Source organism: Aedes aegypti, chromosome 3 (assembly GCF_002204515.2).
Source record: "Aedes aegypti strain LVP_AGWG chromosome 3, AaegL5.0 Primary Assembly, whole genome shotgun sequence".
Classification (NCBI taxonomy): domain Eukaryota; kingdom Metazoa; phylum Arthropoda; class Insecta; order Diptera; family Culicidae; genus Aedes; species Aedes aegypti.
Window position 1 is genome coordinate 101,084,631 of NC_035109.1, and position 72,089 is coordinate 101,156,719.

General features: G+C 36.7%; 1 long non-coding RNA gene and 9 other non-coding genes across 10 annotated transcripts; 6 read left to right on the top strand and 4 right to left on the bottom strand.

Annotated features, from left to right (window-relative positions):
- Window positions 1–746: 746 nt before the first annotated feature.
- On the top strand, window positions 747–820 carry Trnai-aau. The gene has a single exon. It is a non-coding gene; the product is annotated as a tRNA-Ile (tRNA).
- A 396-nt stretch (window positions 821–1,216) lies between these two features.
- On the bottom strand, window positions 1,217–1,288 carry Trnad-guc. The gene has a single exon. It is a non-coding gene; the product is annotated as a tRNA-Asp (tRNA).
- Window positions 1,289–1,578: 290 nt separating this feature from the next.
- On the top strand, window positions 1,579–1,660 carry Trnas-gcu. Its single transcript has one exon. It is a non-coding gene; the product is annotated as a tRNA-Ser (tRNA).
- A 21,981-nt stretch (window positions 1,661–23,641) lies between these two features.
- On the top strand, window positions 23,642–23,713 carry Trnad-guc. Its single transcript has one exon. It is a non-coding gene; the product is annotated as a tRNA-Asp (tRNA).
- Window positions 23,714–24,418: 705 nt separating this feature from the next.
- On the bottom strand, window positions 24,419–24,492 carry Trnai-aau. The gene has a single exon. It is a non-coding gene; the product is annotated as a tRNA-Ile (tRNA).
- A 1,542-nt stretch (window positions 24,493–26,034) lies between these two features.
- On the top strand, window positions 26,035–26,106 carry Trnad-guc. The gene has a single exon. It is a non-coding gene; the product is annotated as a tRNA-Asp (tRNA).
- A 431-nt stretch (window positions 26,107–26,537) lies between these two features.
- On the bottom strand, window positions 26,538–26,610 carry Trnaf-gaa. The gene has a single exon. It is a non-coding gene; the product is annotated as a tRNA-Phe (tRNA).
- Window positions 26,611–46,145: 19,535 nt separating this feature from the next.
- Window positions 46,146–47,216, top strand: LOC110678727. Its single transcript, XR_002501887.1, has 2 exons — window positions 46,146–46,397; window positions 46,567–47,216. It is a non-coding gene; the product is annotated as an uncharacterized LOC110678727 (long non-coding RNA).
- A 3,281-nt stretch (window positions 47,217–50,497) lies between these two features.
- On the top strand, window positions 50,498–50,569 carry Trnae-uuc. Its single transcript has one exon. It is a non-coding gene; the product is annotated as a tRNA-Glu (tRNA).
- Window positions 50,570–51,440: 871 nt separating this feature from the next.
- Window positions 51,441–51,523, bottom strand: Trnal-cag. Its single transcript has one exon. It is a non-coding gene; the product is annotated as a tRNA-Leu (tRNA).
- Between the last annotated feature and the right edge of the window lie 20,566 nt (window positions 51,524–72,089).

Sequence of the window (72,089 nt, forward strand, 5' to 3'; positions counted from 1 at the left end):
TTTTGTAAAACTTTACCATAACTCTAATACACAAACATTTTCCAGTAACAACGATTCGTTTAGATAATTGATCACAAAATATCACAGCTTGTTTAAAATATGAAGAGAATTTGGTTTTCTAATTAACTATACCACGCAGTATGTGACGTTGCTATTGCCATTGCCTGTCAAACAATGATTATCCAGAAATTAATATTCAAAATGCATTTAACGCGTTTAGTATCATAAGTACATGTTTGATACTAAAAACTAGTTTTTATTTTTTTGTCATTTCTTCCCCTTTTTTTGGGGGGGGGGGCAGTCCCTCCCTATTTACACCAATGAGAGCACATCAAGATAAAAAGATATCAAGATACCATTTACAATTGTGGAAATCGACCGGTTGAAGATTTTTTTATTGGAATGAACAATAATGAAACACGAAAAAGTTTTTTCTTTCGATATGGACCAATTGTTTCAAGAATTGCGAAAATCTGACAAATTGTCTATTTTTTTAATTTAACTGGACCGCAATCTGATTCGATTAAGGCCCAAGTAAAAATGGTGCAAAAGTCAAAACTGAAAAAGCAGTTTTCTCTTTTTAAATAGACAAATCGAAGAAAATAAAACCACACAGCTCTTTTATTTGCCAAATAAAAAGGCTGTGTGTTTTTATTTTCATCAATTTGTTGTTTTAAAAGGAGAAAACTGCTTTTTCAGTTCTGAATTTTGTGCCATTTTCTCTTGCGCCTTTAATCTTCCCAACAGGCTCCATAGCTCAGTTGGTTAGAGCGTCGTGCTAATAACGCGAAGGTCGTGAGTTCGATCCTCTCTGGAGCCAATGTTCATTTTTGTTAACACAAGCTTGTATAATAAATTATAATTTAATTATAATATGTAGATTTGCAGCAATGGTCGTATAATCCATGACGTTACATCAAGCGTGTGCTGGAATAAGGGCGTAAGCGCATGATCGATTTCTAGATTCTCTCTTCGAATTCGATACTCTCTTCTGTGAATAAAAATGACAATATGCAAGTTTGTCAGCAGTTTTTCACTTCAAACCGCTAGGCAGCGATGCAACCTTGTGTCCTGAAGAGAAAAAATACTGACAAACCTGTCACCTTTATTCACAGAAGAGAAAATCGATGAAGAGAAATCGATCATGCGACTTACGCCCTTATTCCAGCACACGCAGTACACACATGAACAACAAGCCTGCAAAAATTATCCAGTCCTCCCCGACGGGGAATTGAACCCCGGTCTCCCGCGTGACAGGCGGGGATACTGACCACTATACTATCGAGGATATGTATAAATTAATGGAATTGTTACTTTCAAAAATGCAGTGAGATTTTTAGCATTAATGTTGTGTGTTCTCAACATTAATTTTCATCTCAGGAAGAGTTCTATTATAAGAAAATTAAAAATTTACACATATAATGTCATGAAAAAAAAGTTTAATGCACACATAATTAATTAATAACAAAAAACTTAATTAATAACAAAAAAAATCGAAGGAAATAACTGGTGAGATTCGCTCAGTTAACGAATACATAATTGCAAACGAAATCTTGTTTCCTGCAATCTAAATCAAGCGACGAGGTGGCCGAGAGGTTAAGGCGTTGGACTGCTAATCCAATGTGCTCTGCACGCGTGGGTTCGAATCCCATCCTCGTCGAAGAGTTTTTTGAGGATCATATAGTGAGTTCAATGCAATGCGATAAACTCTGGTGGAATTGAGGAGGAAGTTATTGAATTTCGCGGGATGAATTCAAAAGATGTTTCTTAGGTTAGGAATGGTGTTATTCGTAATTGGTTATAGAATTTAACAATAAAAATAGTTGGCATAGAAGAATAGTTGGTTCTCAAAATGAGTACACAGCATTTTGCGCGTTTAACAGATCTCAGGAACATTTTTTGAATTAAGTTTAAAATTTAATACATGAAGATTAAATGAAATTCCATTTTACCTCGAACAATTCTAAAAATACTGACAACGAATACATGGTGGATCTTGCAATTTTTATTTTTTTTAAACAAATAGGTATTTAACAAACAGTGAAAATTGCGTAAAATTACATATCCAGCTGCGCTGGCATGGTATAAATTTTGAATCATCCCTTTTTTACTTTTCTTGCCTACACTATAATTTTTTTATGGTTAAATCAAAGCAAACCTTGCGATATTGTTTTTTATACCTTCAAATAGGAAACAAGTTCAATTCACTTGTTCTGAACTTTCTAGTTATTGACGAGTTCAAGTGTTATTCTTCCGATAATCAAGTTCTGTTAATATCCGTAGTGTTCTGTTAATCAGCGAAAAAGATCCACTGAAACTAGATTTATACCAAAAGAGAACTATGAAGTTCACAGCTTAAGTATAATCCGAACTGTTGGTTGCTTGGGAAACTATAAAATCGGTAGGTGTTCGGTCTCACCGCACCGACTTCCCATTCACTGCAAGGCGCAGTAAGATAGAGCAGCAGCGCAGCAGTTTATATTCAATTTCACCTTTTCTGCCCCAGCTAGCAGCAAGCAGCCCAATTGCTTTCATGCTGTTGCTTTGGGCTGCGTGATGCTAGCCTGTTGGCGCATTACAGCGATGTAACAATGACATCTGTAAATGTTTGCTTTGCTACCTCTGGGATATATAAGAGACTCGATTCCCTGTGTGATATTAGTTGTAAGCTGTAATCGTCACCTATCGTATCCCCCACCGAGCAGGAGCACTGCCTCTCGGTGGTGGGCAATAAATCAGTATAGTAGAAAAAAAAAAAAAAAAAAAAAAAAAAAAAAAAAAAAAAAAAAAAACGTAGGGCCTGGTCAACCCTGGACGAAACATTGGTGCCGTGACCAGGATATCGGACACCCCGGAGGACCATTCGACGAGTAACGGACTGGATCAGCAACGGACAACTCAACCCGGGTCGAAGTGTCGCCCAGTCGGACCTCGCCGTCCACCTGTAGAACCTAGCGTCCACCCGCCGGACCATTGCCGTCCATGCATCGGACCCCAGCGTTCATCTCCGGACCCCTGCGTCCACCTATTGAGACCCCTGCGTCCATTCCCGGACCGTTGCCGTCCATCCGAACCGTAGCGTTCATCTGTGGGACCTTTGCGTCCATTTGCCGGACCATTGCCGTCCATCCGGACCTCGCCGTCCACCTGTGGGACCCCTGCGTCCATTCCCGGGCCATCGCCGTCCATTCCGGACCCCTGCGTCCATTTGTGGGACCCTTGCGTCCACCCGCCGGACCTTTGTCGTCCATTGCCGGACCCCTGCGTCCACCCGTCGGACCGTCCCGTCCACTAGCAAGGCCGAAGTGTCGACTTGCGAAGCAAACGTCCATCTGTGCAAAGCCGAAGAGTCGATTTGCCGAAGAAGAGCGTTAATCCCCCGTCGGACCCCCGCGTCCACCCGCTGGATCCCCGCATCCAATAATCCGACCGTGATCATCATCAATGGAACCAAGCGTCATCAAAATCAATCAAGCACCTAGCAAAGTTATCATCCCGTCCCAGTGTTCTACCACACATCATCGAATTGCAGTCAATCAAGCCAGCAGCAGCAGCAACACTACCTAGGCTGACTGCGCATCACCACCATCGAAAGCGAAGCATCTCTTCTACCAACAGCAAGCTATCGTCGCGTCGAGCCGAGTCCTACCTAGAGAGGAAAACATTCGTTTTCGGGCGGGAGTATGTTCGGTCTCACCGCACCGACTTCCCATTCACTGCAAGGCGCAGTAAGATAGAGCAGCAGCGCAGCAGTTTATATTCAATTTCACCTTTTCTGCCCCAGCTAGCAGCAAGCAGCCCAATTGCTTTCATGCTGTTGCTTTGGGCTGCGTGATGCTAGCCTGTTGGCGCATTACAGCGATGTAACAATGACATCTGTAAATGTTTGCTTTGCTACCTCTGGGATATATAAGAGACTCGATTCCCTGTGTGATATTAGTTGTAAGTTGATCTGTAACAGAAGAGTATCCCCCACCGAGCAGGAGCACTGCCTCTCGGTGGTGGGCAATAAATCACCGTAATAGAAGAAGTTGTCGTTATTCGTCTGCCCCTCCGGGACCAAAGTAAATCACAACGTAGGGCCTGGTCAACCCTGGACGAAACAGTAGGCAAGAAATGGAAAAGTCAAATTACCTTCCATTGTATTATATGTAGCTAGCGTAAAAAGCTGAATATATGTTGGTCATGAAATGTATAAAACGACGTACCAGGACGGTCGTTTTACATTGTTTCATATATTTTATTATAATAATTAAATAATATGCACCCATTCCATGAACAATCGATCTAGTGGGTCACCGAATTTCGTGAAATTTCATATTATTATTGAAAAGCCAAAATCTTTAGCTTTCATTTCGTCCTAGAAAATTGAAAATCGATCAAGTTGTTCAAAAGTTATAATTTTTAAAATAGTCAAAATTTTTTTAATCAAAATCCGGACACCTGTATCGCAGCATGGATTATTGGAATAAAATCTATAAAATTGCATTAAATTAACTTAAAGGATCATTTGATGCAGGCGTTTGATCTGTGAGGCACATAAAGTAATAAATTTCAGTGAGTTTGTGGTTCATTTACCTCTACTTGTTCAGAAGTCTTGCGAACACATGCGATTGGGTACTTGGTGTTTGGAAAGCATCAAATAACACATCGCACTGATTTTCTTAGCACTTATAATCACTCGTAACACTTTAATTTTAATATTTTCGGCCTTTCTAGTATACAAACTTTAAAAATATTGGCTTACAAAGGTAAAATACAGTGCTTTCCAATGATGTCCGGATTTCAAGCCACTTGTCTGCAATTCCGGATAGTCTCTTTTTATACCACTTAGAGTATATTTTCACGTTTTATCACAAATGTAGTACTTCAGAACTTCGAAATATACGTTACGTTCACTTCTTATTCAGAACACTTCGAAAATTAGGTTGATTAAACATATTATTGTCAACTGAACATTGCAACGCGTAGTTGTGCGTTCGTCAAGGCTTCCTTTAAAATATGACCAACACTGCAGAGAAATCACGTCAAACTGGAGCTACATTTTTGTTTTTATTTTTATTAATTATCAGGCAAAGGTAACCAGATCATGAATGTAACTTAAATGCTTAATAGGCCTGATAGAAGAAGTTATGGATAAAATTATACAAATGGTTGCTCGTTTCTACATTTAATTGATGATAATTATCAGAGTATCCGGATATTGGTACCGTCCGGATTTTGATTCACCACGGTATCCTCATTTCGGATAAGGAACAAAATAACAATTTTTCACGGAATGCGTTGACCCACTAGATTGGTTGTTCATGGAATGGCTGTATGATTTTACACTATATTTACGACGCGAGAAACATCCTATAAAAACAACATGTTTCTTGCTATATGAAAAGAGTTCATAAAGGAACATTTCTGAATGATGAGAAAATGCCTTGGAATTTCGGGATGAATCATTGGTGGTATTTTTGACGAATCTTGGACGTTTTCCGTAAGAATACGTTGAACAAATAGGCTCTAGATAATTTTTTGCATTAATCCCTGAAAGAGGAAATGAAAAATAAAAACCTGCAGGACGAATTTCTGAATGGCTTCCTGGGCTTCCTGATTGATAATAATAATGTTCAAACCTGATTGAACATGTTTTTTTTTTCAGTTATTATTTGAAGGCATAGAATTCAAGCTTTCGATTGATGCGATTGGATGAACTGAGATCAGTTTTTGTGGTGATACGTAGAGTCCCAAACACAGAAGCCTAAAAAAGCACAAATGTGTACAATCAGTCTACTTAAAGAGCACCCAAATGAAGAGCATTAATCAAAAAAAGAAATCAAAGCTTTCATATGCTTACTGAATACATCTTTGGAGGAATCTTTGTCCAAGTTCTAGGAGCAATCCTGGAGAAGGATCTCATGAAAGAACCTTTGAATAAATACTTGTGTGAATTACAGAAGGAATTCTTGAATGAATTTTCGGGTTAAAATCTTGGCAGTATTGAACAAGGAACTTTAAAAGGAATTTGTCGAGGTACTTGAGGGGCATTTTTGGAAAGCCCTGGACAATTTATAGTGGTACTGTCATAAAATAGGAATAGTTCCTACCCTGAATTGCTGATTTTTTTAGTTTTGAATTATTAAACAATATTTTTTGTGAAGATTTTCCTTCTGATTCTACTCTGTGAATTGTGTTATATTAATTGTTACTGAATTTTTCAACGTGAACCAATAGTTACTTGAAAATAAATCACATAGTTATTCCATTGAATATCTGCCAACATCATAATTTACGGTTATGGTCACATCATTTTGAAAAATGTGTATATTGCGGAACAAATCGTTCCATAATTCAACATCCACCGTACAGATTTTAAGGGCCCTTTTTCATGAATAACAAAGTAGCCCCCATTCACGTCCATCGATTGAAATTTCGCCATGAAATACGACTTTAATCAAACCTAATTGAACCCGAAAACTGGAAATTGCGCGCCACAACAACTTGGGCTGCAATAATTTCTGTTTCAAACCTAATTATTTATTTAGCACTGCCCATGCATTCAGCGGCGGCCCGGCTGCAACTCTTGTCATCGGCCACAGGATGGCAAACAAGCTCCATGAACCTTCATTGGCCGCATAGGTATCGGTTGGTAACACCGGTAGCACATCGACTGGTGGTGGCCTAAGGCGGTCTGCAAAAAAGTGCATCCAAGTCTGCTGCAACAACACGACAATCACCGTTGCAGATTGGCCTCACCCTGCTGTTCATCGATTTTGGCCAAACTGCAAAACTGCAGGTCCACAGCCTGCCTAAAGACTGAAGCAGGCCTTCCAATGATGCGTGACGTTTTTGTTTGACTGTCGTTGGTCCGGTTTGCTCTAACTGGCGTCTCCTAATCTAAGGGTATGCGGTATGCATTTTTTATTTTTGTCGATAAAACGAGTTCCAAACGAATACCGGGTACCCCCGTTGGTTTGACCACATTTAATCTGAACACTTTTTAATCTGTACTCCGCTAATTTGCACATCGTTCAGATTAAAAATGGTTTTTTTTTTTTTTTTTTTTTTTTTTTTTAATTTCTTTATTAGTATCATTCCAAACATTACATTCATTTCTTATATCTAGGTGTTCTGTGTTATTAGAAAACACTATCATCCTAATTTGGTAAAACAAATTTAAGATTTAATTAACATTTTGTTAACAACATATTACATTGCATTTGCCGTAGCAGTTCAGATTTTTTACAGGTGAGTTGATTTCACCTGTTTATAAGAGAAAAAAAAAACGCTTTGAATATACTTAACCTAACTTAACCTAAACATATAATGCATTAATCGCGGCAATAGAAGATTGCAACGATTTTTGCCTGAAATTATTTATTATTTTATTTGACATTTGTTCCAATGTTTCAACATTGGATATTCTATGTAACTCATTGGTACTATACCAGGGAGGAAGTCTCAGAATCATTTTCAAAATTTTATTTTGAATTCTCTGCAGAGCTTTCTTCCTGGTATTACAACAGCTAGTCCATATTGGTACAGCATACAACATGGCTGGCCTGAAAATTTGTTTGAATATCAAAAGCTTGTTCTTAAGACAAAGTTTTGATTTTCTATTAATAAGGGGATAGAGACATTTTACATATTTATTACATTTGGCTTGAATGCCCTCAATGTGATTTTTGAAAGTTAAATTCTTATCTAGCATGAGCCCTAGATACTTAACTTCATCTGACCAATTTATTGGAACCCCTCTCATCGTGACAACATGTCTACTTGAAGGTTTCAAATAAAGAGCTTTTGGTTTATGTGGGAATATTATTAGTTGAGTTTTGGAAGCATTAGGAGAAATCTTCCATTTTTGCAAGTATGAAGAAAAAATATCCAAACTTTTTTGCAATCGACTACAGATGACACGCAGGCTTCGTCCTTTGGCGGAGAGGCCTGTGTCATCCGCAAACAAGGATTTTTGACATCCCTGAGGTAACTCAGGTAAGTCAGATGTGAAAATATTGTATAATATTGGTCCCAAAATGCTGCCTTGAGGAACACCAGCTCTTACAGGAAGTCTTTCAGATCTGGAGTTCTGATAATTAACCTGAAGTGTACGATTTGACAGATAACTTTGAATTATTCTAACAATGTATGTTGGAAAATTAAAGTTTTTTAATTTTACAATCAAACCTTCATGCCAAACACTGTCGAATGCTTTTTCTATGTCTAGAAGAGCAAGACCAGTAGAATAGCCTTCAGATTTTTTGGAACGGATCAAATTTGTTACACGTAAAAGTTGATGAGTGGTCGAATGTCCATGGCGGAATCCGAACTGTTCATTGGCAAAAATTGAATTTTCGTTGATGTGGGCCATCATTCTGTTCAAAATAACCTTTTCAAAAAGTTTACTGATGGAGGAAAGCAAACTGATTGGACGATAGATTATTAAAAATGGTTCATTTAGCTCATAGAACGGAGTAAAGTGAAATGAAACGCCGTGGAACGGAACGCAGAATCAAACCAAAACAGTGAAAGAGGTACACGGTGCCCCGACAGACCGTTATTATGTAAAAAAATTGTCCATCAAATCTGAGCACAGGGCTCGATTCCTAAGGTCATTCTGCACCTCTGGGCCAATTTTTAAAAAAATCCTTAGGAGGAATCTCAAGAAATCTTGATTTAAAGTTTTTTTACTTAAAAATTCAATATAATCTATATTAAAATGTTGCAACAGCACTGAAAAACCATACAAAACGCTCAAAAAGTTGGCCAAACTGTTCGCAACTAGTATACAATTGTTACCGTTGTTACAATTAGAAATATTTACAACTGGCTTAACTTACCAGAGTGGCTTAAGTATATTTTAACATGGCTTAAACCAGTAAGCTTAGTTAAATAGAATGAAATCTAAGAAATAAATGTCAATATTTGATTGATGTCTCGTTCGATAAACGTGAAGCATTGAATGCAGAATATTATCAATTAACAGCTTATTTTACGACTTTCATACCAAGTGACCAGCCCACCAAAGTCTGCCGTATTTATTTTGCTTAATAAAATTGCTTTTTGTACATCTGGTACTTTTCTTGATGTTTACGTCAAGTTTTCCACCGATTATTGCCCTCAGCACTTAACATAAAAAATGTTTTGTTCAACATTCTCAGCCACAACAGGATTATAACTACACGAGAAACATGATTGTCATATGGTGGGTGTTCAGACTGGACCAAGTGTTTTTTAATGGTTTCAGGAAAACGTACCCCAAACATTCTGTATAAGTATGATAAAATATGTGCATTATTTGCTGTAACAAGGAAACTCATTTATTTGTAGAAACATCTGTTTCAAAATAGAATTGTAAATATTGTAATTGATGAAGTCCTTGACTTATCTTTGCAAGGCCAAAATGTCATCTAGTCAGATCTGTCTGAATACCAACCATATGTAACTAGTGTTCGACGATTAACAACTTCAAACAAATTCCCAATAAGTATCATTTAAGTATCAACTTTACTAGGGCATTCACTCTATATACCTGCAACCCTTCACTTCGTTTTATTTTTTTCGGGTTTCATCGTCAATCTATTTATTGACTGCTAAGTCGCATTCGACTCGGTAATAAAAAAAATAGCTGTTGCAGGTAATATCAAAGACTTAAAGCTGAATAAGCTGACAAATACAATCAGGTGTAAGAATTATGGACGAGGACCTTTTTTTTGTAAAATTACTCGGAATAAGAAGAGATGAGTTTCTGAATTTACTGTTTAATATTGCGTTTTGTCGCATATACTCCTTGATTTTGCAGACCAGGATTTTATTGGAATCGATCGCAGTTCAGTAAAGAAGGGTTACACTATTTCAAAGATGAACAACTAGGATAAGCTTGTAATACTATTATCTCTACCCAAACATATATGGTTGCATGTAGAGAAAGAAGCAGGTTCAGATGTGTTGGTGCCGAAGTAGTGCTTGTTTGAGATGTGGATGAATTTGTTGAAGAGCCATCCCAAGTAACACCAAATACATCTTTTTGTGCAGTATTAACGATATATTGTTATATTGAAGCTCTATTTGAGTATTATATAACATCTTGTGTTATATATGAGATATAGTACAGTGTTCGAAAAACATGTCATGCAAGATCATGAATTGGAAATAAAACAAACGGTCTAGGTATTATTATAGCTTCATGAGCGTTAATATAACTTTTTTAAGATTTAAACCGCACATGTTTACGTTATCAAAACGTATGCGCTAAAAAAAGTATTTTAAATTTAGTTTCAATAACATTCAAACACCATGAAGATGCATTAACATCAGGCAAGTTGTTCATATTGACCCGGGCCTTTCTAATCCACTCCTGTATGACGATCAAAGTTTTGAACCTTAATTTTTAAGGTAACAAAAAGACAATTTTCAGCTGGTATAAACTTTACAAACCATTTTACACCTATCAAAGTGGAGGCTATCTTAGCACTTCGCACGACTTTTCCACACTTTTACAATCAGACATACGATGCCACAAAAATTTGATGAAAATTAAAAAAAAAGTTTTCATTCGGTCTCGAACACGTGACCTTTGGATTCAGAAGTCATTACCTTATCACTACACCACCAAGTAATGCATAGTTGAGCCGAGATTGTTCATCAATATAAATGCAAGCATTCTATACAGTAGCACATGCTCTGTTATTCTTTGAAGTCCATCGTCATCACAGCTGAACTACAGCGATTGCATTCGATGCTATTCGAAATTGACATATGATGTGTTACAACTGTATTATAATCCTATTGAAAAACATCTTGGGGTGAAATACAGTCATTGTAAGGTTTGATGATTACAAGTTGCCTCACAACGTTCAATCAAAAAACCATATGTTTGCGTATTGAATACGTTGATTATACAAGTATATGACTTCATTACCTTTCTTGAAAATGAGATGCTAAGTAAAACGTCAGTAGCACATTATTAACACCTGTTTGAGCCAACTTGATGGTTTGAGATTTATGCACGTTATTTTTACGTCTTAAATACGTTGTTCAAACAAACTACAAGCGATTCAGTTGCCACGTGGCACGTACGAATGCAAAGTTAAAATTTGCCGCAACATTGACGGTCCAAAAAATTGTCACGGCACAGTACATAAAGTCGTTTGATTTATGCTGTCCGAATGTTAATTTGAGAAGTTAGCGCAATAAACACATTGTGATTATACACAAGTAGTGTGTTATTCAGGGTAGTTCGATTGCTATTAATGTGGATGCTACTTAGTAACGTGATTTTCATAGAATAGTTTAGAATATTTAATCGATAAATATCCGAACATTTTTGACGGCACTGCAGGCTTCGTGAGGAAGACACCATATTGTGTTTGCTGACATTGGGAATTGATCCGCTGCAAAATTCTATGACGGCATACATATTTTTAGGATAGTTTGTTTTGTTTTTCCATTTCATTAAGGCGCATGAATTTACAATTAATAAAATTGTGCATTTCACAATAAATCTTAAGCCGCACACAGTTCGAGTACACTATTAGGAATTATCAGAAGAAAATTTAATATTCACCATAAGCAATTCGTGAAGAGAAAATTAAATCGCTTTCATTATTTTGATTTTGTTTTGAAGTGATGCTATCAAAACAAAAATAGATGTAATTTGTAAAACAATACATCTTCTTGGCTTCAATATAACAATATTAGTGTATTAGTATTAGTGATGCTATGCAATACAACTTTAACACATAATTGTATGTTCTAATGATGTATAGGGAAACATCTTCTATGACATGAGAGATGTTTTATAAACCGCCATTTTTTGCGCTTTTTCGGTGATATAAGTGTACAAAAAAAAGTTATCCATATTCACCACAAAACATACCAATTTGTATGAATCAAGTATTTTATTCATTTATAAAACAAGTTGTGTTACTTGGGATATAACACTTGTGACGTATGATAATAATGTTTCCCTTGTAGTAAAAACACGTGTTCTGGCTGCGAATATCTCCTTTTACGGATTACGTAAAACGACATTTCTACCCTGTTGCTTGATAAAGGCTTATCGGACTTCATAGATCCATTATTTCATCAACAAACACTGAAAAGTGTTTCAAAAACTAAATCAGTTTTCAATAACAATGCAAATAGAGCAACGATGAATGCAAGCATGCCTAAATAAACATCACTGTTAATTTGCCATGTATAAAACGCTTATTCTTGGCTCCCTTAGCACATTTATTTGAGAACAGGAGCGAAAACTATTGAGCGAATAAAATAGGCAAACTTCAATGAGCTGGTCATTTAGTGCGAATCCCGAAAAAAAAGTTATATCAATCAGGCGAAGCTCAGCGACCCCGTGGATTACATCGGCGTATGATCATTCTGTTATTGACTTGAGCGTACCAGAGTAACTGAATCATTCAAAATTTGAAAGAACCGGTAATACTAGCTCTAATTGACTATAAAAGTATACACATGACTTATCTGCTAACTATTATTGTGCTACATTTATTGCCAGATCCTTTTTTTAAATAACAACATTGTAAATTATTGATTTATTTGGTTTACTTTTCAATCGGTTTAACATGGAAAACAACAATCAATGAAATTTAAACCAGTAAACTATGAGAAAAAAAAAGTTAAATCGAAGCCATGCATCATTCTTTTAAGATCACAAATCTGGAAAATTAAACATCCGTTTAAGCTGAAAACCTAATCGACTGGTCTCTAGCTGGTAGTGACCAATCGATTAAATCTCCAGCTCAAACGGGTGTTCGGTTCTCCAGATTTGTGCTCTTGAAAATTTGAAGTTTGGCTTCGATTTAACTTATTTTATCATTCATATTCACCTTAAGGAGTGGATTAAGTTAAACCAGATGTAAATATTTCTAATTTTTACAACGGTAAAAATTATTACTTGTTGAGAACAGTTTGGCCAACTCTTTGAGCGTTTTTGTAGGTTTTTTCAGTGCTATTGCGAAATTTTAATATGGATTATATTGAATTTTTAAGTAAAAAACTTCAAATCACGATTTCTCGAGATTCCTCCTAGGGATTTTTTTAAAAATTGGCCCAGAGGTGCAGAATTACCTCAGGAATCGAGCCCTGTGCTCAGATTTCATGGACATTTTTTTACATAATAACGGTCTGTCGGGGCACCGTGAGGTAACCAGAAACACGTTTCTAGGGTGACTAGATGTTCAAATTAAAAATGAACCCCGATGGTTTGCACGAGGTACCGTCAAATTAGCGGGGGTGCACGCTACAAATACAAAACGGAATTTCATGAATACAAATACAAAATTTGAATATCGATGGCCAATCCGGGTAACCGGCCGGAAATGTAGTATACGCCTTCTGTCCGACCAGTGGCTCTTGGTAAAATTTCAATATATTTCGAAAGTATTTACGTGAAAGTTTATGGATTTAGTATGGAATAGCTTTGAACCACAGAAATCACCTGATTACTTGACATGTCAAAGTATGCGGAGGAGAACCAATCCCAATAAAATGTTGATTTTCACACTGTGTCATGTAAAATTGTATTTACTCGACAAATAATGACCGTCGGAAGCCTTTCTGGTTATTAGGAATTCAGGAGACCATTCTAAGATTAATTTCAGAACCTCGTTTCCGGTTCCGAAAAACCGAATTTGATCAAACACCCAGTATGCACCCGTAATCAAATAACGCTGTTTTAAACTTCAGAAAATTTTAACTGTAAAGTTGAAATTTTCTGAACGAATCGGGCCTAGTTTTGTTCAGTGGCTCTTGTATTTGATTCCGATATACGAATTGATATTATTGAGAAAGAATTGTCTTGTTACATACAAAAACAAATTTGAAGGAAATGCTATCTTTATTTTTGAAATTCCGGTTATAATCGGAGGCTCATTTTGAGCATCCTTAAACAATTTCATTTAAATTCCTGAAAAATTTTTTAATGAGAATCCTGAAGGAAGCTGATAAGAATCCTGAATGGGAATCAAAGAAGGCCTGCATCTCTGTAAGGTTTCTGAGGAAAATTCTGGATTCCTGGAAGTTTTCTTATGAAAATCACGGACAGTCTCTGTTGAAAATATTGGAAGACTTCTGGTGAAAATCCTCGGAGGATTCTGATGAGAATCCAGGAAATATTCAAATGAGAATCCTGAAAAGAGCTCTTTGAGAATCCTGGAAAAATTGTAATGGAAATCCTGATTTCAGAAGAGAACTCTGTAATGTTTCTGATGGGAACCATGGAAAGTTTGTAAAGGAATCATCGAAAGTTTGATGTGAACCCTAGAAGGAGTATGATAAAAATTCAGGAAAAATTCTCTTGAAAATCATTGAATTCTGATGAGTATCAAGGAAGGATTCTAATCAGAATACTGGAAAAATTTCGGTAAGAATCCTGGAATGATTTCGATTAGAATTCTCGAAGAATAAGAATTATGGAAGGATTCGGATGAGAATTCTGGATGAATTATGATCAGAATCCCGGAAGGATTGTGATGAAAATTCTGCAAGGATTCCGCTAAGTATCCTAGAATAACTCTGGAGAGAATCCTGGAAACATCATCTGGAAAATCGTGGAAGGTTTCTGATGGAAGTATTCTAAAGATAAATGTGGAAGGATTTTGATGAAAATCCTGAAACGATTAGTATGCGAATTTTGAGATGATTCTGATGATAATCCTGGAACGATGCTGATGCGTATGTATACTGGAAGGTTGAGAATCCTGAGAATCCTGAGAGATAAGTTTGTATTGTAATCTACCTTAAAAAAGTTGATAAGCTCATAACTCATGATTTTATTTGCAAATAACAGTCTGCTTTTCTACGAAACAAAAAAGATTCCTTAAAACAAGGTTAAATACTGGTAATTAGTGACTTTTCTGAAAATTATAACGCTGCTCAAGGATATCACTGGAATAATTCCTAAGCAAAGATACACCAATTCTAGATTTACCATAAAAAAAGATAATAAATTGGAAAATGTAAGTTTTATTATAATATCAGACCCATGACACAGTAGCAGTTCTGCTATTTATTTCAAAATTGATAAATTTTGTTAAACAAATCAAAAGTTATTTTTAAGTCAGATGGAGCTGTAGCTCATTATAAAAATAAAAAAAAAAAATGTCAGCTTATGTAATTTCAAGAAAATACATGGATTGGAAGCAGAGTGGCACTTTTTTGCCACATCCCACGGCAAAGGCCCCTGTGACGCTATAGGTGGCACTCCCAAGCGAATGGCAAAAAGAGCAAGTCTTGCAAAATACTGTGGAAACACAATCGCAACTCCGCGAGAACTATTCGACTGGGCAGTGAAACAAACTGATACATGTATCACCAAATTAAATTTCTGTTATATATCTAATGAACAATATGTTAAAATGTCAGAGGAATTGGTGGATTTTTTTGATAAGGTTAAAACTGTCCCTGGTACCCAAAAATATCATTGTTTTATGCCTATTAGTGATACACAAATTGCAGCCAAACGGTTTACCAATTCAGTGGATGAACCAAAAATATTCAATTTATTCAGTAAAGCCCAAAAATAATGTAAATATTCATGTGCAGATACTACGTTTTAGGATAAAAATAAAAACAAACCACGACTTTTTTCATAAGCATAATATTGACCCTTTCCAGACACCTGTTAAGATTCCCAGACAACCAGAAATCGCATAAAAGTTCACGTTGTAACTCGTTTATTCATACTATTTACATCGAATCCGCAAAACACCCTGGATGAAATCATCAGTTTGATAAGTTTCCTCGCATAAAACGATGTTTCTCTGAGTTCATTTGTACATTTTGTTTCGTTCCGCACACTTGTACAAAATAAGTCGAATCAATCCGTAGCAGCTGTCAAATCAACATTTGTTATCATAAGTTGAGTTGCATAAGATCACAGGTTAGTTCGGTAGAATGTTTCTACACTCGCATTGTATGTTATTATTCATCACATAATATAAACACGTATAACGCCCCCACTTTTGTACGTAGAAGGCCTTTTCGCGACATCTTATAAGTGAAATTTTGCACATATAAAGCCTCCAGGTGATTTCGTTTTACGTACATTTTGGTTGTCTGGGTTGGCTTTGACCAAATAAGAAATTAAATATTATTGTGATATCTTTCCAACCATAAAAAAACCCATCGGATTCTTAGACGGAGTTGATTTTCTCATAAGCGGTTTGGTGCGAGATCAATTTAATTTAATTAAAAAAAACTGTACAATTTCGTTTTATTTCTTTTAACTACTCCCAATAAAACAAATATGATCTATTTTGTGATTAAAACTCATTTATCACTTGAAAATATGATCATACTAGACTATTTAAAGCGAAATAACAATAAAATAAAAAAAATCATTTTGGACTTAAAAAAATCGATGTTAGAAAAACTTTTTTCTCTAATATATAATCAATTTGCAATGTATGGACGATTTTTAGTAAATTTAATTACGAAACTTTTTGCTTAAGGATGATCAAAATCTGATGTGACCGTTTTTTTTTAAATCGACTTTAAAGTTTTGAATCATTTTTTTTTTCAGTGTAGAAAATGTGTTTTTATTTTTTCATTTTTTTTTTTTCTAAAACGTCAGGAAATTTCACGACAGTCCCCCATACAACACTTGTTTGTAGGTTTTACCGTTTTTGAGTTATGCGGGTTTATACAAATAAAGTAAAAAAAACTTTGACCCTTTCCAAATGTTAGTCTAGATCGATTTTGAAAAAAAAAACAAAATATGCAAAGTATCTTAGTTTCACATACTTTTGACATCCAGAAAGTTTCATTGAATTCTGAAGGGGTGCTGCAAATCGCGTGTCGAGTTAGCGTAAAATCCGTCAATTGTTGAATTGAAAGAATTCATTGAGTAATTTTGAATATGCTTCTAGGACAACCTTTTGAATTGTAGCAGTGACCAGTGAAAAACTTGATGTAAATATCTATCTAGAGAAATTCATACAATTCATGCATCATTGGAAGAGACTTTTGACAAAATCCGTAAAAAAAGCTCATGGTAGAGCTTCAATGAAAACTTTTAGAAACAATGAAACAACCGGAGCAATTTCAACAGGCTTGTCTAAACACCCTAAAGGATGATGCATAATTATCTGAGTAATCTATCCTTGTTGAACTAGATTTGACTACTTCTTATTTATTCGAGAAATCTTTGCAAATCATCAAAGTAAGCAATCCTGTTCAACTAGATTAAATAACTACTAAATGTTTGAAAAAAATGAAATGAAACAAGCTAAAAATAATTATGATTTGATTGCTTATAAAACGTTATTATGATTCAATTGCCAGTTTAACTCCTACACTGAGAGGCAAAATAAAGTGCCCACCTCACCAGTATTCGAATTTCTCTCATTGATTTGGTTCACATTAAAATTAACTCACTTAAATCTTTTTTGATATTTTATGTTTGATATTCTTTTAAAGTTGCACTTACGAAATTTTGATAAAAAAAAGAATTTTACTCAAAGAAAAAGAAAATCAATTTGTATTGAAAAAAAAATAATGACAAAATAAAGTGCCCACTTCCTTCTTGGCCCCAGAAAAGATGATTTAAGAAAAATAAAAAGCAAATAGTTAATGTGTCCTCCTTTGGCCTTAAGGACTTGCTGGAGGCGTTTCGGCATGCTTTTCACCAGGTTTTGTAGGTGTTGTGGTTCTAGTTCTTCCCAGGCGCGCTCCAAGGCTTCAAAATAAATATTTGTGTTGGTAACACCAGTTTTGTCAACCCTGGCATCGAGAATCGCCCACAAATTCTCAATGGGGTTAAGGTCTGGGCTTTGTAGAGGCCATTCCAGCGGTTTATTTCGACAAGACCGGAAGAAAGACTTGGTCTTCTTGGCAGTATGCTTCGGGTCGTTGTTCTAGAGACATATGAATTTCTCTTCAAGACCCGTCTGGATCAGCGAAACCTCCAGATTTTCCCGCAAGATGTTGATGTAGAAGTCTGCCGTCATTATTCCTTCGGTTTTCACGAGGCTTCCTACTCCACTCCATGAAAAACACCCCAGACCATACCATTTCCTCCTCCATGCTTCACCGTTCCTTGGATGTGGCGCTCTGCACCACACACGAGCCCGCCGCTTTCGGTAAAACAGCTCGAGCTTCAGGAGCGCTACATACAAGGAACGGTGACGCATGGAGGTGTGATGTGATGAAATGTGATGGTCTGGGGGTGTTTTTCATGGAGTGGATTAGGAAGCCTCGTGAAAACCGAAGGAATAATGACGGCAGATTCCTATATCAACATCTTGCGGGAAAATCTGGAGGTTTCGCTGATCCAGACGGGTCTTGAAGAGAAATTCATATGTCTCTAGAACAACGACCCGAAGCATACTGCCAAGAAGACCAAGTCTTTCTTCCGGTCTTGTCGAAATAAACCGCTGGAATGGCCTCTACAAAGCCCAGACCTTAACCCCATCGAGAATTTGTGGGCGATTCTCGATGCCAGGGTTGACAAAACTGGTGTTACCAACAAAAATATTTATTTTGAAGCCTTGGAGCGCGCCTGGGAAGAACTAGAACCACAACACCTACAAAATCTGGAAAAAACATATCAAAAAAGATTTAAGTGTGTTAACTTTAATTTGAACCAAATCAACGACAGAAATTTGAAAACTGGTCAGGTGGGCACTTTATATTGCCTCTCAGTGTATATGCCAGATTCAATTGCATTCTTCAGCAGCTTTCCTTTTATAATTTTAAAATGAGGTTTGATTCATAGATTTTAAAATGTTTACTTACATAGCATACCATCCCATCCCATAGCAATTTCCATATGAATATGTATCGTATTTAGGCCACATATAAATCATCACTGAAAAGGTTAAATATTTGTTGAAACTCTATTTATATCATGGAGAATTTAGGTATTATATGGGTGATTGAGATTTCAAACTTTTCAAACATTTAATGCCACTCACGTTCTTAGGAAAAAGTTTGCAAGAAGTTTGCAAGTGCTGCAAGAAATTTGTTACCGAAAATTATCAACGAAATATTTTCAATTTGATTAAACGAACCCAAAATTGAAAAGAGAAACTGGAAAATATTAGTACTATCAGATCATTAGTAGTATCAGATATTACTCAGAAGTTTAGTCCAGAAGTTCATTTAGTATTTATTTTCCATGTAATTCCTCCAAGAATTCAAGAATTCTTCTAAGGAATCTCTTCAAGAAATTTGGTTTTGGAAACCTCAAGTATTACACCAGGATTTTCACAACAACAACCACATAGGTCATTAGCGATCATCAAGAATTCCACTGAATATTATTTCACAACTTATCAGAAGAACATCGGAATTCCTTCGTCAATTCTTCCAAATTTATTTTAAGAAAATCCTAAGTCCTCCAAGAATATATCCAGTGATTCTTTCTTCAATATCTCTAAGACATCTGCCAAAATGTCCTTTAAAGCATCTTCTAAAATTCAACTAATGGCTAATAAAATGTCAACGAGTCTTTTCAGTAATCGTAGCAGAAATTTCAGAAAACTTGTGCAAGTTCTTACGGAAGTCTAAAAGAACTCCTAGACTCTTGAGGAAGGTTTAGAAGATTTCCAAGTTAGTTTGCTAAGATAACTAAAACAGCAATCAGATCTCGGGATAATAACCCTCAGGATTTTCTGAAGGAATTTTTCGAATAATATCAGATGGAATCTCTAAACAGTTTTGTGTAGGAATGATTTGAACATTTACTGAAAAAATGGTGGTGTGCAGAACTGCCCATAACTGCTTATTTGTCACATGCCATTGTTGACGAATTCGAATTGATACCGTATAACGTTAAAAATAAAAGTACCAACATAATAAAAGCTTTGAGATTGTTCTAGAAAGTTCGTAAAGTATACTAAGTTGTTTTGTCACATTCCTAAATATAACCGCATAACAGTCACATTGAGAACATATATGAACCTTACTTATAAGAGACGAACCAGCCTGCGGCTGAAAGTCTGTATAGTAAGCAAATCAATCTATGGCCCTTATAATGTAGCAGTGATGTAATTTCTATCAGATTTATTTTCTGTCAATTCGCTCAATATGCGATATGAGCTGTTCAAATTTTCAGCTTCAAATAGGTTTTGTTGAGCTCTCGGTAATTCTTAGAAATTTTAGTATCTTCCCATACTGGCTAAAAATGCATATTTGGTACTCCATTTACTCAATGCCTACCTTTGTCGAATATTACAATTATGCGGTTATGGGCAGTGAAGAATTTCTAGAAAAAAAATTACAGAAGCTCCATGATGAATTTCAGGTTGAAATTGCTAGAAAAGATTTCAAAAAAACCCTGAGAAAATTTTTGATTTCCGTAAGTGAACCTGGATGAAATCTTATGGAAACCACATGAATAGGCGAAGGAATTTCGGCGGTTTTTTTTTTTTTTTTTTTTTTTTTGAAACACCCCTAAACTATTATTTTAAAAACTCTGGAATAAACCTTTGTGGATTTTCTCAAAAAAAATACTGTAGGAATCTGAAGTAAATCCAAAGTTAATATCTGAAATAAAAAAAAAAACTCCAAAGAAACTCCTGAGGAAATTAATGCAGATAATTGATGTTTTGGCATATTAACAATTAACAATGCTAAATATAAACGAATGATATCAACTATTCCTACAATTATCTAAAATCAGAAGATTTGCATTTGTTGTGAAAATTGGAGAATCTCTATTCGTGAAATAGGTAGATTTAAGGTTAGGCAATAACCACTAGTTATAGAACCTGATGAATAGTCGCATTATAGTCACTGTAAGTTTCTCTGGAAGCTGAAGATTTCTGTATCAGGATTCATCGCAAGCAGAATAAGGAAAAGGGGACTTTAGAGACCATTCCGCTTGTAAAAAAGACTTATAATACCTTGAAATTATTTAAGAAACCTATAGAAACAAAGCTTCAAATCAAACAATAAGCACGATGAAAACAATTGTTAACAACTCTGCTCTTGGATTTGCACCTATGTTTAATCTAGACAATATTAGAGAAATAGCTCTCTCTCAATGTTGCAGGTTTCATTTGGAATTTAAAACAAAAAATACTATGAACGTACCGTTTTGATTCATATTACGGACAGCTTCAAATTCCGGACACTCTCGTTTGTATGGGAAACATTTCACACGAAATGTTACAATTTTCGCCGTCCAAAAGTTCTCATTTTCGATGCTTGTTTTATTAGGTTTCTTCCATAAATATAATTGCAAATTTATAATGTCCAACTACCTTAGACGTCTCTTAAGTGGTTGAACGATTTCAATTGATGATTTGACTGTTGCATTAATGATTATCATGAGCTGTCCGTAATTCGAATCAAAGCGTCCGGAATATGATGCAAAAGTGAGGGAGCGTCCGGAATAAGAATCATGAAAAGGCTACACGTTTTGATTTATTTGAAATTATTTAAGTTGCGGACGCGTATTCTTTACCCACCATCCGAAAGTTAAGGACTTCTGACGCTCGATAACGCTAAAAAATCATACAGAATGATTTATTTTGTACGGTCTAAGCTGGGTCATACTTCACTGAGGCCTTAAGTGTCCGTAATACGAATCAAAACGGTATCCGTCGGCTTGTGAATGCTGATCTTGTGTCTTACCTCGACACCAACTTTCATCTGTTAAATATAATTGAATTATTTTCAATGCACTTCTACAATAAACTGTCAATGATTACTTCTCATACAACAGGAATGATGTTTCAAATCTACGACTTTTCACTTCAGAGTCTAGTGATGGAAACAGTAGAGTTAATCCAAAGGTAAAACTCTTTAAACCATGGTGTTTTATTATTTGAATTGAAGACCGTTTGAGGAATATTGTGGAATTTCGTTTCAAACGCTATTTGGCGAAATCATTCTGAATATCGCATACCCTTATCCTAAACCGTCATGTGGCTCTCTGACGACGAGACCGTTGCATGCAAAATAGGCCCTACCATGCCAGGAGTAAACAACCGGCTCATTGAAATGCATCACAGGCAGGCAAGAGCGCGGGTTGCGATTCGATGCTGAATCGAGACTTGTTTGCACCGAAAATTGCACCTTCAGCTGCAACGCAGCGGTGCATACAGTAGCACAATAATTTGCCTTCATCGTACATTCATGTCACCGCCGCACAGGGAATACCTACATTCGCTTCCTTCTTTCTATTGCTGCATCTTGTGTGCGTGTTGTATGTGTGACGGTTTGGACACTTTTCCTGATGAACGTCCCTGAGAGTGATGAAGTGCCACCGGAATTAGTTAGCGGAATTTGGGGCAAGTACAAGCACCTTAAGCAAATTGTTCTCTAACTTTGCCTAAAGCTTATAAAATCCACCAATTTAGCCTCATGATGTTAGTTTCACATCTTTTCATAACCACTGTGTCATTTAAAAAGAAAATAATTTTAAAAAGTATTAGTTTTGGAGCATCTCAAATACCATCCAAAATAACCTATTTTTCGACACTATGGGGCAAGTGTGCCACCCATATGGGGCAAGACGGCCACCGAATAAACATCGCATGTAATTCTACTTGTAATGAAGTTTTCTTTTTTTCCTATTAATATTAGTTACAAAGCAGACGCTAATCGATAATTTGAAAAATAATTGTAAGTTTACCGTAATGCTTTATAATAAGGTTCAAAACATGCGTAACTCCCTATTACTCAATTTGAATAACTAAAATGATTATTTTTGTCTCCATTCAATACAATATAAGTATTACCCTTATATTACGACGAATATGTTTAATATGAAACTAGATCAGCACTAAATAACGGTAAAATATTGATGAAGATATGTAAAACGGTGCCTAATAAGCCGAAAAACATATTATTATTGAAAATGTTGAGAAAAAATCACTTTGGGGGGCAAACATGTCAGTTATTCCCCTACTATACTTCCGAAACTACTACTGGTGCCTCATTTTGGTTTATTATTATGATATTGTTGATGATGTTTACATTTTTATAAATTTCTTTCCAACAATTTTCGTTTACCAAATAGGTGGCACACTTGCCCCAATAAGTATACATTTCAACCAAACTGGATTTCGTATGTAAAACGAAATACTTTTTTTGTTCAAATGCCACAATAACTTACACATTTAAATAGTTTCACGATGTACAGTACGTTAGAAACATCTGTTAAAAATTTACCTTTCACCATGCTATTTAGAAACAACGAAATCTTATAAAAATTCACTCAAATTTGGTTTTCGTTGCACAAATCGATGTAAATACGTGAAAAATAGAGCAATTTTCATCATATTTTCATCATTGTATTATGAACTATAAGGGAACATATTGTTGAGCTCAAAGAGAAAATATATATTGTAGTTTTTATAAAAAACAGGGGTGGCACACTTGCCCCTATGGTACACTTGCCCCAAAGTCCGCTACTACTGATGGCTGCAGGCGAACCAGTTTAAAAAAGTTGCACTTCAATATCAATTTAAAGGTAACGGGGAAAAACGGGATGTTTCCTAATTAGGAAATTTTATGAGAAATATCTCTATAGAGCATTATGAAGATTTGATTATCATCTCAATTATGTGATGAAATTCTGATTATCAATCAAATAAGAGAAAACATATTTTATTTGTTTTTCAAAAATACAGATTTTTATTCATATTTTAAAAACTTATGACTACCAAGATGATTTCACAGATCCTCGATAGTGTAGTGGTCAGTATCCCCGCCTGTCACGCGGGAGACCGGGGTTCAATTCCCCGTCGGGGAGGATTCATCTATTTTGTTTCAACTTCTGTTAAATGTCATGAATATCGCTTGACTGTGACAAATGAATATCGCGAAGATCTTTCTTCTCCGTGGAAAATGTCATCGGAAAATGTATATTTATTTTATATACTCAATTGGTCACATTAGTTGATGCCATATTCCGCGTCAGAATGTGTTGTTGTGTGCGTTTGACATGCAAATATCGAATGCGGAAACACCAAATGCGGTTTCAAAGATGTATTTTTCTTGCTGGGGCGGCTGTGACTTATATGGTCGTTGCTTGGTGTCCTTTGATGGTTTTGTGTTACCGCATTTGGAGGACGTTTAGTCAACATTTGCAACAATGCAAACAGCAATACTACTAACATTTATTTTTTTCTAAAATTTTGACAATAGAAATATTAGTAGTAGAACGCTAATGGCTCTGTTCTCACAAAACTGAATTAGTTCATTATCACCTTTAACTGTATCTTTTCATTGTTTATTCGATGCCATGTGGTAGTGGACGGTTTTAAAATTTATTTGACACTTTGAGGACCGGTACTCAAGCTGTCAGCGCGTGCGTGACAAACTTGATGTTGGTAACATGAACACAGCAGCGACATTAGCATTCTTAGGTTAATGCTTCTACTATTTTGACTTTTGACTCAGGAACATGATTCTACTGTTCAGTTCATAAGGTACTAAAGATTTCAAAATATATCTTTGGCTCCAGAGAGGATCGAACTCACGACCTTCGCGTTATTAGCACGACGCTCTAACCAACTGAGCTATGGAGCCAGATAGTAATTAAGCATTTCACGACGAAATTGTCTCTCTTTTGCTCTTCAACAAAACTTGAAAACAATGGTGCCAGTACCTGTCAACTTTGACAGGTATTGGTACCATTGATTTCAAATTTCCCGAAGGAAGGAAAGAGAGCGATTTTCTTATGACGTCACCGTGCAATGGGCAATGGAATTGTACTTAACCCTTTGCGTGTGTTCTGGGATCAATATGATTTCAGAGCGGTGCTAGGTCAACAAGGCATTGTTGCCAGTTAAATGCTTATTTTTTCATCAGTGCAATATGCAACAACTACTTTAACTTCGGTGAATTTTCTATACCATTATCTTCAAAATTTAATGATAGCTGAATGTAACACCGCAAAATAATAGGATCTTCTAATAATAATCGAGCTGTGTTGTCACCTAAAACAAGAATTTAATATCATGAATTGTCATTTTGAAGAGTTTTTGAGTGGTTTCATTTTTGAAGAACTTTTTTATAACCTTAACTTCAGTTACAAACACCTATAACGGTCGTTAATGGTAGTTGAAGTATTTTTTCTAATTCCGCAGCATTTCTCAAATTATGAGCCATGAGTTGAATTGTTTGTGGGTAGCAAACGATAGGTTATGTTTGCTATTACTGCCTTAAACAAATTGCAAGCAGCAATTTTACAATGAATTTTCATTTCAGTTGATAGAACATTCTAAATTTTACTCAAATTTTATATTAAACCTCTGCATTGGACCTCTTTTTCTAAGATACCCTTGCCACATCAAATTCTGAACTTGTTTATCAGAACAAGTAATCTTTTCAAAAACGATCCAATTTGGTAAAGTTTTAGAGGTGTATCAAATCGATTTTGTGGTTTTTTGGAATTTTTCCGCGAAATGCGTTCCAGAAACATCTGCATCTGCACAGTTGAGTTCGAAATACGCGTATCTGTCAAAGGATACAAATTCTAATGGAATTAAATAGTGTGGTACTGAATTCGGTTCATCATCTGCTTATAGGTATTCCACTAGACAGCTCGAAGATATATTAAAAAGCAAAAGCAAAAGCAAAAGCAAAAGCAAAAGCAAAAGCAAAAGCAAAAGCAAAAGCAAAAGCAAAAGCAAAAGCAAAAGCAAAAGCAAAAGCAAAAGCAAAAGCAAAAGCAAAAGCAAAAGCAAAAGCAAAAGCAAAAGCAAAAGCAAAAGCAAAAGCAAAAGCAAAAGCAAAAGCAAAAGCAAAAGCAAAAGCAAAAGCAAAGCAAAGGCAAAAGCAAAAGCAAAAGCAAAAGCAAAAGCAAAAGCAAAGGTCAGCCAGAAGCCATAAGCCAGAAGCCAGAATCCAGAAGCCAGAAGCCAGAAGCCAGTCCTAATCCTTATGTAGATCCCTACCCATGAGACTACTGGCCCGCTAATTCGCCCTTTTGGGCTTATAGGGCTGTTATAAGGCTAATATAGGGCATATCAGCTCTACAAAAGCCTTATATTAGCGTGGAAGGCGAATTAAAGTGCTGTTACTTGGGTACCCCCATTCCAAACAAATCAAATTCACAGTCAATCACATTCCTCGATAGTATAGTGATCAGTATCCCCGCCTGTCACGCGGGAGACCGGGGTTCAATTCCCCGTCGGGGAGAATAAGCAAATGTTTTTTACTTCGTCCATTGTTGGCATTTTTTATATTCTCATAAGAATTTCACTTGGGGGCGGTCCATTAATTACATAAGACAATTTTGGCGGTTTTTAGACCCCCCCTCCCCCCATGGTAAGATTTTTGTATGAAAATCAAAAATAATTTGTATGGCGCGTAAGAAATCTCAGACCCCCTCCCCCCATAACCCCTTACGTAATTGATGGACGACCCCTTGTTGGAATGGATCTCTTCATAAACAGCGTGAATTATTTTAATCATTTCAAACACATCTCCTCGCCTCATTGATTTTTGTCAAAAAGTTTGAAATTTTCGAAACTTCAAAATGCTTCTTATTGATAAAAACCATTATTCTCTGTGTGTTTAATCAACCAAATTGATAGTCCCGCAGTTTCATATTGAAAAAAAAAATTGAATGCCGAAACCCGGGATTGAACCGGGGACATTTAGATCTTCAGTCTAACGCTCTCCCAACTGAGCTATTTCGGCTACATGTTTAGCAAGTTTTCTTCCAGATCAATTTTTGGAGCAACAAATCGATGCAGTCTCTAATGTCGAATTCGTTTTTGAACCTGGGTTGGAACTGGCGCAACCCGTTCTGAATCACAGTTTCAACCCCAACCCGATTCAGGTTCGGCCGGACTACAATTTGCTTGACGTTTGTTTGTTTATGTGTTGATCACCGACCCAGTTCCTAAAAACGAAAACGACATAACTGAGCAAGCAAAAGGTGCCACTAATCGTGATTTTCGAATCTGCCGGATTTAGCCATCAGGGATTTTCTTCCAAATTGCATAGAGAGAAGACTGCCGCGTTCAAAATTTGATAATCATAACTGGTTCTCAAACATCTTAAACAGAAGAGGCACAAATCCCACCTAGTGCCAACAGTGGGCCATGGTACCAAATATCGGCGCATGGATGCCAAATGCATGATTAGTGGTGATTCTTCTCACGATGAAGACGTCTGTTCTTAGGAAGAATACACCAACAAATTTGTATGTGCAAATTGCAGGGTCAGTCATAAGCCCACATTTTGAGATAGCGCTTCATGCAAACGAATTGTGGATTTTCGTTCTAGATAGGGTGGGTACACATAATTTTATTTCTGTCTCCTTACCATAGAAAAATTCTCAAAATGTATCAGGTACCAGCCATTAGATTTTAATTTTGATTTCTTATCTGGACAATTGAAACAAATGGTTGATATAATGTTCAAAATTGTGACTATTACTGAGCAAGAGAAACTTCTTTGTAGTTACTAACAAAATTGTGATTTAACCAGGATTTCCCTTCTTAGAGCTCATTCGGAGTTATGAGAAATTACTCCAGGGAATCACCTAAAAAGTTTTCTCTTGAGGAATTTCTGGAAGATTTTTGAAGTATTTCCAGAAGAAATTCGAGGAGGAATACTCGGTTGAGTACATTCAGGGATATCTGAAGAAAATACTGGAGAAAAATCTTTAAACAATTTATTGAAGATTCCCTTGAAGAACGCTCGGAGAAATATCTCGAAAATTTCAAGTGAAATCTCTGAAGAATCTCGTAGGGGAAGTTTTGGTGAATTATTTTGCAGTAATTCTTGTGAACATCTCGGGGGAACCTCTGAAAGACTCCCTTGAGTAATCTATGGAGGAATTCCTAGGGATACTAGAAGAATCACTGGAAGATTTCTGATAGGAGTTTGCCAGGAATCCATGGGTTATTCTACGGATTTTACCAGAAATTCTGCTTGAGATTTTACTAGGAAATCTATCAGAATTTTATCCACAGAATCCACCAGAAACTCCTTCCAGAAAATCCTTCAGGCAATACTCCAGGATTTCATCCAGGCATTCTTCCAGAGATTTCTTCAAAGATCCTCTACAAATTATGCAGCATTCCTCCACTGATTCCTCCAAGGCTGCCTCCATGAACTCTAGAGATTACTATAAAAAATTTTTCAAAGTTTTCTTCAGGAATTCCTCTAGAAGTTACCAACAATTCTATCATGCATTATCCAGCAAACACATTGCGAATTCTTTCAAAAACTTCTCCAGGGATTTCTTCAGTGATTCGTATAATGCGTCCTTCAATAATTCCACCAAAAAACCCTCCAAAGATTCATTTGGAAATTTCTCTAGCGAAACATTCTCTAACAGCCCCAGCAACTGATACATAGCCAAATTTAGTCATATATAAGTTGATAATACTCCATTATAACATGTGTGTTGCTCGGGAGATTCTTCAAGGATTCCTCTCCTGCGATTCCACCACGAAGTCCTCTAGAAATTCTTAAAGAGATTGCTCAAGGAATTCCTTTCAAGAAATTACTACAGAGATTCCATCGAAAATTCCTGGTATCCTTGACGGAATTCTATGAGGTATTCGCCCTGGGATTTTTTTAGAAATTACTTCAAGAATCTACCAGAAATTCCTCCGAGGATTCCGAAAGGAATTCATCCATCAATTTCTTTCAGTATTTCTTGCAAGAGTTTTTCCAAGAAATCCACCAAGAGTTACCTTAAAGAATCCTTCAGGAACTCCTTCAGAGATATATTTAAATCTTCCAGAGATATATTTAGATATTTTTTTTCCAGAGATATATTTAGATATTTTTTGATGGAAATTCTGGCGAAACTCTGGTGATGTTTCCAGTGTTAACCCTGGAAGAACTCCTGGTGAAATTGCTTAAATTGCACGTGTTCCATATTTGCGTGGAACATTCTCGATGTTTCTGGATCACAATGACGGCTGGTACTCACTGATGGTATGGAACTCACTCGGTCACTCACGGTGTTCTTCGAACTCATTCACTCACTGTGGGAACTCTCGACCACAGAGGCGTAGGCAGGGTGGGTCGAGAAGGGGCCACATTCGGATGCACTTTGAGTCGCACATGTTTACGGCTCGTTCCGTACGGAACAAAATCTCTTGAGGAATTCCGGGATGAATCCCCCAAGAAACCCCTGGAAAGAATATTCTGGGAGAGTTCCTTAATAAATTCCAGGAGGAATCCGCAGGAAATAATCTGATGAACCCCAGAATAACCCTAGAGGAATTCCTGTAGGAACCTTTAGATGAATTCCTGATAGAATCCTTGACACAGCTTGTGATGAAATCCCAGAAGGGGCTCATGATGGAATTCCAGGAGGCTTTCATAGTGAAATCCTAGAAGTATTCCTAGTGAAATCCATGGAAGAACTTCTGATGGAATTCCTGCGGAATCCCCTAATAAAATTAATAGAAGAGTTCCTGATGAAATCCCTAGAGAAAATTCTGGAGGAATTCCTGATCGAATCCTTAGCAAAACTCTTGATAGAATTCCTGTAGGAATTACAGGTAGAATCTCTAAAAGATCTCTCTATGGAAACCCTGAAGGCACTTCTGATAAAATCCCCGGAAGAACTCCTGAGGAACCTCGGCTGTAATCCCTAGATGAACTTATGATTAACTTATGAATGGGCTAATGGAGTCTCTGAAGGAACTCCTGAATGAAATCCTGATGAAATCTCTGAATTCCTGATAATATGCCTAACTGAACTGCTTATAAAATTCCAAGCAGAAATTGCGATGTAGTTCCTTGAGGAGCCCCTGATATAATCTCTAGAGGAATTCCAGGTGTAATCTCCGTAGGAACTCCTGATGGAATCCCTAGATGAACTTCTGAAAGAGCCCCAGTAGGTATTGCAGGTGGAATCTCTGAAGGAACTCCTGATGTAATTCTTCTGATATAATCCTTGGAGGAATTCCTAATGGAATCTCTGGAAGAACTCCTGATGAAATCTCTAGAATAAGGTGGAATTTCAGTTGAAATATCTAAAAGACGTGCCCTCGAGCACCAACTTCTGATGGAGTTGCTAAAGAAATTTCTGAAGAAACTTCTGATTGATTCTCTAGATAACTTGTGATGAAATCCCCAAAAGAACTATTGATTAAATCCCTAGGGGAACTTCCGATTGAATCCCTAGAGGAAGTTTCGATGCAATCCATAGAGAGGTCCTGATTGAAAGGAAGGAACTCCTGATGGAAACCCCGGAAAAACTCCTGATGGAGTTCCAGGGGGAATCCCTGCAGGAACTCCTGAAGGAATTAATAGAATGATTAAATCCCCAGAAGAACGATGGAATCCTTCGAGAAACTCCAGATGGAATCTCTGGAGGAACTCCTGATGAAATCCCTAGAAGAATGAGGAATTTCAGTTGAAATATTTAAAGGGAGTGCTCTATAGTTACTTCTGATGGAATCCCTAGCAACACTTCTGAAGGAATCCCTAGAGGAACTTTCGATAGAATCCCTAGAGGGTCTCCTGATGGAATGCCTGGAGAAACTTCTAATGGAATTACTAGAGAAACTTCTGATGGAATCCCTAGAGGAGTTCCAGGAGGAATCCCTGAAGGAACTCCTGATGGAATTCCTAGAGGAGCTTCTGATGGAATCATTCGTGGAAATAATTATAGAATCTTTAGAAGGACTCCTTATTGAATTCCTGGACGAACTCGTGTTTAAATCCCTAGTATAATTCCTGATTCCTAGAAGAATTCCTGACGGAATCCCTGGAGGAAATTTTGATGGAGTTCCTGTTGATTTTTTTTCAATCACATCTGATGGAAAGTTTTGAAGTATTCCTGATGGAATCTCTGGAAGAATTTTTAAAGAAATCCCAAGAGGAACTTCTGATAAAATTCCGGTCAAACATTTGGTGAACTTTTGGAAGGAATTTCTAAAGAAGTTCTTACAGGAATTCCCCACTGGATCAAATCTTAATTAAATTTGGTGGATGGAGGAATTACCGATGAAATCCATGAAGTAATTTTGGTAGAATTCCTATAGAAATTCCTGCAGCATCAACTGTAGGAATTCCTGGTGAAATTCCTAATTTAATTCCTGGTGGATGAATTTCATGTTGAACTTTCGGTAGAATCACAGGTAAAACGGCAGGGGAATTTGCTAAAGATTGTGGGAAAACGCTAGTGAAATGTATAGAAACAACTCAAAAGGGCACGTTTGCTATATGCCTTGACGTCGACGCTGCGTAAATGCACGCATTTTGACTTGAAACCCATCTGCATCAGCAGTTCATAGGACGCCGAAGCTTCAATTTGGCATGCTGACGTCGATATTCGTGCAACATCCCTACAGATAGTATGATGAGTTTGTCAAACATTTTGCTCCGCCCACCGGTGGTTTGAGCTAATTCAAACTCGTTTGATTTTTGCCGACCGATTCGTCAACCATCAAATCGGTTTCACAAACTGTCAAACTGGTTCGTCAAGCAGCGGTCAACACACGGTCAAACATAATCACCAACATGAGCATCAACCTGGGTCAATGTTGGTCAAACAGTCTGAGTCGTCTGTAGGCTGCATGAGTGAGCTGCACATGAATTATCAACTTCTTCGTCACTTTAACTCTGAACTGTGTACTGAAAAATATGTATTCTGTATTTCAAGACCTACACAGATAATAGTAGTTTATAGAACAAGTTGCAGAATGATGATTTTTACAGCACTAGTCGTTTATTTATCATACGAGGCTTGCCGAGTGGTTTAATTACGACGAGTGCTGTAAAAATCGAGTTCTGCAACGAGTTACGTACAACACTTTTTGCAATTTCGAAGAAAACCACTTGAGGGGCCAGAAACGCATTCATCATTATTTTACAATTTCTGAAAAATGTTGTGTTATGATTAATTACCAAACTCAAAACAGTTGCGTAATGAATCATTACAGCACTGGTTTCAGTTACGTAATGACTATTCCCGCACTGCTTAAGTGCAGAAAAGTAGGCCGTTTCATGACAGATCGGCATGACGAAAAACAACCTAGGGTAAATCGCCAAATGTTGAACGGTTAAGATAGACGTTTTTATGCTATTTGATTGTAATGGAAATTCTGATAGAAAGGTTGCTAAAAAAAAGCATTCAATACTGTAGGTGATTGTTTAACATTATTCCTGTTACATTTTTTGGCACTTTAATGTCCATTTTGAAATAAAAAAATATATATTTAGAAAGATAGTTCTATACCCAATTGTTGAACGCATACATAACCCATCTTATCCTAATGTTGAACGATTGTCGCCAAATGTTGACCGCTTTACTCCCGCATTCATTCAACTTGCAAGTTCGCACTCCTCGTCGGTTGTGAGGACAGGGTAAGGTCCGCGAAGCACTTTCCCTGACTACCCAGACAACCAGAAATCGCTTGAAAGTTCACGTTATAACTCGTTTATTCATACTAATTACATCAAACCCGCAAAACACCGTGGATAAACTCGTCAAATTGATGAGTTCCCTCGCATAAAATACTTTTTTCTGAGTTCATTTGTACATTTTGTTTCGTCCCGTACACTCGTACAAACAAAGTCGGATCAATCCGTAGCAGCTGTCAAATCAACATTTGTTATCATAAGTTAAGTCGCATAAAATAACAGGTTAGTTCGGTAGAATATTTATACACTCGCATTGAATGTTATTAATCATCACATAATATATGCACGCATATCGCCTCCACTTTTGTACGTAGAAGGCCTTTTCGCGACATCTTATAAGTGAAATTTTGCACGTACAAAGCCTCCAGGTGATTTCATTATGCGTACATTTTGGTTGTCTGGGTACTCTGGGCTGAGACGGAAGTGAATCGTCCCCTTCGGCACTCCATAGACTTAAGCGGCTTCTCCTAATGTACATTACCTTCGACATTACAGCATCAATCGCGAGATTGAGGTTATACTCCGGATAAATCGGCAGCCGATGCGTAATTTCAATCGTGATGTAAACAAACAAACGGTGATAGCTTTGATGCCATAGCGAATATAGTGAAATTCGAAAAAGATTCAGGATATAGCCAGGGATGCAATTAATTATACTTTACTGAATTGCGTTTTTCATCATTGAAACAAACACCATTATAGGATTTTTTATAATAATTATTCAACAGATATTTAAAGCAATAAACAATACTATATTGTGTAATACAACATTCCATTTGAATATAGGTGTTTGCTACGAAAATTAAAAATCTGGCAATACTGTTGATGAAACCAAGACGGTCATGCTATGCTAGTGTTCAACAAATGGAAAATGTACGTGAAACGAAAGTGCAATTCTCGAAAACTTATTCTAACAGACTCAAGTCAAAAAAGTATACAAACTTACTTTATCGATTCTACGTGTTTCGCAGACGAAATTCTACACGTTGCGCTCTGAACCAACTCGATTTTTCACTTTTAAAACGTTTAATTTCCGGATTTACAAAACGACGAAAGTAAGATTCTCAACTTTCGCAACCTAACCACTACTTTCGCCGCCCCGCTGTATGGAGAGACAAAGTGACTTAACCACGAATCAAAACAAAACACTACTTGAGCCGATTTTACACTGGCAGAAAAACGTCGAAAGTAACTGAATAAATCGGCTTATCATTTTGTAATTTTTTTTATTTTTTTTTTTGTGGGAAATAACAGGAACTCCCTAGTTTTTGAACGCGAGCTTAATGTATGCAAAATTTAAGCGATGTACACGGCGAAAAAAAATTAAAAAGTTGATTAATTTTAAACAGTTTTAAAAGACAGGTTGTGATTCTTCTGAATTAATTTTCTCAAAACCATATGAAAGTTACTTACGTCGATTTGAAAAAGTAATCGAGAATTGAAAATGTTTTTTATGTAATTAATAGGTACGAGTAAATTGTACGGATGTTTAGAAAATAACTAAAGTAGACTTTTACTGATATCGTGAATAGGTGCTTAACCCAATAAACGTGGTATGTTTTACTACACAGCTTATTTCATAGCAGCCCCAGCTTAAGTTTTTTTCTAAGAGAATTGCAATTTTCGTTTCACCTACCGATAAAAAATTTCAATCAATATTTCGTTTAATAAATTAATGTGCTAATTAAATTTATTGTGTCCAATAGTACAGCTAACTTACAAAATAATATATATAATTTATTGAAACTGTTTGAAAATGGTTCAATTTCCTGTTTTAACAGGGTTTTTACAGATCGTTCAACATTTGGGTACCGTTCAACAATTAGCGAATTACCCTATTACGATGAGAAATTGCAAAAAAATATTTAAACTTGAATGTTGGGTAAACTGAAGAATAAATATTAAAAATATAGTAATATATAAATAATTAAAATATATAATATATAAATTATTAAATTATATATTTTTACTGCATCACGTTTAATTTTAAATTAAAGATGTTTGATTTTTACATGATCGTGTAAATTTAAAATACATTCGATTGGAAAATAAGGGATTGATCGTTGGAATTTCAGTTTATTTTGATGCTCCAAATATGTGCATTGAAATGAACTTAACCCATATCCGCCCAGCGTCCTAATAATAGGATACCTATTTGCATAAAACCTTATAAATTCTGAAAACACTCCCAAAATGGCGCTAGTGAGCCAAAACTTTATTTGCTTATATCTCAGTCCAGTTATGAGATACAAAATTGGTGTCATCGATAAAGTTGATCAACTAAATGAGACCTATTCGCCTAAAACTTTATTGGTTCGGAAAACTCTCAAAAGATCGCGCTAGTGGTCGAACATTTTGATTGTTCATATCAGTGATGAGATACAACATTAGTGTCTTCGACAAATGTGTTCAACTGAATGAGATCTATTCACCCGAAAACTTATTAGTTTGGAAAACATTCACTAGATGGCGACAGTGGACAAAGATTTTATTTTGCTAATATCTCAGTCAAGTGATTAGATACAAGGTTTGTATCTTGGACAATGTTGAACAACTAAATGAATCCTATTCGCCTAGAACCTTATTAGTTCGGAAAACACTCACAAGGTGGCGCTAGTGATCATTTTTTTTATATCTCAGTCCAGCGATGAGATTCGAAATTGGTGTTTTCGACAAAAGTGTTCAACTAAATGGGATCTATTCGCCCAGAAACATAGTAGTTTGAAAAACTCTCCCAAGGTGGCGCTAGTAGACAAACATTTTATTTGCTTGTATCTCAATCCAGTGATTGGATACAAAGTTAGTGTCTTTGACAAAGTTGAAGAACTAAATGAGACCTATTCGCCTGGAAACTTATTACTTCGGAAATCACCTAAATAGCACTACTGGGCACAAATTTTATTCGCTTATATATCAGTCCACTGATTAAATCCAAAGAAAGCTATGCGCCTAAATCCTTTTTATTTTGGAATTCATTCTCATGATGGCGCTAGTCGGCAAATATTTTATTCGCCTATACTGAAGTCCAGTGATGAAAAATTTGGTATCTTCGAAAACGATGATCAACTGAAGAAGATATTTTCGCAAAAAAAAACTTATTAGCTGGGAATTGCTTTTATGTGCGAAACATCAAGGAAACAACCAATAAAAATTGGTCTGCCTAGATCAAAGCAATGGATACTTACTATCGAGTCGAGCAACAATCGCTTATTTTGGATGCAATGCTCCTTACATTTTTAGGTGAACCTTGACACCATTGAGTGAAGGCTAAAAGAAGAAAACACATGTTTTCTAGCCGTCGAATGAAAAAGATGATCTTTTGAAGGGAGCGAAGAACGAAAAAACCGACAAGTTGACTTATCCATCCATGAACTGAACTCCAAGGGTGAAGGGCGGCTGTCAAATGAGAGTAAAAATGGAAAGCCGCCAACCTAAGTCCAGAACCAGTTTTATGGATTATCGTGGAAAAGTAAAAATAATTATTCGCAAAATCACAGGTAATAAATGCGCTTGAAAGATATTGTTTGCAAGCAGTTATTTTCTACGCGCTTCTGCAGTGCGTTGTTGCCAATTTAATCAGAAAATTCTACTAAATTCCTAAAATGAATGTTTAAGAAAATTGATTACGCCTTCACCATTGTTTGGTCGTTTTTTTGTATGGTTGTTCGCTATTTAGAACCAGCGATACGTTGAGGTAGCAGTAAAGAGCCTTCCTTGCTGAACTCACTCGGTCCAAGAATTGTGACATTAGAGCGGGCACGCTTCCGTATGCTCCCCAGGTATTCTGGCCCGCTCTAGTGTCAAAAATCTTGGACCGCGTTGATTCGGTTCTATCGGTGGATAAGACCATGTGCATCAGTGATGCAGTAACTTCAACGTTATAGACGAATAATGTTGGCTTCAAATATTCACGTCTGTAAAGCATGTAGGGTAACCAATATATTTTGGACCCCTATATATTTTGGACCCCCTGGGCCATTTTCCTGCAAATTCCCCAATTTAAATCGAAAGACCAACTCAATTCGTATGCCATTTGGAAAGATACGACTATTCCGCACTTGCATCAACCGTTTGTACTTAGAAAATGTGTTTATTTTATCGGAAATTAATTTAATTTAATCGGTGCATCCATGCAACCGTTACAACACGTTACACACAGAAATTGAAACCGTCAGAAATTTCTGAAATGTAAACAAAACTTTTTTCAAATTTCTGGACAAAAAGCGTAAAATTTGTTCGGTTTTCTATTATCGATCGATTGATTAGACTATGGGCAAGCATATTATTCATCCAGTGTCTTGGACTTTGTCGCCAAACGATAAAAAAAATGCCGGGGTCCAAAATATATACTTTGAAGGTCCAAGATGTATTGGTGTGTCCAAAATAATGAAAAACAGTGCTTCACAATTCAATTATTTTCGATGTTTTTTGGATCCTACATGGCCGTTTGGGCATTTTTATCTCGTAGAGGAAGTTTTTCTCTACATGTTGACATGTTCTTTGACTTGGTTACGCTGCGCAAGTAATTAATTGGGACACAAAACTAAAATCACTTCCTTAGGGGGTCTAAAATACGACCGTTACCCTAATAGCTGGAGTGCAATATTTGACTGTCAATGGACTGGAGGACTAACTTTTGATTAGCACTAACGAAATTCTGATATTGCCAAATATATATTTCGATAGCTGTCAGATCCGAGCCACATTGTATACTAATAACTTGACACAGCAAAAATATTTTGATAGTTATTAGCTGGCAAATTTAATAGAATCTGGCAAATTTAATAGAATCTTTTTGAAGACTATTCTGAAACATCTGTAGGTTTTTTTCATAATCTAAATATTTGGCGTAAGACTTTATTTTGTTTTTGGTAAAAAGGGTGTAGGTGTGCATAATTGTACATGTACATGTATGGAAATATATGTATGTCTGTATCTTACTTACGTGGTAGAGCAGAAAATTGAATTGAAGTCACTAAATGATCTAGTTCTGGCATGCATCTTTCGCTTCTGAAATTTTGATTCTTTATGTTGCAATTTCTTTATCAGGGTGCGTCCATAAAAAACGTTACGCAAAGTTTCGCCATATTCATCCTCCTCAATTCTCCTCTATATCACACTTTTTGTATGGATTTCAATTTTTATATGGGTAGTCACGTTTTCTTGTAACCCCCTCCTTCCTCTTCTGTACAGGACGTAATTTATGAATTACCCCTCACCTGCAGTTTTTTCAACTTGTTTACATTGTAATGGGTCGAAGAGCATGAACATATTTTTGATTAATCTCGAAAATAAACTCATAGAACAACTAGATATGGACGACACACTTTCAAGAATTTTTTTGGATCCCTACCATAGACTTGAATTTTTTTTGGTGAAATAAGGTTTAATATATGGGAATACGACTATGAATAACCAAAACGGAGCTGAATTCCAATTGTGAGATACCTTGGGTGTTAACGGGTTAAATTTACAACATTTTTTCAGCTGTGTACCTTAATCGATGGTCTCATTCAAGTACAGTTGAGTTAACTGTATTGATTTCTCATTCATCGAAAGCTTCCATCATCTCAAAACATCGTTGCTGTCCCCCATCGCATTCCGTTCAGGCATCGATCACGGGAAAAATGCTTTCGAATAAAACGTAATTTACAATTATTGCACGCCGTAATGCACGTCTGAAAATAGACTTCGCCGCCACACCGACTCGACACGTAAAACGAATATTGGAATATGATGTTTACGATGATAGATGAAATCTGACGCAATCAATCATGATTGTAAAAGTAGGACTCTCTTCTGCTCGACGAGTGACGGACTACGACGCGATGACGATAGTCGTCGAATGAGAGAAGTACAGAAGTACTCTTTGTGACAACGGCGACGAGAACCGACCACGACGACCAACGATGAGCCGAGAACATATCTCGAATGAATACAAATGAACGTCAATTTTTCTGTCGGACCGAACTGTCATCGCACGTGCCATTCGTCCTCGTCTCTGGACCGCCATGTGCGAATAATCTGCAAATACCTCCTCCGGAAAGGGTCACACAGCACGAGCGGTGGTAGAATCCATCAGCTGGAGAGTTGGAATTTTCGGTTGATCAAAGCAATAGCTCTGGACCATGAGGAAGCGGGTAACGAATGACACGAAACGGCACTCACTCATACCTGGCTACCGTAAAACGAGGGGAAATTGAGGGCCATTTTACAACTATACAAAAAAAACTTTTAGAAATCAGATAAGGATGAGCCATAATTCATAAACATAACTCAAACTTTTACACGATAACTTGAATGACTGTTTCCTTGATTTAGAATAGTTTTCAGATTCTTCCGCCAAAATTCCATGAGTGCTCTTCGAAGAACATAATACTACGATTCTAATGACACATTGATTTAAATCGATCCAATGCTGAGAAAATTAGCCATGTATTTTGTTTTGAAAAATCACTCTCTTTTGACAGTCCTCAACACATCAATAAACCTTCCAAAAATTGTTCTCAAGACAAGTTGGACTCACAATATTTTTATGCTGTTGGTTTGGTTATCGAAACAATAAAAACTTTGATAATGTTACATATTAAAGATAACACAAAATGAACATATAAACAGCTGTATCGATCAAAGAAGTGTATGTTGCTGATCGCAACTGTCTTATGGATTGCCTTATTAGAAGCATTGTCTTTATTTTCAAATTTCGAAAAAAAATTGATTGTTATATGCAATTTTTCAAATAGCTGGAATATATGTAACAATTTCAAAAAGCAAATTTATGCTTTAATATGATTATTGACCTGATTTTGACGATACTTTTTAAACGGGTTTTTAAATTCCCTGTAATATGTAAGCTACCCATCTAAGTTCTTTCAGTCCTACACACTACTAAAAACTAATATTACAATAACGTAAATTCCATTTCAAGCAAAATACTCGATGTAAAAAATAAAATAAAGTGATTGTAAAAAGCCATAATGGTAAACGCGCGGATACTCAGCAATACCATGCTGAGGGTCGTAGGTTAGAGTCCAGCCTGTCGTGAAGGAAAATTTTCTCAACTTCCTTGAGCGTAGAGTATGGTCGTACCTATTACACGATATAATCAAGCAAAATTGTTCGATTTGGCAAATAGAGCTGTCAATTAATAACTGTGAAAGTGCACATAAACAGTTGAGAAGCAAAAATTTGATTGTACCATCTACCATCTACCAGAGCTGCGGCAACAGACATGAGCTGGGCACAGCTTTCATCGTGATGGGCGAAATGCAGAGGCGCGTGATTCGGTGGTGGCCAATCGACAACAGGTTGTGCTAGTTGAGGATCAAAGGCCGTTTCTTCAATATCAGCATAATCAACGTGTACAGCCCTCACCTAGCAAGTGACGATGACGATAAGGACGCTTTCTACGCGCAGCTGGAACGTGAATACGACGGCTGCCCAAGCCATGATGTCAAAATCGTTATTGGAGATCTCAACGCTCAGGTTGGCCCGAAGGAGGAATTTAGACCGATTATAGGGGAGTTCAGCGCTCACCAGCTTACGAACGAAAACGGCCTTAGACTGATTGATTTCGCCGCCTCCAAAAACATGGCCATACGTAGTACCTACTACCAGCACAGCCTCCCGTATCGGTACACCTGGAGATCACCCCAACAAACTGAATCGCAAATCGACCACGTTTTGATTGATGGAAGACACTTCTCGGACATTATGACGGTTAAAGTGCGCCATTCGGTACCGACGCCCGCCACGGTACAATCTGGAACGACTCAAGCTACCCGAAGTCGCAACTGATTACGCGCAAAGCCTTGAAGTAGCGTTGCCGGAAGAGGGAAAGCTCACCGAAGCCCCTCTTGAGGACTGCTGGAATAGTCTCAAAGCAGCCATAAACAACGCAGCGGAAGGTTCGAGGAAGCAAATCGACGGAACGGTTGGTTCGATGAGGAGTGTCAGACGGTTTTGGACGAGAAGAATGCAGCGCGGGCGATGATGCTGCAGCAAGGCACCCGTCAAAACGTGGAACGATACAAACAGAAGCGAAGACAGCAAACCCATCTATTCCGGGATAAAAAGCGCCGCCTGGAAGAGTTGGAGTGCGAAGAGATGGAGCAGCTGTATCGTTCTCAAGAAACACGAAAGTTCTACAAGAAACTAAATGCATCTCGCAAAGGCTTTGTGTCGCGAGCCGAAATGTGCCGGGATAAGGATGGAGGTATCTCGACGGACGAACGTGAGGTGATTGAAAGGTGGAAGCAGCACTACGATGAACACCTAAACGGCGCAGAGGAGGAAGATCAAGACAGCAGGAGGAATGGCTTCATCAGTACGGCGGATGAGGGAGACGTGCCAACTCCCACAATAGGTGAAGTTAAGGATGCTATCAAACAGCTCAAGAACAACAAAGCAGCTGGAAAGGATGGTATTGGAGCGGAACTTATTAAAATGGGCCCGGACAGGTTGGCCACTTGTCTGCACCGATTGATAGCCAGGATCTGGGATACAGAACAGCTACCGGAGGAGTGGAAGGAGGGAATAATATACCCAATGTACAAAAAGGGTGACAAGTTAGAATGTGAGAACTATCGAGCGATCACCATTCTTAATGCAGCCTATAAAGTGCTTTCCCAATTCCGCCGTCTATCGCCACTGGCAAGCAGATTTGTGGGAAGTTATCAAGCCGGTTTTGTGGACGGGCGATCGACGACAGACCAAATCTTTATGTTGCGGCAGATCCTCCAAAAGTGTCGCGAATATCAAGTCCCTACGCACCACCTATTCATCGATTTCAAAGCGGCCTATGATACCATCGACCGCGAAGAGCTATGGAAGATTATGGACGAGAATGGTTTTCCCGGGAAACTGACTAGACTGATCAAAGCAACGATGGATAGTGTACAGTACTGTGTGAAGATATCGGGTGCATTATCGGACCCGTTTGAAACACACAAAGGACTTCGACAAGGCGATGGTCTTTCCTGCCTCCTGTTCAATATTGCGCTAGAAGGTGTTATGAAACGGGCGGGCTTCAACATACGGGGCACGATCTTCAATAAATCCAGCCAGTTCATTTGTTTCGCTGACGACGTGAACATTGTCGGAAGAACGTTCCAGGTGGTTGCTGAACAGTATACCAAGCTGAAACGTGAAGCAGATCGGGATGGATTGAAGGTAAATACGTCGAAGACGAAATATCTGCTGGCTGGAGGAACCGAGCGCGATAGAGCTCGCATAGGCAGACGCGTGACGATCGACGGGGATGAGTTCGAGGTGGTGGACGAATTTGTCTACCTCGGATCATTGATAACGTCGGATAACAACTGCAGCAGAGAAGTTCGAAGACGTATCATTGCCGGAAGTCGTGCTTACTATGGACTCCACAAGACCTTGCGGTCTGGTAAACTTCACTTCCGTACTAAGTGTACCATGTACAAGACGCTAATAAGACCGGTAGTCCTCTACGGACATGAGACGTGGACAATGCTCGAAGAGGACCTGCAAGCGCTAGGAGTTTTTGAACGACGTGTGCTTAGGACGATCTTCGGCGGAGTATGTGAGAACGGCGTATGGAGGAGAAGAATGAACCACGAGCTTGCGCAACTCTACGGTGAACCCAGTATCACGAAAGTCGCCAAAGCTGGAAGGGTAAGATGGGCGGGACACGTTGTGAGAATGCCAGACAACAATCCCGCAAAAATGGTGTTCAACTCAAATCCGGTCGGTACAAGACGAAGGGGAGCGCAACGAGCTAGGTGGTTTGACCAAGTGGAGCAGGATCTTGGAAGTGTGGGGCGATCGAGTTAGTTGGCGTAACATTGTGGCGCAGGTCATGTCTTGAAGGACGTAGAGCCAGCAAAAGTAAGTAACCTCACTCACGCACTCACTCACTCACAGTTCATATTAGTAAAACCCATACGCAGAACCACGAGGGGGAGGGGGTTTGAAAGGTAAAAATAGTCACGTGGCTTATGGACGACCCCAGAGTTGCTCCGTAAAACAATCCAGTTATTTATATGAAAGTTCCTTGTAGGTCATTCTCCTTGTACTTTGGCCTCGATTCATACCATTTTGTTCTAACACTCAGGGCAGGGATTCCCTAGGAAATTTTGTTATATTTTTTTCCGAATTCTACAAAGAATTCATTAAGAAATTTCTGCAAGGAGTAGTCCAAGGGAAGGAAAATTCCTCAAAATATTCCTTCTGGAATTCAATATAATGTTCATTTCGATGTGACCGATTGGTGTTTGGCTTTTCCGGTTTTGCCTGAATGAAAGAGGAATTATTATATTACTTCCAACGTGTCGGCTCGTGGTTGGAAGCAATATAATAATTCCGCTTTCGTTCAGTAGAGACCGTTAAAGCCAAAAAAGAGGGATCTTAATCAAATGTTTATTTGGAAGCTTCTATATATACCTTTGGAGTAACTCTAGCAAATATCATAGGAACATTTCCGAAGGTTTCTTGGGAATCAAATATTTAGAAATCGCTGTATTACTATTGAAATTTCGGGAAGTATGCTTAAACGTAACACAGAAGAGAAGTTTTGGAGGAAATTACTGTCAATATTGGAAATTACTGTGGAATGTTATCTCTGGATCAATTCTTGAATAAAAAGCGAAAAGGAAACCCTAAATAAACTGTTAATAACTGTCCTCAAGAAAGGGATTCATGAGGAATGTATGGAGTAATTCATTGCAGACTCTCAGAAGGTTTATTCTTGATGAATCCTTGAACTAATTCATTAGAGTGTAATTCTAGAAATTCAAATGAAAATTAAAATATTTTTGAGGAGTCTTTATAGAAATTTCTCAATGTACTTACAGAGTTATGTAATATCAATGAAGACATTCTCTGCTAATTTAATATCTACAAGTGTCTCATTCTCCTGAAAGAATGCCTGGCAGAACTCCTCGAATGACTTCTACAGGAATTTTGAGGAGAATTCCTATCGAATAAGTGGAGAAATACATGTACGTATCCAGAGGGTGCAGAAAAGGGCCGTTGCCACCCCCTCCCCTCTCCACTGGCCGACGAAACAAATAAAAAAAAATCAACTAATTGATACAAAGGTTAAAATATTGTTTGAATTTTTCAAAGATTGTTTTGAGCTTTTATATTTATATAACATTGCGTCATGATTGCGTCACCCACACTTTTTTCAGGAATCAATCAGATAATTTGGTGTTGCCATGCTCTTCTCTGGACGTTGAGTTTGTTAAAGAATTTGTGGAGTCCTGCAAAGATCTTACGAGAAATCTATTAAATATTTTATGAACAGTTCGCCATATATCTTGAAAGGAATCTGCCAAAAACCTTTTATGGAAGGCAAAAAATTCATGCCAAAGATCTGCCCATTTATCATGAAACGAATTCATCCAGGAATTCTTCTAAGAATAGACCGAAGAATTTGATCTTCAACGAATATCTCAATTTATTTTTTATTCATTTTTAATCCTGCCAAAAACTTCTTCAAAATATAAGCAATTTTTTCATTAATTGCTTCAACAGTTCTAGCGAAGAACTTACCACGTATTTGTTTAAGATTGATTCTTTTAATTTTTTTTTAACAATTCATCATTTCTTATCAGAATAAAGAAGTTTGTCAATTTTATTTTCTGGATTTTTGAAGTTTTACATCAAATTCAATTCAATGTGAGTAATCTGAATTTCACCAGAAACTACATAGATTATCGAAGAATTTCAACTCTTAGATTGTTTCAAGCATTCGATTAGGAGTTGCACTGGTACTATCTATTAATATTACCTTAGAATTTCCTTAATAAATTGCTCAAATTAATTTCCCTATAATAGCTTTTTGATACCATCCTAGAATATCCCCATAAATAACTTTTGAGATTCTACAAACAAAAAAATATTTGCAGAATACCTCCGATAAATGAAATTTGTTTCGATATTGTAAACATTTCCCTTGAATTTTTTTGAACAATTTCTTCCTGGATTGTTTTGAATTAGAATTTACTTTTGGTTTTCTATAAAAATATCATATGATAATTCATAAAAAAAGTTTTCCAGGCAGTTAATCTACAAAATCCCTTCAGGATTTCTTCCCGGATTTCAATTGTCGAATTCAAAGAAAATTGCTCCCTGGACTCCATATGCTTCTATAAGTCTTTTCAAGTTTTTGCGCGGTGTCTTTTTTCACGGTTTCGGAATTTATACGGTACTGTTTTGCACGGATTTCGGAATTAACACGACTTTTTTCTTATTAACACGGATTTCAGAATTAACACCGTTTTTGTTGCACAGATTCCGGAATCAGTACGGTTTTTTCTGCGTGGATTTTTTTTTTTTGCACGGTACGTATCCCCCGTGTAAAGCAAAACCATAGTGTATAAGAAAAATATATGGAGAAATCCCTAGAGAAGTAAGAAGAAAGAATTCCTTAAGATGTATTTTCAAAATTTCAAAATTTATGTAGAATTCTGTGGATGAAATACTGGAGATTTTTTTCAAACTACACTTTAAGGGATTCCTAGATGAGCTTTTTTTATTAGATTAACATGAAATGAAAAACTCAATAATAATGAAAAATAAGTGCTCTTGTGGAATTGAATGTTACTATTCCGGAGGAGTTTCTAGAGAAATCCGTCGAGAAATTCTTAAATGTATCTTTGTAGGAATGTTTGTGATCTTAAAGAAATTCTAACATTCATGATATAGCTGTAATTTTGAAAGAATCTTCAAAGACATGCCATTAATATTTTTTATAAGATACACTAAAAAAAGGTTTTCTCAAAAACATGAATTTCATTGAGAGAAATTCCTCAGGAAAGAAATAGAAGAAACTACACACTACCAAAATATGATGTGATTTACGTCTTTCTGGATGCACATAAAAGAAGCGAGCCAAATGATGTAAATTTGTATCGAATTTCAACTACGTTAGTGTCTGATTTGGGAAATGTCGATCACAGTCCGATCGTTTTCGTGTCTTTTAACTTGTAAAATTACATTTTTTGTTCAATACATCTTCAAGGACACGTTTTTCTGTCTTCCATCACTTACATCATGTGTCATTCAGTTATAACCAGAATTACATCCACAGTAATTTTCATTATTTTTAAGAGTGTAGGAAGAACGCTATATGAGAAGTTTATGGCTGAGTCATAGAAAATTACCAGGAGTAAAGTTTAAAGAAATATCTTGATGATTATATCACATACAAACAGACGTAACAGCTAGAACAACTATCAATTTAAAACATAGTCACGTAAACATTGACGTCCAATGCTAAAAATACTTCATTTGGCCAACCGCGAACTAGGTGGCGGTAGTGAACAAACGTCAAACAAGAACAAAAGCGATGTGAGCGCAACGAGTGGCCCGTCGGCCAACTACCAAACATTAGAATTGGGCGCTATTCTGCTGTGCTAAGAAAATAATTAGAGTGTTACGTCTGTTTGTCTGTGACTATATCTAAAAAAAAGTGATACCAGAAAATACATTGACAGTATTCTTGAATCAATCAAATCCTGAGAGAAATTCCGAGTTCAATTCCTAAAGGAATTCAAGAGTTGAGGCAAAGCAAATTATCCAGAGGGTATAAAAAACAAATCCTGGAAGAATCTCTAAGGGAACTCCAAAGCGATGAGGGTGCAGAGATTGTGTTAATTCGTGAACGAACTTTTAAAGCAGTTTGCCCTCCTCTGATGGAAATCCTGGCTACGCCCGTCGAGGAAAAGGCATCCTGGTTACGCCGTTGTTCTTTTTTTCTACATTTAGGATGTTAGGAATGATAATCTTTTAAAACCCGAACATGAAAAACTGTGAAAATTGGTCAATTTTACACAAAATTACGGTACCACCTCGGATACCTCTTCACCAGGTATTTTGCTTTACGAAAACAAATGCGACACACGTTCTGTGGCGCGAAAAATAACACTTTGAGGTAAAAAAAAAATTGACAAAAATCACACACGAGTGGTGAGCAAATAACGAATAAAAATCGAAGGAAAAAAAAGTGTTCAGTGATAAAAACAAGACTCGAACAGACGACAACCACACCTCTATGGTGTGCAGTGAGCAGTCTCAGACGGGTTGGATCGGGAGGAGTAAATGGAACGGTAAACAAAATTCTATTCACGAATGAGTTGCGAGTCAGAGCATCAAATCGTATCCGAATGGAGCACAACGCAAAACTAAATGCACTCGAATGTGAAATATCATAAATGTGTGACTGTAAGCATACGGTCACACTTGATTATCGCAATTTCCCACCGTTCGTTCGTCCAGCCAGGTCACCACCATTCTCTGGGTGTGAGAAGCGACGAGAACGCGACGACGACCATTCCCGGACAGAACCCGAATCCGACCAGGAGAGGATGATTGCTGCAAGAATATCGAATCGGAGTGCGACGAAACGACAGTAGTGACAGACGTGATGGAGCGAGGAGAGTGGGAAGCAATGACGACTATTTCACGGTAGTGTGAAGCTGCGAGCACACGAAAAAAAGCGAGTGCGGCAAGCGAAAAATTGAGCGCGAAACAAATGGAGGTTGTTTTTTTTTTCTACCATCGAATTTAGATAAACGCGTGATTAATGGATTTTCGGGTGGCTGCGTGGCGACAAAAAACAGCGTTAGACTCGAATACACAGAAATGGAGCGGTGTTTCACGAGAACGATGGGGCAACTTGAGGTGGTTTGAAAAGGTTGCAGAGCGGGAGTGATCAGAAGGACTATTCAAGGAAGGTTCATCAATTCGCAATTTATTTCAATTTTATTCTAATCTTTCTGCAGAAGAGTGATGGATTTTAAGACAAGGAATTTTGTCAAAATGTTCGAAGAGGTATTGTAATGTATTTGATTGTTGAATTGCATTAAAAAAAACGGGAATGCGCATTTAATTCATATCTGATTATAGAATTGGTTTTCTATCAAAAACTATTTTTTTGCAATTACTCATCATAATAGGCTGTTTTTTATCACGCTAATCTGTCATGAAACGGCCTACTTTCCTGCACTGAAGTATGCAGTGCGAGAATAGTCATTACGCAACTGAACCCATTGCACAGTGGGACGGATTGGGGTTTTAGGAGGAAAGATGGAACTCACGCCTTCAATTGTAATTTTACGTAAAAATGATGTTGTACAAAGTTGTTCCTATTATAAAAACAATTTTTTTGGTCGGAGCGAAAATTAGGGTGGCCCTTTGTGAAAAAAGATAATCATAAAAACTTTTTTATTTTAAGGAATATTGGTACAGTTTGTTCTACAAAGTTGAAGATCAGAAAATTTTAAGCTAATTTGACCAAAAAAGTTTTTTTCTAGCTCAAAAATTGACCATTTTAAAGCATTTTTCGCTATTGATGTAGGGTGGCCCTTCAAAAACAGGTTTTTGTGTTTTATTTTTTTTATTTAGAGTATTTCAGCAAAGTTGCCTTCCCATCACCTGTAGAGCTGATTGAAACGCATATTTTGGGGCCTGCACAATTTTTTCGATGAAGAGTTATGAACAATTTTCATGAAAAACAATTTTTTTTCACTTGTAGATGTATTTGAGGCAAACAAAAAGTTTTTTTTTGCATGATAATAAATTCCTTTCGGCTTTAAATATGAATAACAAAGTATTTTATTTCTTATTTATATAAAAGTACTTGTGAATATATTCAAAGGAGGTCAGCAATAAAAATAAGGAAAATAGTCTTCTAAACATCTTTTAAATGCAGCTCACGGTTGAATTTGTCATCCTCCTAAACTTTCGAACACTTTTGTTATGGGATTCACCAGCCTCATCGGGAAACATTCTGATTGGAAGTAACGAATTTTTAGTTACCGGAAATCCGTTTACAAGTAATTTGTGCATCGTAGGAGATAAAGCGTACCTGAAACGGTTCATTATTAGAGTATGATTTATGATTACGATGCTTTACAGTCCAGATTAATGAATATATTCATATGCATTATTTGATACGTAGAGCTGTTTTGGAAGATGCTCAAAAACTGTTTTTAACAGTTATGTACTTATGATCCAGTCAGCCGAAGAATAATTTTTATTCATATTTTAAGCTGAAAAACGCTTTAATTATATCAACGATTTTTTTTCTATTTCCCCTGCTCTATAAACCCATAAAATGTTATTTTTTGTTATAAAAAAGTCTATAACTCTTCATCGGCAAAATGTTTAAATATTCTTCTTGTTTGCATTACGTTCCAACTAGAACAGATTATGATTCTCAGGTTACTGTTTTTAAGAGCACTTCCACAGCTATTAAAGAAGAAAGCTCTCATCTTTGTCATATTTGTCATTTTGCTTTCGTATATAGTATGTATTAGTATCGATGATACATTATGTCTATGAAAGTAAATTAAATTTTCATGACGAAAAGATTCTTGTATCTATTCGTTCCAATTAGCTATATCTTGTATGATTGCGTTTCAATTAGCTCTAAAAGTGATGGGAAGGCAACTATCTGACAAAAGTTGAAATAATAAAATAAAACACAAAAACCTATTTTTAAAGGGCCACCCTACATCAATAGCAAAAAATGCTCTAAAACGGTCAATTTTTGAGCTAGAAAAAACTTTTTTGGTCAAATCAGCTTAAAATTTTCTCATCTTCAACTTTGTAGAACAAACTGTACCAATATTCCTTAAAATAAAAAAGTTTTTATGATTATCTTTTTTTTTACAAAGGGCCACCCTAATTTTCGCTCCGACCAAAAAAATTGTTTTTAAAATAGAAACAACTTTGTAGAACATCATTTTTACGTAAAATCACAATTGAAGGCGTGAGTTCCATCTTTCCTCCTAAAACCCCAATCCGTCCCACTGTGCATTGCTGTAATGGTTCATTACGAAACGCTTTCTCATTACGCAACTGTTTTAAGTTGCGTAATGAATCGTTACGCAACCATTTTTCATAAATTGTAAAATAATTGTGAATGCATTCCGATATGATTTCTGATACCCTCATGTGGTCTTCCACGAAATTGCAAAAACTGTTGTACTTAACTCGTTGCAGAACTTGATTTGTACAGCACTCAACGTAATTATCCTACTCGGCAAGCCTCATAGCATAAATTTACGACTCGTGCTGTAAAAATCATCATTCTGCAAATTGTTCCGTAATAGTAGTTTGAGGGTATCAGAAATTATATCGGAATGCATTCATTATCTTTTTACAATGTCTGAAAATTGTTGTGTAATTATTCATTTCGCAACTCAAAACAGTTGCGTAATGAGAAAGCGTAGCGTAATGAATCATTACAGCACTGGTTTCAGTTGCGTAATGACTATTCCCGCACTGAATACTTCAGTGCAGGAAAGTAGGCCGTTTCATGACAGATTGGCGTGATGAAAAATAGCCTATTACGATGAGAAATTGCAAAAACTACTATTACGCAACTGAAATCAGTGCTGTAATGATTTATTATGCAACGCTTTCTCATTACGCAACTGTTTTGATTTGTAATTCTAAGAAGTATTATGTTTTATGAACACTTTGTGTGACCTGGATGTTGAATCGTTTTTTTTTCGGTAAATGGATTGTTAAATCTTAAATGTATACCTTGCGATACCCATATTATGGATAAATATCTAGATTTGGTTTGCAATTTTAACCAAATTGACATTATTGCACTTGAATAACGATGTACAACGTGGATAAAGCTTCAAATATTGTTTAAAACTTACCCCATCAACAGTGGTCGGTTTTACCCCGCTCGCGCAACTTTCACAATTCAAAGCTAAATATTTACAATTAAAGCTCCACTTCACTGAAGCATATTTCACATTTCTGTTAATGCATTGACGGGCAATTTATTCAATTTTTACAAAAACTTCCCTTGCGAAACCCGTAAATGAACATTTATTTAATTTAGATAAAGTTCAATATCGATGAGCAAAAGCATTGTTTATGACATTTGATATAAAAAAAATGATGTAAATATCACCCAAAATGCTTCGGAATGGCATAAAATGGCATGTTTGAGTAACATACTTGGTGAACTTAAAAAAAAAAGGCATTCTCATGCCAAACTGGAAATGGTCCGTCTTACCCCGTTGGGCGCTCTTACCCAATCTTCCCTTACTAACAAAATTGGAATTGAAATTCAACCTGCTACCTACCTTAAAATAGCAAAATTTTCTTAAAACTTCCAATCTGAATAAGCTTGACGTAGTCTTATGATTGTTGTCACACAACAATTCATTGTACTCATTCTTCCCATATGGTCTAGTGGCTAGGATATCTGGCTTTCACCCAGAAGGCCCGGGTTCGATTCCCGGTATGGGAAATATTTTATGTGTGAATTTCAATTTACTTTACTTCCCATATCTCTCTTTCTCGTGGTTTGATTCTTCTTATCTCTATGTCTTGAGGTTGGTCTTTGGTACGATTCGATGCAAGTTCAATTCAAAAGTAGCCAGCCGTAAGACCCCGAGGGGGGCCAATAGATTGAAATTGAAAAATTAGTCAGGCAGAAAGGTTTTGGTAGACGAAAATAGGATAAACACAGATTGTACCCAGTTTGGCATAATAAAGTCATTTGGCATATAGTCGTTTGGCATAAAGTCGTTTGGCGTAATGGCCGATTGGCATAATGAGTGATTTAAAATGAATAACTTTAAACACAATATATCATATATCCAGCTTTTTACGCTGGCTATAAAATGACAAGGTGATTTGATTTTAACATTTCATAACATACGTGCCATAAATCCTTTTGTTTTTTGACTTTTTCGATGCTCCGTGTGTTGGTGTTGTCTCGCTCTCTCCCATGGGCAACTTGAAAACAGGACAGTAAAAGTCAAACGTTTTATAGCATGCATAGGCTCATGATCTGAGTTTATTGATTGAATTGTCAAGAAATTTCACAATATTTCTTATGATTTTCTCCGTATGAGTACTTAACAATAAGGTTTAATTTTTTTTATTATTTCTAGAACTATGTACCTAATTCAGAGATTCACCCTTCCATTTTTCGCGGTTGCAACCATGTTTAGTTCATAACCGAAAAAAGAAGAGACTTTCCAAGAGGTTTTTTTTTCAGGATTGCATGAAGCTCTAGTCAAATCAGGTAAGAGAGAGAGATATTCAACATTTTTGTACTATCCAAGATACCACAGATAAACTCAAGACTCAATACACCAATAAAATTAATTTCCTGTCAGAAGTGGGATTCGAACCCACGCCTTCAGAGAAGACTACGACCTGAACGTAGCGCCTTAGACCACTCGGCCATCCTGACTTCATAATTAGTTCACAATAATTTTAGAATCGCGAATATTTGTACAATTTTCTTTCATAATAACTTGACCCTTCCCTCATCATCCACCAGCAGTGAATCAAATTGTCATCAAAACAGACGAAAAACAAACCAGCAGGCGCGCTCACAACCGTTTGTCTCAACCACGGCATAACATATAACTAAGTAGGCTCTTTACTGATGTAAATATCAAGTTTGATTGTAAACATGTGACGTCACTTAATGTAGTACACCGTGGTCCCAACTTTTGTGGATTTTGTTGCAACCTGTTTAACTCGTGAATAATTAATTATTCTAAACATAAAATCGAATTTGTTTTATGGATGCTGTTCGATGATGTGGCAATGTTTACCAACACGGAGAAAGTTCTCGAAAATTATGTTCAAGTTATTGCGGACTGGAATTGTTGCAACAAGAATAGGAGAGGACAATGTATTTGTCTCTGCGTGTTGTTTGACAATTGATTCACTGTTCACCAGCACAGTGAAAAGTGACAGTAAAAACGCAAGTGAGTATTTATAAATTATACAGTGTGTGCTAAACTTTATTTAAAATAAACTGTTTGCTCTCGTGACGGCAGACTATTAGAACTCGCGCATACCGGAACGGTTCTGCTGTTCTCCACAAAACGGTGCACGCTCTCGTATCCCGTTCCGTGGGTTTGGTCACCGTCACAAACATTAGAGAAGGATACCTAACTGCTATTCCGATGGTAGCGAGCTGCTCGAAATTAACTTCATTCTTATAATTTATGGAAGCGAGCGTTTTTGTTTCATGGACTCAGGGCTCCGAGAGCAGGAACGAACCCATGGGCGAAGGGAATCTGCATCGACATGCATGTTTGGTAGGCATTTCATGTGATTCGATTCCGTTTTTGATTGCTGGGTACCGACGCTTGCTGGCGTGCGAGAGCTATTAACGGTATGCACGAAATAACGTTGGGCAGTTTTCACTCCGCCGAGAAATGTCCTTTTTAATGAGAATTTAGGATATTGGTTGGAATAGTGTAATCGAACTGTCGTAAGCAACTGTTTTGAAGCGTTTGTTGATTTATTCTAGGAATATTCGCCGCCGTCAATAAATAAACTGATAATTCTAAAGATATTGCCTTAAGAACTCCTTAAGGCTTACTAGTTCGTCAATCGCATTGGCAGCCATGTTTACTTTTTAGCTCACAATTTTAAAGTAATAGAACTTAGCCGTCACTGTTACTATAGATTTAGAAAAAATATCACTATGTGTGCTTACACGCGCAGAGCTTGCGTGTATTTCAGTTACTTCAGCTACTGATTTTCACTAAGCTGCATTAGCCACAATCAAAGATGGCTGGTTCAAATTTCAATGACGGCCTACATTGCTTTGAAAAATTCTTAAAGAAATTCGTGAAAATATTTGTTTGTGTGTGATGACTTCCCGACTAGAGGCTTGTAACAAAAATATAATTAAATTTTATCAGAATATGATATGCATATCATATTATGATAAAATTTTGTTAGGCTCCGTTACCCATAGAACATAATAAAACAGAAATATAACATAATGTGTTTTATTTCCCTTTAAGATATTTTTTTGTTCATTTTTAACAACTTTGTAACAAAATAAATAGATAGTTATGCATTTCAATAAAATACAATATTATCGTATATCGAACTTTGTATCAAACATTATAACTTGGTTTGATATGTTTTTGAAAGAATTAAAACACATTTTATTATGTTTATGTTACTATTCATACACTTTTTGTTATAATTTTAGTTTTTTTAACAACATCCTGCATCAAGTTTGGAACAACCTGGGAGGGAGAAACCGATACAAAATTTTTGTACGTCATAGTGAGCCGAGATTCCGCTGTCACGAACTGTCACTGTGAGCCCAGATCTCAAACATTGGATTAACTTAGCTTAGCTTAGCTTAGCTTAGCTTAGCTTAGACTGACTACACATATCAATGGTTGCTATTCCGTGATTGACCGATGTCAGTGAAAATGCACAAAAAATCAACTAGAAGTTCGGCTGGGATTGGCCATAATCTTCTTCAATGTGCATAATTCAGTGCCTCTCATTCATTTATTTAGTTAACATCTACACAGATTTTGGCACAGATGAGGGGGCCTTCCTTAGCCGAGTGGTTAGAGTCCGCGGCTACAAAGCAAAGCCATGCTGAAGGTGTCTGGGTTCGATTCCCGGTCGGTCCAGGATCTTTTCGGGTTGGAAATTTTCTCGACTTCCCTGGGCATAGAGTATCATCGTACCTGCCACACGATATACGAATGCGAAAATGGCAACTTTGGCATAGAAAGCTCTCAGTTAATAACTGTGGGAGTGCTCATAAGAACACTAAGCTGAGAAGCAGGCTCTGTCCCAGTGAGGACGTCAATGCCAAGAAGAAGAAGAAGAAGATCTACACAGATAACACTGAATCAACAATTTCACGCCACAATACTCGGTTCGTGGCCGCATCTCTCCATCCTCGGTTCTGCCCCACGCTCGCCAAATGGATACGCACTTGATCCGCCCACCTAGCTCGCTGCGCTCCACGCCTTCTTGTACCAACCGGATCCGAAGCGAATACCATCTTTGCAGGGTTGCTGTCCGGCGTTCTTGCAACATGCCCTGCCCATCGTATCCTTCCAGCTTTGGCCACATTCTGGATACTGGGTTCGCCGTAGAGTTGGGCGAGCTCGTGGTTCATCCTTCGCCGCCACACACCGTTCTCCTGCACACCGCCGAAGATCGTCCTAAGCACCCGACGTTCGAAAACTCCAGGTGCTTGCAAGTCCTCCTCGAGCATCGTCCACGTTTCATGCCCGTAGAGGACTACCGGCCTTATGGGCGTTTTGTACATGGTACATTTGGTGCGGGCGTGAATCTTTTTTGACCGCAGCTTCTTCTGGAGGCCATAGTAGGCCCGACTTCCACTGATGATGCGCCTCCGTATTTCACGGCTAACGTTATTGTCGGCCGTCAGCAAGGATCCAAGGTAGACGAACTCGTCGACCACCTCGAACGTATCCCCGTCTATCGTAACACTGCTACCTAGGCGAGCCCTGTCGCGCTCGGCCCCACCAGCTAGCATGTACTTTGTCTTGGCCGCATTCACCACCAGTCCAACTTTTGCTGCCTCGCGTTTCAGGCTGGTGTACAGGTCTGCCACCTTTTCAAATGTTCGGCCGACGATGTCCATATCATCCGCGAAGCAAACAAATTGACTGGATCTCGTGAAAATCGTACCCCGGCTGTTAAGCCCGGCTCTCCGCATAACACCTTCTAGCGCAATATTGAACAACAGGCACGAAAGTCCATCACCTTGTCGTAGCCTCACACTGTCGTATGCCGCCTTGAAATCGATGAAAAGGTGATGCGTTGGGACCTGGTATTCACGACATTTTTGGAGGATTTGCCGTACAGTAAAGATCTGGTCCGTTGTCGATCGGCCGTCAACGAAGCCGGCTTGATAACTTCCCACGAACTCGTTTACTACAGGTGACAGACGACGGAAGATGATCTGGGATAATACTTTGTAGGCCGCATTTAGAATGGTGATCGCTCGAAAGTTCTCACAAACTAACTTGTCGCCTTTCTTGTAGATGGGGCATTTTACCCCTTCCTTCCACTCCTCCGGTAGCTGTTCTGTTTCCCAGATTGTGCCTATCAGCTGGTGCAGACAAATGGCCAGCCTTTCCGGACCCATCTTTATGAGTTCAGCTCCGATACCATCCTTACCAGCAGCTTTATTGTTCTTGAGCTGGTGAATGGCATCCTTAACCTCCCTCAAAGTGGGGGCTGGTTGGTTTCCATCTTCCGCAGTACTGACGAAGGCATTTCCTCCGTTATCCCGTCCTTCATTGCCTGTGCTCTCAGCACCATTCAGGTGCTCGTCGAAGTGCTGCTTCCACCTTTCGATCACCTCACGCTCGTCCGTCAGAATGCTCCCATCCTTATCCCTGCACATCTCGGCTCGCGGCACGAAGCCGTTGCGGGATGCGTTGAGCTTCTGATAGAACCTACGCGTTTCCTGAGACCGGCACAGCTGTTCCATTTCCTAGCACTCCGTCTCCTCCAGGCGGCGTTTTTTCTCCCGAAAGAGGCGGGTCTGCTGTTGCCGTTTCCGTTTATAGCGTTCCACGTTCTGCCGGGTCCCTTGCTGCAGCATGACCGCCCGCGCTGCATTCTTCTCCTTCAAAACCTCCTGGCACTCCTCGTCGAACCAATCGTTCCGTCGACTCCGTCCTACGTACCCGACGTTGCTCTCAGCTGCATCGTTGATGGCTGCTTTTACTGTTCTCTAGCAGTCCTCTATACAGGGTCAATAACGGCGCGGGCCACGTCCTTGCAGTCAGGTGGGATTGGGGGAAGGAATGTTAGTGTGTAACCTTTGCTATTTGGAGACCGTGTTTGCCTCTGCATCTCCACAAAGGTTACTGGGAGGGATGTTTGTTAATGGGAAGGATCGTTGGGTCACAGGATTCACTTTGATAAGCGATTAGACCATGATAAATAATGATTTGTGAGATATATACATGCTTATTTGTAAATATAATATTTTCATTTGATATGAACAATTTCTATGTAGTGGAAAATTATGCCGACACTTGAGGTGACGAACCATTCAAAGTTTGTTGAACAAATACCTAAATGTAACATTCCTACAGCTGTCAGGACGAAAGCATGTGTTATTATATTTTACTTATTTGAAAAGAAACAAAAAACTCGATTGGTTGGAACATCATAGACCACTCTTATTCTTATGCCGACACTTACAGTGGCGTACCATCCAAGGTTTGTTGAATAAAGTGAACCTTTCGCAAGTCTACACTTGTAGTGTCGAACCATTTAAAGTTTTTTTTTTTAATTACAAAAATAAAGGTAAAAAGGGGTGTTCTGAAAATAAAAAAAAATGTGAAACATAAATAATTCATGAATCAGAGTTTGTGTCGACACTCACAGTGACGAACCATTCATAGTTTGTTGAAAATTCATATTTACGTCCTACAATTGTAACGATTAAATGTGCAGTCATACATATTTTATAGATTAGAAATAGTAGCATGAAACGAGCTCACCAATTGATCCTTTATCCTTCACTGTGCAGCCACAATCCGCTCTCAGCCTCACTCGTTTGCTCGGCTATATAAAAGCACCCAGAAAAAAATAGGCGCGCGACCCGAAAAGGAAAAAAAACTTGGCTTTCTTGACGCACTGCCCAGCAGCAAGCGTCAAGGTCAAAGGATCGAAAAGAACTAACCGATCACGCCACTTTTTCACTAACTAGACCGACGCGCGACATGTTTGATCCTGCCCTCGTCGCTGGCCCCCGTAGGAGCAAGCGTCAAGGTCGAAAGATCAGACAGAACTAACCGATCGCAGCACTTTTCATTTACTCTCCCCAGATCTCAAACATTGGACTAACATGGAAAAAGTGCGTAACTGATTGAAACACATTTTCGCATTTATTCAAAAGTGACATAAATCGAATGAAAATCAATTCATGCACATAATGCAAGTAATGTCACGTGAGCACCATTCAATCTGATTAAATATAAAGCATTGAAAACGCAGCGTTTTACTTTTTCCAATGAAAATGAATATTTAGTGCATAGGAAACTGTGGCCCTTTTTCCATGTTTGTCAGGGAAGATCGAAAGTACACAACAAAAGAAAACTAGCGATTTTCCCCAAGCCTGCCTTGATTGTTGCTGGCAAGCTGGAGTTATCTTGCAGTTCAAACAAATGTTGTTCTATATTTCGTGCGTAGTATCTGTGCCTTCCCTCCCAGGTAACAACCAATGCTCGAAAAAAACTTATAACATAATAACATATGCTGATAAAATTTTGTTATGCACTCTTAGTCGAGTTAAGCTGAAGATGAATCGACGCCAAACTTCAAATTTTCAAGAGCGCAAATCCGTTTGAGCTGAAAACTTCATCGATTGGTCACTAGCTGGTGCTGAACAATCGATTAAGTTTTCAGTTCAAACGAGTTTTCGGTTCTCCAGATTTGTGCTCTTCAAAATTTGAAGTTTGGCTTCGATTCAACTTAACCTTAAACATAAACTTAAACTTAAACGAAGCTACATAAAATTGAGTAATGCTTCTTCTTCTTATTCTTCTTGGCATTAGACGGATTTCACGCCAACTCGACACGCGATTGGCAGCACCCCTTCAGAATTCAATGAAACTTTCTGGATGTCAAAAGTATGTGAAACTAAGATACTTTGCATATTTTGTATTTTCAAAATCGATCTAGACTAACATTTGAAAAGGGTCAAAGTTTTTTTTTACTTTTTTTATAAACCCGTATAACTCGAAAACGGTAAGACCTACAAAAAAGTGTTGTATGGGGGACTGTCGTGAAATTTCCTAAAGTTTTAGAAAAAAATATTGAAAAAATAAAAACACATTTTCTACACCGAAAAAACAATGATTCAAAACTTTAAAGTCGATTTAAAAAAAAACGGCCATTTCAGATTTTGATCATTCTTAAGCAAAAAGTTTCATAATTAAATTTACTAAAAGTCGTCCATACATTGCAAATTGGGCATATTTTAGGGAAAAAATTTTTTCTAACAACGAATTTTTTAAGTCCAAAATTTTTTTTTGATTTTTTTTTTATTTCGCTTTAAATAGTCTAGTATGCTCATATTTTGAAGTGATAAATGAGTTTTAATCACAAAATAGATTATATTTGTTTTATTGGGAGTAGTTAAAAGAAATAAAACGGAATTATACAGAGTTTTTTTTTTAATTAAATACAATTGATCTCGCACCAAATCGCTTATGAGAAAATGAACTCCGTCTAACAATCCGATGGGTTTTTAATGGTTGGAAAGATATCACAATAATATTTTATTTCTTATTTGGTCAAAGCCTATCTTGACAGGTGTCTGGAAAGGGTCAATATTATGCTTATAAAAATAAGTCGTGGTTTTTTTTATCATGCATCATTATTTTTATTATTGCTATATATCCTAAAACGTAGTATCTGCACATGAATATTTACATTATTTTTGGGCTTTACTGAATAAATTGAATATTTTTGGTTCATCATCTGAATTGGTATACCGTTTGGCTGCAATTTGTGTATCACTAATAGGCATAAAACAATGATATTTTTGGGTACCAGGGACAGTTTTAACCTTATCAAACAATTCCATCAATTCCTCTGACATTTTAACATACTGTTCATTAGATATATAACAGAAATTTAACTTGGTGATACATGTATCAGTTTGTTTCACTGCCCAGTCGAATAGTTCTCGCGGAGTTGCGATTGTGTTTCCACAGTATTTTGCAAGACTTGCTCTTTTTGCCATTCGCTTGGGAGTGCCACCTATAGCGTCACAGGGGCCTTTGCCGTGGGATGTGGCAAAAAAGTGCAATTCTGCTTCCAATCCATATATTTTCTTGAAATTACATAAGCTGGCAAATTTTTTTTTATTTTTATAATGAGCTGCAGCTCCATCTGACATAAACATAACTTTTGAGAAATTTATTTTTTGTTTAACAAAATTTATCAATTTTGAAATAAATAGCTGAACTGCTACTGTATCATGGGTCAACACTTCTGATATTATAATAAAACTAACGTTTTCCAATTTATTATCTTTTTATGGTAAATCTCGAATGGGTGTATCGTTACTTGGGAATTATTCCAGTGATATCCTTGAGCAGCGTTTTGTATGATAAAACTATAATTTTCAGAAAAGTCGCTAATTAGAAAAGAAGACTGTTCTTTGCAAATAAAATCATGAGTTATTAGCTTATCAACTTTCTCCACGATATACGACTTAGATAAAATGAAAAGAGTTTTATTGACATCAAGCTTAAATAAGGTACCGTGGGGTAAGTGGATACAGAAAAATTAATAGTCAACTTCATTGTAATGCACAGCTAACATGAATTATGTAATTCTAACTTTTTTCTGTGGATAACAAATGAGGGACTAATATACTTCAAATCGTCATTTATTTCGATTTTTCTGATTGTTATGTACTGAGTATGAGAGACTTCAAAATTTGCGCCAAATGATCCACTTGCCCCACCGTGGTGGGGTAAGTGGATCACCAATAAAAAAAATCTGTTCTCAAACAAATGCGGTGTAATTATGTTTAGCAAGAATGATATTACTCTCGTTCTTGTTATTGCTAGTGCTTGTAATGTTACATTTAAAAACTTTAAAATTAAAAAGTATCTTTATTTAATTAAAATATAATGAAAAATTTGTGTACATTAATTCACACTAATTCGAACAAAAAAAAAACATTGTAACTAGAATAATTTGGCGAAAATTCATCCATTTATACACATAAGTTATACAGAAGTATTGTAGGATTTTTCCTGACGATGTTTTCGAAGAACACTCATAGTTTAAAAATATTAGTTACATTTACTTTTGAATAACGAACTGAAATCCTTCTATTCTATTTATCAATATATTTGTATCAACTGTCTAGAACAATTTATATAGTCAAATAAGGTACGATAATATGATTTCAATTGGAAAATTAGAATATATTGAACTTTTGCAACTCAGCTTAGATAAACCACGAAAAGTTTCGTGTGAATTTTGAAATTTTTATTTTTTTATTTATTTTTTTATACCAGAAAGGTTAAACAAACTTTTAGGTGGATTAATTCATATTTTCTATGGTCAATTTGACAAATTCAAGCTGGGAATGAAAGAAGTTATTGGAAAACAATATTTGCGGATATTAAAACTTATTAAAATTCTTGTAAGCAGTCGGCCAATAAATGAAAATAATACTTGATCCACTTACCCCACCCCAGTAACAAGAAGGGGTAAGTGTACCATGTATAATATATCTGTATGTATTCATAAAAATCACATATTTCTCATTGTGATTCATTCAATTAGAACTGAAGTGCTCACCATGTGTCGAAAAAAGTAATGGTTTTCGATTAAAGACAGAGATACAATAAATTTTTGATTGATGGAAAACAATTTTAAAATTAATTAATTTTTGCAGCTAACAAGTTTGTTTGTGCTAGTGTGCGTGTAGTACTAGTTTTGCAATAGTATCAGTGTGGGCGTGAGAATATAACCTAAAACGAAGCGATGGTGCGAAAACATTCAACATATTCAAGGATTTATGCTTAATAATGACAAATGATCCACTTACCCCACTGATACACTTCCCCCACTGTACCTTATAGAAGTATTGTAGGACTATTCCTAACGATGTTTTATAAAAACACTTGTAGTTTAGAAATATTAGTTACATTTACTTTTGAATAACAAACTGAAATCCTTTTATTCTATACTAGTGGTCCCGGCAAACTTCGTCTTGCCATCAAGTAGGCTGTTGAGAACCGCTACGAATCTTCCCGTACAAAATGACAATTTTGTTCACTCTCGTTTTTCCGACATTCCCGGTGAATATCATGGAACTTTTATACACACAAACACGTTGGAACCCTTGACGAACAAAATGGAGAAAGAATCATCCAAATCCGCTGACCCGTTCGTAAGCCATTTCGTGACATACAAATACCATTCCATTTTTATTTATATAGATATGAATGCATTTGTATCATCTGTCTAGAACAATTTATATGGTCAAATAAGGTACGATTATATGCTTTCAATTGGAAAATTTGAATATTTCGCTCTTCTACAACTCAGCTTAGATAAACCACGGAAAGTTTCGTGTAAATTTTAAAATTATTAGTTTTATATACCAGAAAGGTTAAAAAACTTTTAGGTGGATTAATTCAAATTTTCTTTGGACAATTTGACAAATTTAAGCTGCAAAGGAATAAAATTAAGGGAAAACAACATTTGCGGATAATAAAACTTTTTAAAATTATCGTAAGCAGTCTGCCAATAAATAATAATAATACTTGATCCACTTACCCCACCCCATTGAAAAGTAGGGGTAAGTGTACCATGTAGAATATATCTGTATTTATTTATAAAAATCACATATTTCTCATTGTGATTCATTCAATTAGAACTGAAATGCTCACCACGCGTCGAAAAAACTAATAGTATTCGATTTTAGACAGAGATACAGTGGATTTTTGATTGATGGAAAACAATTTTCAAAATAATTAATTTTTGAAGCTAACAAGTTTGCTTTTGTTAGTGTACGTGCAGTACTAGTTTTGCAATAGTATCAGTGTGGGCGTAAGAATATAACCTCAAACGAAACAATGGTGCGAAAACATTCAACATATTCAAGTATTAATGCTTAATATTGACGAATGATCCACTTACCCCACTGATACACTTCCCCCACTGTACCTTAGTTATATGCATAGGTAGAACGACAATTATAAGTTAAATACCTATCTTTCTATACACTCACGCGTTGATTGTTGAGTAACTCAGGTCGTTAACGGACATTTTAGGTAGATAACAATACAAACATTATTTCTTATTCATCTGGCTTGTAACGCAGGTACGTTTAGTAGTATTTTCTAGAAGAAAATTTAATGGGGTATGGATCAGGTTGTTCCTTTTCAATGTTTGCAATCTTTCGAACCATAAAAATCCGTCGGATTGTTAGACGGAGTTGATTTTCTCATAGGCAGATGCGAAATCCATAGATTGCCTTCATTTAAAAAACATAATCACTGCATAATTCCGTTTTTTAACTATTCTCAATAAAAAATACAATTTATTTCTGATTCAAACTCATTTATCACTTAAAAACACGATCATATTTGACGGTTTAGAACAAAATCTTTGAAAAAAAAATCAGTTTTGGACTTGAAAAATTCGTTGTTAGAAAAACTTTTTTCCCTTAGATATGCCCAATTTGCAATGTATGGACGACTTTTAGTAAATTTAATTACGAAACTTTTTGCTTAAGGATGATCAAAATCTGAAATGGCCGTTTTTTTTTTTTAAATCGACTTTGAAGTTTTGAATTTTTTTTTTTCAGTGTAGAAAATGTGTTTTTATTTTTTCAATATTTTTCTCTAAAACGTCAGGAAATTTCACGACAGTCCCCCATACAACACTTTTTTAGGTCTTACCGTTTTCGAGTTATACGGGTTTATAAAAAAAGTAAAAAAAACTTTGACCCTTTCCAAATGTTAGTCTAGATCGATTTTGAAAAAACAAAGTACCGTCGTTGGGGGTGACAATGGGTCAAAAAGACATATGTACGATTTGTTTATTGAATAACGATCGCAAATTAGGTCTAATAAACTTCAAATTTGGTGTGTATGTAGTTTGATGGTACATTAACAACTGTTCAAAAAATTATTGAAAAATATTTATTCACAGCGGCACTACAAGTGAATGAAAAATGACCCAATCTCACCCCATAGAGGGGGTGACATTGGGTCACTATTATTAAAATAACTTATTTTTGAGAATATGATTGCATAACCATTCACAGCTGAAAAAATATTGATGAAATACGATGCAAACAAGACGAAAAGATATTTAAGATGTTTCACAAGTATGATAAACCCACTTAAAAGAACGATTATACTAAAAATTTGAAGAGCTATGAGAAAATATGAGACCCAACATTTATCGTCAAGTTTACATAAATTTTCTTGTTTGTTTCCCTCAAATTATCTTCAAAGTCTCATCCCCATTGCCATAAAGCCTATTCAGTTTTCCCAGAGGTATACTGAAACAGTGATTATTTTAAACCCTCGCAAATAGTTATATTTCGGTGCGACATTCCTCGATCAATATATTTCAGGCCGATTTTGACTTCATAGTACCGGTATTTCAGCGATCCAACTCATTCGTACTTTCGTGAGATGTTTCTGTAATATGAAAACACTAATAAAAATAAATAATTAAGTTTATTAAAAAAAAATAATTGATAAAATTTTACGATTTTGCTGCGCACGAAACACAGTTGCTGGTTTGAGAAGTTGTCAAAATTCGTTGCATTGTTATTCGATGCACGGAATCCTCAAGTAGACTTGTTTGATATTTCAGAGATGCTGTATTTAGAAAGAATAAACACATCTTAATGAGGAATGAGAACACCCGGCACCGTAAAATGTCAAAAAAGTGGTCTTGCAATTTAATTGACTATCGTTCTTGCTTGACCCAATCTCACCCCCATTTTCAATGTTTTAGACACCGTGCCGAAAAAAAATTTTTTTGTGGAAAAATCAATTAGATTCCGGAAAATATTTGGTCGGCGTTAAGTCAGAGTGGACCAAGTGACATTTTTCATATTTTGAGAAAAACGGGCTCAAAGTCTAACGCTTTGTATTTTTTTATCTCAGTAAAATTTTGGTTCAATATTTCTACCCATCCTTGTGTTATTATTATTATTATTATTATTTATTAAAATACGTAACTCAAGATTCACATCTTATAATGTTACATTCTAGGTAAATGGTGGATTTGACATTGAGTTTACTGAATAATTTTGATTTAGATTTACAAATAATGAAATTACTGGTATCTTATTCGAAGTGCTCAAAAATTCTCCTTCTAAAGTTTACTAATCCACTAGGTTGAATCATGGTTACATCATTGGGTAGGGAATTCCAGAAAGCGACACCTCTCACGAAAAATGTACCACCATATTTAGCAGTGCGATGACGTGGAATAACGAATTTCTTGGATCGACTTCCTCGGAAAACAGACAATTTCTCAAATAAATAACCAGGCATTTTATTGTTAACAAGCTTAAACATAAATAAGCAGCATCTCGTTTTACAAAAATTATCAAACGAGCAGCCTATTAAACGATGCTGTAAATGAGATACATGAGACATTCTTCCTAGACCGAACACAAAACGTACACAGTTATTGAGCGCAACACGCATTTTCTGTACAGCGAATGCAGATGATTGCATGAGCCAAAGATCGCATGCAATAAAATAAGGTAAAATTAAGCTTTTGAAAAGTTTTATTTTAACTTCCGTTTTAAGGAATGCCGCTTTTAATTGGAGCGTTCTTAATTTAGCATATATTTTTCCACATTGACTCAAGATAACAGAATCCCATTCAAAATTAGATTTAATATTGAAACCAAGAGTCACAGCAGTTTCCACATATTTTAGAGATACATTGTTGAGTTTTATATCAGGTTTCATTTGTCTTTGATTACTGGTACCTATAAACATAGCATGTGATTTATTAGTATTCAACGAAAGTTTATTTTTTGTAGCCCATTTGAATATGGAATCTAGGTCTTCATTGATTTTGCGAACGGAAGCATCGGAGTGTTCTATGTATACTTGTACATCATCCGCAAAAATGTGAACATAGCAGTGTTTCAAGATGGATGGAAGATCGTTAATATATAGAGAAAATAATATTGGACCCAAAATAGACCCCTGAGGTACCCCTGAGGCAGTATGTAGGAATTTAGAAAAAACTCCATTATTGAGAACTGTTTGAAATCTATTCTCTAAATATGATTTTATAAGATTCACTGCATCAAAAGAAAATCCATATATTTGTCGTAGTTTTCTACACATTATGCTATGGGAAACGGTGTCGAAGGCTTTAGAAAAATCCAATAGGACTAGCAGCACCGGTTTTCCTTGATCTAAAATTATACCAATATCATCCAGTACCTTAAGCATCACTGTTTTTATGCTGTGCTTTGCCCGATATCCAGATTGATAACATGAAAGCATATTGTGTTCGTTAATATAACCACAAATCTGTTTTTTAATAATTTTTTCGAAAACCTTTGATAGGGCGCAAAGTATGCTAATGGGGCGTAAGTTGTTAATTGAGTTTATTGAAGCTTTCTTTTTTATAGGAATTATTTTAGCTTTTTTCCATGCCGTGGGGTATTGACTAGATCTTAAGATTGCATTAAACAAGTGAACAATTGGGTTAATTATCAGAGGTGAAACCATTTTTATAAATTTAAGGGGTATATTGTCGAGTCCAACAGCGTTCGATTTTATTTCGTATAAAGAGTTGATAACATCAACATCACTGATTTCACTAAAATGAAAAGAACCCCACGCTGAACCAGTACTACATGGGGTAGAATCAATTGAACTTGAAAATTTTTTGTAAAAGCAATCGTTAATCTCATCAGCAGTAAAATTATTAGTACTTTCAGGTGTTGTATTGGACATATTAAATGATTTAAGTCTCTTCCATAGCTCAGTTGAAGATAACCCAGAATTTAATTGTTCTCCATAGAAAATTTCTTTGGCTTTACGAATTAAAAGATTTACTTTATTACGCAGTTGCTTGAACAAGTTATGATGCGTGACATCGCGTGTAACCTTCCATTGCTTAAAAGCCAAATCACGATCAACCATCGCTCTGCCTATATAACTATTGAACCACGGATTATACATTTTCCGCAGTGGAACGTTTTTCAATGGTGCATGGCGATCTAAAAGACATTCTAAATGGCTGTTAAGCAAATTAGTAAGTGTATCAGGACTATTGACTACTTTCAAACAATATAATGTGAAGTGATAAACATGAAAAATCACAATTCGAAACTCTGATAGAACGATTTTTTGATGGACTATGTGCACTTGGTCCACTCTGACTGAACAATTTCAAGAAAAAGAACAATCATTTAATGCTTGCGTGGTCAAACTGGGTGCATATCTTTAAGCTGAACATATTATCAAAACCCTTCGACATCAGTATCGTAAATTCTTCAATAATCCATATCTTCAATCTTAAAATCAGTGGCATTACGATACCTTGGAAATTAAGGTTTTGAAGGGTCAGGGCGTTGAAGACCAGAAATATTCAAATATGCGTTCAGTCAGAGTGGACCAAGTGCACATAGTCCATGAAAATCTTGAGTACCGACCAAAATATACTGGTCCAATAAGCGGGTTCTAGGACAGTCCATACATACACCATAGAACTACCATAAACTTCTATCGAACTCTGAAATCGACTCAAAAAATGCAATAATCAATCAGTATGTTGCTTTTTGACACTTGGTCCACTCTGTCTGCACAGAAATTGTTGCAATTTTTGATCACCTACTCAAATACGGTAAATGGCCAGATATCAAAATAAGATCCATCGAATTATGACATGTTTATGAGTTTCTATTGATGGATGGGAAGAAGAATCATTCCATGTCAAAAAATCTGGAAAATAACTTGAAATGTCTTGCATTTTCTAGACTTTCTCAGCGCATCGATCGTTTTCGTTGTTATGGTATAAAGCACTTGGTCCACTCTGACTGCATACTTTTATTGATTTTTATTGATCATCCAGAGTAAATTTGTTAGATATCTCTCCCAGTTTTCAACATTCATCAAATCGGATCAAAGTGAAATGGAGATAACGTTATTTAGCATGGCAGAATAATCCAATTTTCCCAAGTTTTGTACTTGGTCCACTCTGACTTAACGCCGACCATTTGTGAAGTGTAATAAAAAGTCTTTCAACCTTCTACTAATACAACGATAGAGGTTAAAGTACATGCGTTATACTTTGCACAGGAGAAATTTATTGCTGTAAATTTTATCTAGTTTCAACATACATGTTTATTGATATAGTAAACAAAAATTACTAATTCTAAAAATGTATATTGTGATGAATTATGTGTAATAATATGTTCCCCAACATATGAATAATTATTTCTAGCGATATCAGCGTTAATAGCTGATATATTACATAAATCATAATTTTCCGTTTTGACCCAATCTCACCCCCTAGACCCATTGTCACCCCCATCGACGGTATGTAAAGTATCTTAGTTTCACATAGTCTTCACACCCAGAAAGTTTCATTGAATTCTGAAGGGGTGCTGCCAATCCCTTTGTCGAGTTGGCGTGAAATCCGTCATTAACGTCCTCACTGAGACAGAGCCTGCTTCTCAGCTTAGTGTTCTTATGAGCACTTCTACAGTTATTAACTGAGAGCTTTCTTTGCCGAAGTTGCCATTTTCGCATTCATACAACGTGTGGCTGGTACGATTATACCAAAGACAAATTAATTATACTCTTTGCCCAGGGAAGTCAAGGAAATTTCCATTACGAAAAGATCCTGGACCGACAGGGAATCGAACCCAGACACCTTCAGCATGTACCAGGATTGTTTCCAATGATTCTTACAAGAACTTCTTTAGGATTTCTCCTAATTCCGATTACACGTGCTGTGGATTTCCTCCAATAAGTTATATAATTGGTCCGTCATAGACTTCTACAGAAATACCCTACAGTGATTTCTCCTATGTTTTTCAAATTTCTCCAGGACATGATAGCAAAAATTTCTTATTGTATTCCTCCAAAAGCTGATCAATTCATCCAGCGATTTTTTTTTCTAGAATATCAAGTAATTCTGCCACATATTAATGGAATTTGCTAGTGATTTTTCCATCAATTTTATTATACATTTTTTTAAGAATTATTATGGAATTCTTCCAATAATTTTCTTATGTTTTATCAAAGAGTTTTATTATGAGTTATTGCGCCAATTCCCCCCATTCACAATTGTTTCCAAGATTCCTGCAGCAATTACCTCGAAGATCCCATCAATAAAATTGGCTGTATTTTTTTTAATAGTTTTCTTAGTACAGGTCGGACTTGATTATCCGGAGTATCGATTTTTTTTCATTCCGGATGATCGATTCCTCCGAATAATCGAATCACTAAGAAAAAAATTGAAACCTGTGACAAAAGAACAATATCATATTTTGGTATAATACCAAAATAGGATAGATAGCTGCAAGTTATTCGTTCCTGCTCGCATCATTCCCGCGACCAACGTCACGCGAATGACAAAAACGCATTAGGTTATTGGCACAAAGCCAATTTGGCGAAATTTAAAACTCTCCGTAGCCACGCCCACTTATTTTCCGGCTGTTGGCTGCATCGCCACATGCAACGCCAGCAGCAGCAGCAGGTTTCCGCACTCATTATTATGCCCTTGCGTGTTAGTTGAGGCCTGTCGGCCGTTGTTCGATGGTTTGGTGCCCGCAAGCAGCAACAGCAGCAGCAGCAAACGAAATTATAGGTTTGATCACGTCGAATCGATGCCCACGGGTTGCCCTCCGACTGTCACTAGTGCAAAAAAAAGCGTCGATATCTGGACTAAAATGTAGGCACATTAATTCCCGTTATGCCTGGCGGCGAAGTGAACGGCTTCGTTCCGGGGGGAGGAAGAGGGGAAGCAGGGGGGAATATAAAATTTGAGTTTTTAATTCCATTCATTTGTTGCTCTTGATCCATATATAAAGTTTTTGCCCCGGTTTCGGACACTCGTTAGGCTCTATAGAAGCGATACGAGGGCCATCACGATCATCAGATGGGGACACATAAAAAAGCAATTTACTGCTATCAAGGTGCGGTAAGAACTTTTATGGATATTAAAAATATATTGATAACGCCCCAACGTGCGGAATATTTGGACCGTAAAATTCATCAATGGAACATTGAATTTGATTGGATCGGCTTTTTTTTGGGGAATAATTCATTTCGAGCTACAGTTTGAAATTAACACGAAAATATACCTCGAATGTTCGTGGCAAATTATCGAGCTGAACAGGATTTTAAACGAAGTTTTAACATGTAACATGTAATATTGAATAAATTTTCCCATATAACTCTCTAACACAGAGTTAAAAAAATTAGAATTAAATGTATCCTATAGGAATGGGAGTTTCTTATTATACTTCTTAACCTTGCTTTCTGCGTACTGACTGTTGTTTCTAAGCTTTCGCCTTCCATCTTCATTTCTCTCCATTCTGTTATCTGCTTTTTACTTCTGGCGTTTGCCTTTCTCGCTTCTCTCTTCTATCTTCTACATTATGACTGTTACCTTCAACCTTCTGCATTCTACTTCCCACTGGCTGTCTTCTGCACTCAGCTTTTTGCATTCTGTCTTCCACTTTCTGTCTACTGCTTCCCGTTTACCATCTACCACTTTCTGCCTCCAACCTTTACCCTTCAAATACTGGCAGATTCCCTCCGCCTTCCCTTTTCTTGATATCGGCTCCTATCTTCTAGCGTTTGTTTTCTGTTTTTTTTTTTACTATTTTCTGTCATTTGTTCCCTTTTTTGTGTGCTTCTTTCTGCTCTCTACCCTCTGCTATCTGATTTCTCTGCTCGTTTGCCTTTTACCTTCTTCCTAGGACAACGGTTATAGACTTTTGTTTTGTGCTCCTTATTTTTTTCCTTTCTGCCTTTTATCTTTTTTTTTGCCTCCTTCAAGCTACCTTGTATATGTCTTCCTCAGATTCCATTTTCCTCCAACTTCTGATCTTCAACTTACGTATTCCGTCTTTCGGTTTCCTTCAATTTTACCTTTTGACTTCTGCTTTCTGACATTCGTTTTCTGCTTTATAGCTGTAGACTTCTATCTTCTGATTTCTGCATGTGTCCTTCTGACTCCTTTCTTTCAGCTCTTTGCCTCTACGTCGAGCCTTACTTCTGCTTCATGTCTTTAAGTTTCTGGCTACAATCATTTTTTGCCTTCTGTCTTCTACTTTCTTTTTTCTACCGTCCGTCTTTTGCTTTACATCTTTAATTTCTGCCTTATGACTTTCACATTCTGTTTTCTGGCTTCTTCTTCATGCTTCATATATTTAGCACAATGTTTTCCACCTTCTGAATCCTACATTTTTTTTGTTTGTGCGTATCTTTTACTTTTTTCGTTGTGTATGCCTTTGTTGACCATGTTTTTTTTTCATCTTTCATCTCTTTCATCATTCTTCGCTTTTGCCTTTTGTCTTCCGCTTTCTGCTCTATGCGTTCGACTTGCCTTTAGGATACGGATTTCTGCTGTCATCTTCTCTGCCCATGTTCGCATAGTCGGCGTAAGCGCCATTATGATAAAAATGCATTTTTTCATTGCTATGCACTCTTTACCTAACCATACACTCGTTGGTCATGCGAACAGTACTTATATGTTCGAAAATATTTGCGTTCTAAGAGGAAGGTGGTTAGCATGACATAATTTGTGTACCATCCCATATCTGTATGTATGCATGTATCTCTTTGTGTCGACTTTTTTCATTTTATTGTATATTCCCTACCCATGTTTTCTGCTTTCTACATTCTGCAGTTTGTGTTTTGTTTTCTGCGTACTGACTTTTATTTCTAAGAAGCATTCGCCTTCCACCTTCCTTTCTCTGCTTTCTGTTGTCTACTTTTTGCTTTTTGACTTCTGACTTTTGTTTTTTTTTCTTTCTGCCTTCCGCATTTTGGCTCCTGGCGTTTGAATTCTCCCTTCTGTAGTTGCCTTCTATGTTATGACTGTTACCTTCAGCTTTCTACCTCTCGCTTTCTGCCTTATGTACAAAGCTTTCTGCATCATGTTTTCCTCTTCCTATCTACGGCTTCCCGTTTTCCATCTACCTCATTCGACTTTCGAATTCAGATATATACTGTAGTTACTGACTGCTGCCTTCAGATTTCTGTCATCGTCCTTCCGTCCCCTGTCTTCTGGATGTCGACTTCTGCCATTTGTCTTCTGCCTCTTTTTTTACTGTGCGTTCCCTTCTGCTGTCCGCCCTGTACCATCTGCTATCTGTTCTCTGAGACAAACAACACATTCCGGAGTCTAAAATGGACTAAATATTATGAAGCAATTAAAATCTTCATTCTCAATTCGCTAGCAATTTGTCTTATGCCTGTTAGAAACTTCTACCTTTTGACATTTTTTTTCCTCTAGGACATTTATCTTCTTCAATCTGCTTTCTTTCTACCTCCTTCTACCTCCTGCTTTCTGCCTTCCAGCTTTCGCATTCCGTCTTCCGGTTTCCTCCATCTGGTGTCCACCTTTTGACATTTGCTTACTGATATTCGTTATTGCTGTTGGTTTCTATCTTCTGGTTTTTGAATTTGCCTTTCTGATTCCATACTTTTAGCCCTTTGCCTCCTGCTTCGTTCCTTCCTTCTGGTTCATGTCTTTGACCTTCTGGCTTCCATCATATTTTGCAAGGTGGAAGAAGACAGAAGAGCAATTCCACCGAACATGACGAATTTTTTTAATTTAATTTTTGTATTTTTTGAATCGCCTGAAAATTTGCATACAGATTCTTTATGACCAAAAATGCCATTTTGCACCTTCAGACCGCCATTTTGAACCTCGCCTTATTTTTGAGAAGGGCGTATCGGAAAATGTATAGCAAATCTTTAAAAAACTGTAACTCAAAAACGGTTTGTCCGATCGATTTGACAACTTTTTTAAATACTCTAGTATATAGTTTTTGATCAAACAATAAACAATTCAGCTACGATTGACTCAATCAAAATAAAATTTTCCGGAATGGAGAAATACGAAATATGTTTGAAAAGGGCCTATTTTTCTTTTTTTATTTGAAAATTTTATATAAGTATGAGTATATCTCGAAATTGATGCAACCTAGAAAAATTTTACTTAAGTACTTTTCGATTGCAATTTTTCTGTACTTTCAAATAATCACATAAAAAACTATTGTTTTCCTCTATTTCGATTTTTTTTTCAAAATCTGTAAATTTTTAAAAAGTCATAACTTTTTTATCCATAATTCTTCCATTTTGAAAAATTGTGCAATAAATCACATAAGTTGTCCCCTAAAACATATCCAAAAATAAAAAAATCAAAACTGCGTTTCTGGAGAAAATCGATTTTAAAATTTTGTTTTTGAAATAAAAAATAATCTGTAACTT